Source organism: Pholis gunnellus, assembly GCF_910591455.1.
Source record: "Pholis gunnellus genome assembly, chromosome: 2".
Taxonomy (NCBI): Eukaryota; Metazoa; Chordata; class Actinopteri; order Perciformes; family Pholidae; genus Pholis; species Pholis gunnellus.
In genome coordinates this window covers 3,707,385-3,768,260 of record NC_136536.1, presented here as the reverse complement: position 1 = coordinate 3,768,260, position 60,876 = coordinate 3,707,385, and the positions used below count along the sequence as shown (strand labels likewise).

General features: G+C 41.7%; 5 protein-coding genes across 6 annotated transcripts; 3 read left to right on the top strand and 2 right to left on the bottom strand.

The window, feature by feature from the left end:
- Positions 1-2,679: 2,679 nt before the first annotated feature.
- Positions 2,680-6,993, top strand: ren (renin; the record flags this gene model as incomplete). Its single annotated transcript, XM_079172706.1, has 9 exons — positions 2,680-2,756; positions 3,118-3,262; positions 3,640-3,763; positions 4,174-4,292; positions 4,416-4,612; positions 5,778-5,900; positions 5,997-6,138; positions 6,256-6,354; positions 6,832-6,993. The coding sequence occupies 9 exons, from the start codon at positions 2,680-2,682 to the stop codon at positions 6,991-6,993; spliced, it is 1,188 nt and encodes a 395-aa protein (XP_079028832.1).
- A 1,751-nt stretch (positions 6,994-8,744) lies between these two features.
- On the top strand, positions 8,745-21,488 carry csf1b (colony stimulating factor 1b (macrophage)). Its single transcript, XM_079170710.1, has 10 exons — positions 8,745-8,859; positions 9,209-9,423; positions 11,007-11,120; positions 11,229-11,291; positions 11,400-11,570; positions 11,744-11,945; positions 12,027-12,163; positions 20,825-20,868; positions 20,954-20,988; positions 21,112-21,488. The coding sequence occupies exons 2-9, from the start codon at positions 9,382-9,384 to the stop codon at positions 20,985-20,987; spliced, it is 807 nt and encodes a 268-aa protein (XP_079026836.1). The 5' UTR covers positions 8,745-8,859; positions 9,209-9,381; the 3' UTR covers position 20,988; positions 21,112-21,488.
- Positions 21,489-23,414: 1,926 nt separating this feature from the next.
- fmodb (fibromodulin b) lies at positions 23,415-26,919 on the bottom strand (the record flags this gene model as incomplete). Its single annotated transcript, XM_079175476.1, has 2 exons — positions 23,415-23,869; positions 26,031-26,919. 2 exons carry the CDS (start codon positions 26,917-26,919, stop codon positions 23,718-23,720), a joined length of 1,041 nt encoding a protein of 346 aa, XP_079031602.1. The 3' UTR covers positions 23,415-23,717.
- Positions 26,920-30,121: 3,202 nt separating this feature from the next.
- LOC306709630 (MAP kinase-activated protein kinase 2-like) lies at positions 30,122-40,108 on the bottom strand. 2 transcript variants are annotated; one of them, XM_079177855.1, is made up of 10 exons: positions 39,826-40,108; positions 35,931-36,070; positions 34,894-34,958; positions 33,995-34,074; positions 32,588-32,714; positions 32,172-32,247; positions 31,928-32,052; positions 31,437-31,522; positions 31,251-31,331; positions 30,122-31,026 (listed from the first exon to the last, which is right to left on the bottom strand). In XM_079177855.1, exons 1-10 carry the CDS (start codon positions 40,066-40,068, stop codon positions 30,883-30,885), a joined length of 1,167 nt encoding a protein of 388 aa, XP_079033981.1. In that variant the 5' UTR covers positions 40,069-40,108; the 3' UTR covers positions 30,122-30,882. The 2 variants fall into 2 exon arrangements, with proteins under 2 accessions (XP_079033981.1, XP_079033982.1); XM_079177856.1 differs by having other exon boundaries at positions 31,251-31,328.
- A 4,428-nt stretch (positions 40,109-44,536) lies between these two features.
- Positions 44,537-52,341, top strand: eif2d (eukaryotic translation initiation factor 2D). The gene is made up of 15 exons (XM_079181989.1): positions 44,537-44,733; positions 45,364-45,554; positions 45,649-45,732; positions 46,253-46,343; positions 46,434-46,541; positions 46,886-47,160; positions 47,457-47,574; positions 47,664-47,709; positions 47,802-47,908; positions 48,045-48,200; positions 48,740-48,829; positions 50,288-50,383; positions 51,269-51,389; positions 51,792-51,966; positions 52,060-52,341. Exons 1-15 carry the CDS (start codon positions 44,678-44,680, stop codon positions 52,128-52,130), a joined length of 1,785 nt encoding a protein of 594 aa, XP_079038115.1. The 5' UTR covers positions 44,537-44,677; the 3' UTR covers positions 52,131-52,341.
- Positions 52,342-60,876: the final 8,535 nt, after the last annotated feature.

Genomic DNA, 60,876 nt, shown 5'->3' with positions numbered 1-60,876 from the left:
AAACCAGCCTGAGTTAAATATGTTGTCTCAAAGCTGCATCAACCAATATTTTTGATTTTATCAAAAGACCAAAAGAAAATTGAATTGCTCAAACGTGAATCCACAGAAATGATCGACCATCGAAGCTTTGTAGCCCCTTCCAGCTCATTGTTTAACTGTTTGTTCACTGTCACTGCTCTCATGAGCCTCGGTTGCAGTTTCAATGAAAAAGCTCTGAATAAATAACTCTGTACGCTTCAGTCACCTGCCCCGCACCAAACAGAACAAAGACAAAGTTAGCGACGAGCTGGTGAACGTAGTGGAGCTTTTAGCAGCTAAGAAAATCAGATGTTTCTCTCAGGGGGAGGTGAAAACATTGACAAGAATCACAACTCCAAATGAATGCTAACGTCTCTCTGCGCACAGCGACTTTATAAGAGGGTAGAAATATTGCTTTTACAGCTCTTTCCACTAACCCCCAACAGGCCACAAAATCAGCTCGAAGGTGCAGTAATTACAGTGCAGATCTCTGCCAGGTGTGTCTGCAACAAACCCTGCTGTATGCTGTTGTGTGATTGAATGAATACAACCATCTGGACACTAATGGGCTGCAAGGCTTCGTAAAACACACAAACTCAAAAACAAACAGCGATGTATGCAGGCTCGTATTCGTTGTACAAGACATTTCAAAATTAAACCCACCAAGCTGTCTGCCTGCGTAGCAGCGGCTATGTGGCGGTGATGTACTCAGCAGTGTGTGTACTAGTAGTTCCGTTAGCTGTTAGCAGTTAGCGGTTAGCGGTTCGTCATACACACCCTCCAAACAATAAAAGTGTGCTGCAGGACAGCAGCCGAGAGGTCTGTCTGTAATAGTAGATCCGTTAGCTGTTAGCTTTTAGCCAAACAGCCCGTACAAAACAATAAAAGTGAGCGCACTCAGCAGGGTTATCACTAGCGGCACCTACCGGCAGGGGGTCAGTTTAACGTAGTCAAAACTGTTTTATTGACCGTATAAAACAGTTAATAAAATGTGTTTTGAAAAAGTGTGAGTCTCGGCAACCACGAGAAGTCTTTGAGCATGCAGTCATAACTGGACAGAATGAGAGACAGACACAGAGGTGCACACTCACTCACATATGCGACCGATTTCTTTCAGTCGCATATATCTTTCTTCACCAGCTAGTAGCTATCGTTGTTGGGTTTTTAGACCTTTTTTGATGAAAGCAGCTGCCTGTCTCATTGTAAGAGGCAATGAGAGCGGTGAGAGTGAACCAAGAGAGTAACGTTGCTAACAAAGAGCTAAACAATGAGCTCAAAAGCTCCGTAAAGTAGAGGAGAGCTTCAGATTCAGGTGATCATTTTCTGTATTTTCATCACTGTGAGCGACCCTTTTTCAAATTGTAATTTTCATTTATAAATTGATTATTAAAAAAAATTAGATTTTTATAAAAAAACAGGTCAGAATAGAGGCCATTTTATTGTTTTTATATCCACAAGTTCCTCATAAGTTAGCATTAGCCACTATTCATAAATTAGAACAAGCTCAAATTATTAGTAAATCTTGCTGCAATACAGTGTTGCTGTTGTTGTAAGTCATCGCTGCCTCTGTAAACTGTGCGAAACCTCTCTATCATTTTCTGGAAGCTCACAGGGAGTATGGCCGACCTCTGACCTCTGCTATTGCTGTCTGCGCTTGTGCATGACGTGGACGCCCACATATCTCCTGGCTCGACTGGGTGGTCGGTACAGTACCAAAACACGGCCCCAACCTGACAGGTCAGATACTGTGGGAATCCTCCCAGTGTTAAACCCGGTGAGAAGCAACGCAGAATGATTAATCAAGAAGAACGGTGCGACACACAGCGGGCTCAGCGGGGGGCCCCGTCTCCTGCGAAGATACCTTCCCTTGACCCGTCCTTGAACTGAACTGACTGATGTGTCCTTTCCCCCTTAGCCTGTTTATGTGAGAATCAATACTGAAGTGGTGCACAGGCTGCAGTGGACTTTGCATGATAAAAGAAGTCTAGCAGGGTCAACAGAGAGGTGTAAAACTCTATCTGTCTCACAGATAAGGCATTGACGGCTGTGGGAAAATGAGACAAGACGAGATAAATGTTATCAACTGCAGCACAAAACTGCAATCCACATTTTAACTCAAACATTCTCACGAAATTGGCCGTTTCACCGTAGAGGATGACTTTTTAAAGTGACTTTTAGGCAAGCAAGCAACATCCAACTAACATAAACATGTTTCAATCCCTCTAAAAGCTTCTCACAGCCCTGCAGACAAGGTGTCCGTCCCACCGACGTCAGCAATCTCAGGAGCTCTGCACCCCTGCTTTCTGTCTTCAGCGTTTTTTCTTTTTTTTTCTTCAAGAGGTCAAAGCTCAGACCTGTCACTGGGACCTGTTTATCACGGCAGGGGTTGTGTGACCAAGTCAGAAGGGTGGAGGGGGGGTTGGGAGGAGGGAAGCGGAGCTTTTTTCTCAAGTGGTTACCTCCAGCAGAGCTCCCAGCCAGAGCTGGTGGGCCACGGGTGGGAGAACAGAGAAGAGCGCATGGTATAAAGAGAGCCGAGGGTCCAACAGAAAGACAGACGGGCAGGTTTCCAAAACTGCGATTTTAATAAACGTGGAATATTCGCACTTTGCATACAGACTTCATCGCTGGCTTGTGTTTTCCGCAATCGGTGAATTCAACATGGCACAACTGATGAATTACTGGATGTGTTTGATTGTTCTGTCATCCACCGTGACCTCCAGCCACGCATTGAGGAGGTGAGAACTTTATTCCTTCGTGCAGTACCGCGGCGAGGTTTTAATATACAGGAAAAAAATTTGACGGCAACCAACAAAGAAAACATAGACATGAAAAACACATTTTTTATTTGCTCATAATTAAAGCTAATGTTTTCAGTATTGCTTAACATGTGCTTTTGTTCATTTTTCTGGCTATGCGCTTGAGAGCAAAGCAGTCTGTGCTTTGATAAAGGTTCATTATCATACTGGGATGACGACCAGGCGTATGAAGGCTGACATACAGCATGATAAATAAAGCGCTAAAGAATTTCGACAGACGAACGCAGCTCCTTTAGTTTGTTTCACCTGGAGTTCAATTATCTTGTTTGTCTGTTTCCAGAATCTCCCTGAAGAAGATGCCCTCTATCAGAGAGACACTGAGCGAGATGGGAGTTTCTGCAGAGCAGGTCTTGACTGAGTTGGCCCAGAAGAGCACAGACGACAACAACGGGACTGTTCCCACTCCTCTAACCAACTACTTGGACGTGAGACAATTTTGCATATTATATTTTTAAAGGACGTTTATGTGCGTGGGTGTGTCGATGAAGGTAACTGAATTTGCTGTTTTAGTATTTTAGTGTCTTGAAGGCCAAAGCAGCCGATCATCAAAGAGGCTTCAGCACATCTCCAAGAGTAAAACTGCAGGTCCAAATGACTTTGGATTGGAATATTCTCTTTGTAGGAGTCGTACTTATTCAATCTCGTACTTCGTGACTTCAAATTAAATTTGTATCTAACAGCACAAGGAAAAGAAAGTTTTCAAAGAGATAATTATATCCCCATCATAACAGCATAAGCCGGTTTAGGAAAGTCAGAAATTGCTTCATTAGAAATGTATATTTTCACTGTTTATACCTCACAGACTCAGTACTTTGGGGAAATCAGTATCGGCTCTCCGGCCCAGATGTTCAACGTGGTGTTTGATACCGGCTCGTCAAACCTGTGGGTGCCTTCGCAAAGCTGCTCACCTTTCTCCACTGCCTGTTGTAAGTGTCCACACACACAAACCAGAAAACAACATTTACTTAAAGGTGCTAAATTCGATATTCAGAGCAGCAAAATAGCAGCAAGCAACTACTGTCTATGTAAAGATATAGTGGAGTAACGTCTACCTGAGCAGAGACGGAATTCACTCCGCCTCTGTGTGTGATGTTATCCAGCTTTGTCGTTTTGCCGTCGTTTTGCCGTAGTTTGCGGTGTTAGCACCATGAGCTGTTAGCACCGTGAGCTGCTAGCCCCAGCTCAGCAGTCGCCACGTTGAGAACCGCTGAGAGGCAAAAGAAAAATGCTCCCAATCTCGTATTCAGCACCTTTAAACAAAAAAGCACAAATCTGCTGTTATATTGTTCCCAGATACACGTTTGTTTCACGACTCAAATGCATTTTGAACTTTTAGTTACTCACAACAGGTACGATGCCTCCAAGTCTCGGACTTACATTGAGAACGGAACTGGGTTTTCCATCCAGTACGCCTCTGGAAATGTCAGGGGATTTCTGAGCGAGGATGTGGTCGTGGTGAGTTCATAAATGATCTCTGGTTAAAAAGATGAAAGGGCTCTCTTCTTCACATAAATCGCTGCTTGAACTTCCTCTCACAGGCTACACTTCCGACCTTTGATCCTCAGCTTGTTTATGCAGGTTGGTGGCATCCCTGTGGTGCAGGTGTTTGCCGAAGCGGCCTCTCTGTCGGCCATGCCTTTCATCTTCGCCAAATTCGACGGAGTCCTGGGGATGGGTTACCCCAACGTGGCCATCGATGGCATCACTCCCGTGTTTGACCGCATCATGTCTCAGCATGTCCTCAAGGAGGAGGTGTTCTCCATCTACTACAGCAGGTGGGTTGAGTCCACCGACCTCTTCCAGCTGCTAAGTCGTTTTGTCTGGAGTCAGCTCTGCAGAGGAGAAAATTATGTTCAAAACCTTGTAATCCCGAGCGACGCCCAATTGGGCGTCACGAGAGTGTTTTGCGAAGAAGAGCGTCATATAAATCACTTTTCCGAAACGAATATAATGAATTTTACCCACATGCTATATTCCTACTTAACGACGAGATTCTGAGAAACAATACAAAAAAAGTAACTTTACTCACTCAAAACAGAATTATACACAAAGTAATGTATAAACTACCACGTATTTTTCCGCGAGCTACAGCGAGCTACGCACTCCGAATGCAGATATCATCACAAAAAAAAGAGAACGTCATGGTTGAACGATAGCTTAGCAAGCATGAGAATTCTACCCTGAATCCGCAGATATCGTTCATATTTCTCTGAAAAATGGTTCAAAATGATGCCAAACTGCTGTATTAGATAGATTGAACCCTAATAGGGATAAAACAAGTGAAATATATAGTTATATAGTATATACAATTAGAATAGAACAGCTGGAAACCTGGTTCCAAAATTCGGAAAATTCAGAATTTTGTCTTGACCTGGCATGAATTCTCTGTACTCCAACCTCTATAAACTTGGCCTGCTTCACTTTATCAAAGCCACTTCTTTTTTAAAAAGGACTGCTGACATGTTGTGCTATGATTGTGGAGAGTTTTAGGCTTACTGCTGCATTATTTCAAAGATAAAAGTGCTTTCTTTTCCAGGCGAACCTGAACATTTTCAATTTGAGCTGTGTGTTATATTCATTCAGCATTTACCAGTAACATATACACTGATATGTACACATATTAAAAAACTATCATAAGTGTTTCTTTCTCTCCGACTTCCTACTTTCCTACTAAACGTTTATGAGCTTTTTGTTTTACGTGACTGAGACAAGAGGGTCTTTTGGGAAAGTACTAATTAATTTATTATGCTCAGATATGTCAAAAGGAAACAAGTTGGAGAAGAATGATGACGATAATGGGTTCCCTGGGAGTTTCTGGAGAACGTTCACAATAACGAGAGGTCATAGAACTAAATTATGGGAGAGTGCAGCCATAGATGGAAAACACTGAAAGTCAGGGAAGACATATCGTGTTAAAGATGATTTATTTGTGGTTTGCAGGGATCCAAAGCACTCCCCAGGTGGAGAGCTGGTCCTCGGTGGCACTGACCCAAACTACTACACTGGAAACTTCAATTATATGGACACCAGAGAGACGGGCAAATGGGAAGTTGCCATGAAAGGGTAAGACATTTACTTCACACATTATAGAAGTGTGTGTGTGCACGCCCATTCAGAAACAATATGTCTTATGTTCCACCTCCTCCTCCGCTCTTTCAGAGTTTCTGTGGGGATGGAGATGCATTTCTGTGCGGAGGGCTGCACAGCTGTGATCGACACCGGCTCCTCCTACATCACAGGCCCGGCCTCCTCGGTGTCGTCACTGATGAAAACCATCGGAGCACAGCTGGATGAAAGCGGAGTAATTCTTCACACACGCAACATTTTTTCCCACAAAAACATTTGTCTGTCAAAAAAAAAAAAAAGATTAAAAAAAAAGAAAAGATTAATGACCAGTTATTACCCTTTTGATCCTCAGTACAAAGTAAACTGTGACTCTGTCAAGGCGTTGCCAAGCGTCACTTTCCACCTGGGTGGCCAGGAATACTCCCTCACTCATGAGGATTACATCTTATGGGTAAGCAGGGGGATGAATACTGAATCATTTCTATAAAAACACGCAGTGGTGGTACAATTACTCAAGAGCTGTATACACAATGTTATGAACTCATTAACGTTGCTTCATCCATCTACTCCACTTTGTTTCAGGTGGGAATATACTGTAGCTATACACTTATCTCACAGCTGCAGATACTTTGTTATTAAATTGAAAAAAAAACAGATCAACTTGTAGAATATGTTTTAACAGGCTACCACACAGTTCGTTTACAGCGATGTGGCTCATTAGACATCATGTATGACAAGTACATTTTGCTGATAAAACCTTTGTAGTTTTTACTCACGGTAGCATTTTGAATGCAGGACTTTTACTTGCAACGGATCGCAGTGTTGCTTCTTTGACTTGTGCAAAAAGCTCTGAGTGCTTCTTCTTCGACCACGTGCCGTTTTATTGGCTCATGATAAAACTGTCTTTATTTTTCCTTTGTGGCTCCAGCAATCACAGATCGAAGGGGACGTCTGCATCGTCACCTTCAGGGGCTTGGATGTGCCGCCCCCTACAGGTCCCATCTGGATTTTGGGAGCCAACTTCATTGCCCGCTACTACACAGAGTTCGACCGCCGCAATGATCGGATAGGGTTTGCCACAGCAGTCTGACGGGAAGTCACACCCGCCATGTTGCTCTGTTTTCTGTTTCTCTATCCGTGCTGCCACCTCCTCTTTCCCCATGTCCTCCTTTCCATGATAACCCGTGACCGGACCACATCTGTTTTGTTCAAATGTTCAAGAAGAGTGCACATTAAAGATCATCAACCTCCCATTTCTGGCAAATCCTGCTTTCTAAAATGTTGTCCCAGTTGCACTGAACACCTTCTTACCTTTTTTTGTTTATTATTAATATTTATAAGCATTTTCCAGCAAATGTGTGTTTGTGACCGCTGATAATTATCTACAGCAACAATGGAAATCCAAATGGTTGTACTGATGTAACAAGAATAAACTTGTTTACTGGGGTTTCGATTTGACTCGGGCCTGACTTCATTAATGACTGCATTGTTGTTTCCTGAATGCTTTTTGCGAGCCATGTGAACGTCAAGTTGAAAACAGATTTTGTGTCGCAGATTAAATCAGCCACGCCGGAGCCGTCCCGGAAATGTTTTTTATTGTTTGTATAAATGTCGAGCATATGCATTTCTAGATTTAGCAAAAAAATCGGTAAAACTATTAGAAACGCATTCGCCTCATGTGTGGCAGTCATGTGTGCAGCACAGTGTGATGTGGAGCCTCTATGCGGTGGGACTATCTGCAGTAACAAACGGTTACAGTAGGAGCGAGTGCCAGATATATCGTCACAGTTCAACAAAATCATCCCTCTTCTAGTTCGTGTAGCTTGTGTTCCCTGACAATAAACTATTGTCTTTTTTCATCTTTGTCACCTTGGAATCCTGTTTTTAGAATCAGAGTAAACTTGGCCCTTCAGGGTGATTTTATTAATGACTCGACAAAGAGAGTCTGCTTACTTAGCAGACCGCAGAGACACAAAGATAAGAAAAACAATAAAACCACACAAATTCATCACATGCCCCTGTCAGATGTTTTTTTGTCTCGGTTTCCGAAATCCGAAATCCGAAATCCGAAAGCGCTTCCTTGCTCTCACATCCATGAATTGTCTGCTTGGGATTTTATCTGTTGGCAGTAGGCGGCGAGGTGGGTGGTGGATATCTATGTGCTGGCATTTAATCAGGAGTACATTCAAACCACTAAAAAACATGTCTCCCATATGTAAACAGAGCTATTTGGGATGGAAACAATCCAGACCAACCACCATGTTTCACAACATTTTGTATATTACGGCTGCCAAAGACTTGGTGGATACATAAATTCAATCTTCATGTTGGAATGGTTGCAACGGCCTTCTTTCTGGATCTCTTGACAAGATCCTTTACTATCAATCCATCGGCTGTTTAACATCTTTTCATTGTTACATGTTGTACAACAGTTGGTAGTATTTATGTAACCGTCATGATTTCAGGGATATATCGTTAATCATCTGTAAAGTTTCTCTTTTTTTAAAAGGCAAAGTGATGGCTTTGTTTCTCCTCATCTTTCTCAAATCAACAGAAGGCTAACCTCTCATACAATACATATCAATCACAGATTAAGTTCATACATTTGTTCACTTTGGGCTTGTGCACTTCAACTTCCTGCCAAGAGTTTCATGAGAACATTTGTAACACTCTCGACATGAGAAACTTGTACCTATCGTCTCATCTAACTCTTGGCAAGAAAGTAAATTAACCGAATTCCGGAAAGGTCAAAGTATCCAGTAAAGTGAAGCGGTGGAGGCGTAGAGGAGCCTACATTTAAAACCTGATCACGCACACATGATCCCGAAACACTCCACGGGACGGACTTCTAGAGCATAGGATCAAAACCACCAATGTGTTTTTCCGTTTCTCAATACTTCCTGGACTCCCTTTGCTGTCTGCAGCACTTCCAAGCCTATTAATTCCCACCGAAGACGTAAGTATAAGAAAAGGGTTCACGCAAGGTTAATTTGCAAAGTAAGTTGTAAATACAGCTGTCAGTACTTAATTTATCAAAATTGTTATTCTAAGGGATCGTATGTAGATGAGTTTCTAAAACCAGAACAGATGTTATCAGCTCCCACAAATGTTATTTGTCCAATTTTTCAGTTTAATAATTCCCTAAGAGGAGGTGTTGTACAAAAAATAACACTGTCCAGTCAATCTGCAGCCCAGAAACATATCCTGAACCAGGACTGTGTTTTTTGTCAAACAGTGGAGAGGTGGGAGGTCTTTAAAAAGGGTTGTCTGTCAACAGCATCTCGGTTTGAACTCACTCTGTGCAGGAGGAGCACATCAGGCAATGCCTTTAAGAACAGCACCACACAACGAAGTGTCCAACTTACTTGACGGCGAGATTTCTTTCTGTGGCGTGGAACTCAAGATATGAAAAGGATCTCTTTGCTTCGATGTGTGTGACAGAGGAGTCTGGTGTTTTCCATTGTCAAACACGTACCAGATGACCGTCCTTGTGTCAACCCTGATTCAGAGCAAAGCTAAGGTAGGTGAGAACCTTCTTTAATCACCGCCGCTCAAACAATATAGACAATGCAGGAAAAAGAATAGCGCGTGCTTTTGTAAGTCAGTGTAGGATTAAGTCATTTTCTGACCTACATATAGATATTATTGGCAGCATGGAGAGAGCAAATCATGTGACAGGTGACATTTGTATCATGTGCTTGCATTTACAATCACATTAATACTTTTTATTAGATTACATTAATTTGATTATCATCAATCATGGGGGTTCCCAATATCAGTCGGAGGCTGGCTTGATAGTCGTTCAGTTCACACGTAGCATCTAGTTTTCTTTTATCTTCTTTTTCTTTTTTATCTTCTATGTTTTAAATGCCATTTCTAACAGATTATTGTTTTTAATCTGCTTTGATTGTTAAAACCAAGATGGAACACGGTTCTTTTCTTTCTTTACCTTCGGATCTCAATTGCATGCAGATTTTTGGCAAACTACCTTTTAATGTAAAAAAATATATAATACATATAACATGTTATGTTTCTTAAATCAAAAACCTTGACAAGAGTTGAAGTGTGCAGCTCAGCATTATATTAGGAACAGACAAACTAAATATGAAAGGAGTACTTCTGGTCTCTGGTGGCTTTTAAAGAATTGCCTTTCGTGTCTTTAAACGTCTCAGATGTTCATCGGGCAACGAATAAATCCTGTTTTATTGCTTTTTGTTTGATTCGCTGGCGTCTGTCTCGACTGTTTGTTGGAGCTGCAGCGAACTCACAGGTTGAGTGAGTCAATGGGTTATTTTTAAAAAAAAGAATACCTTCCAGTGCAGTCATTTTGCCTGCAGTTTGAGGAACATGTGCTTGTCACCATGTTTCAATCTTTAATAGAAGGATCAAGTCCATCTGGACTCCATTCTTGTGTTAGAACTGCCAAAAGGTGCTTGGTAGCAGGCATCATCAGGAAGAGTCTCAAAGGATATGTCTCCGTGGTAGAGGGCACTGTTTGACCGTAACTGTGATTTATCTAACAGAGGCGAGGTTCCTCTGAGGTCACTCAAACATCAGTCACTGGTAGCGCTGCATGCTGCAAAAACTCCACCCCGAAACCCGATACTTTAACCCAAGTCAAGAAGCATATTGTAGCACACAAATATTGGCCCTGGGTGGAAATAAATTGTTGACACAGAGCTGCTCGTCTTGCGTACTTTGGACGGTATACTGTTCAACTGTTCTGGCACAATCAGGAGGACATTCCATTTAGGTTTACATTGAACTTGGTTTGCCTCGTAAAAATCATTTATAAGAAAAGGCTTTTTACGAATACAAGATGATCACAATTAGGGAGGGAAAAGTGAATCAGAGTGAGAGAAACTACCACGTGGAGCGCATTCATATTGAAGTAGTTAAGTTCAGGATGCCTGGTAGAGTTGGTGGTTGAGAGCGTTCCGCATTTCTTTGTTTTAGCATGCAAAATCAACTTGAGTAAGCTTGTCAAGTAAAAGTATATTTGAATGATTGCACTTTCCGGCCGAGTAAATAATCATGCGTGTGTCAGACGTAAAGAGAATGAGTGGTAGACGTGAAGGTAAAGTGTGGTTGTGTTGGTTGCAGGTAAAGTGTCTGTGTGTACTTATGTTCCTGAGCTTCCCCCTGACTATGGCTGAGGTACCTGGACCATGCAGACACTCCATCACAAGGGAGCACCTGCTGACAGTCAGGCATCTGGTAGGTGTTGAAATATTAGAAACACATTTGTTGAATCAACATCAGAAACAATGTGGCGATCCCGCTGCGCGACGTGGGCTGATACTCTCCACGTTGTTTTTTCTGCAGATGGACAACCAGTTGCGGAGCGGCTGCACGATAACCTACACATTCATAGAACGGAGAAGTTTGGTAAGGTAACTTTTGTGTTATGGGACTGTTTTCTTCCAAAGCCTTTGATTCAATTTCCAACTTTCCATTAACTGAAGTTTATTACCTCGTGTTCTGCTTTCCCCACAGAGCAAGTGTTGCTTTGTAAAAGCTGCTTTACCCTGGATCCTGGAGCTCCTCACCACCCACTTCAAATACAGTCGGGGTTCAGTCAACGACGGCTACGTTCAGTCCCTGAGAGCGCTCATCCTCAACATCTACTCTCAGAAATGCGTGCCTCAGATAAATGAAGAGTTCGAGGTGAGTGCGTGTTTCTGGGTGCAGCCTGTAGCTCCAGACTGAAGGATTACATTTTCAATAATGAAAAACATGAAGAACAAATATTTGATGTGAGGAATATGCCCAGCGCGAGAAGATAAATCTGAGATACTTGTGAAAAAAATGTTAAGTATGTTCCTGGGAATCTGCCGCAGGATAAGCCAGAGAGTTTTGAGGTACTCTACAGAGGGTCCACCTTAGAGGCGCTGCAGAGGGCTTCGGAGGTGCTGTCTGTTTACTGGGAGCTGGTGACGACGAGCGACGCGCCGGTCGACTGGAGATGCCAGCACGAATACACAGAAATCTTTGGCTCCACCACAGAGTATTACACAGAGTCACCCACTCAACATTTTACAGGTGGGAATCTCTTCTGCAAAAAATGAATGATGCAGATATGCGGAGCCTCTGAGATCACAGCATTAGTGTCTTTTTCTACAGACAGTTATGGTAGGAGCTCGGCGAAGGCCTCGCAGAGAAGACCGGTCAGAGACCTGTATATCCTCGGCTTCATCCTGGTCTCCATCTGTGGAGGACTGCTACTGATACTCACTCTCTACTGTGTCATCACACAAAAGGTACAAGCACTTCTGTTTTGTTGATTTTCTACATCACATGTGCTCTAATAAAGTTAAACCATGCGTTCCAGGCATGTTGCACTCGAGCAGGCCATGGCAGCCTGCCTGTGCCCTCTGTGGCACTCCCTCTGGCAGAAGTACCAGCCCTCCTTCACTGGTAAACACTGAGCACAATAAAATACGGACTGGACTTAACGGGGAAGAGTAGAAGGGCTATTGGGCAGCAGCACATGCACAAAAGTCTCCGAATGCAAATGAGTGCATTTATCCACATTACAAAGGCAAAGCAAGTTTATTTATCTAGCGCCTTATTGTATACAGAGATCATTCAAAGTGCTTTACGGGCAATGAAGGAAGGAAAGGTAGACGTATACAATAACAAAAATTAAAGTACTGGACAGTTTTAAACCATCCATCCATCCTTTGTCTTCCGTTTATCCGGGATCGGGTTGCGGTGGCAGCAGGCCAAGCAGGCTGACCCAGACTTCCCTCTCTCCCGTAACATTTTCCAAGTCATACTGGGGCATCCCGAGGCATTCCCAGGCCAGCTGGGAGATGTAATCCCTCCAGCGTGTTCTGGGTCTTCCCCGGGGTCTCCTACCAGCTGGGCGTGTCCGGCTGGTAGGAGCCAGCCAGGCAAACCAAATCACTTAAATAATATTTTAAAAATCCCATAAGTAAGGGACAATGTCTGATGAGGTGTCCATTATCAGAAATGAATGGACAAAGTGGAGGCCAGAACCATTGAGTTTGCAACAAAATCTTTTTTCACAAGCCATTCACTCGGTTCCCCTGGTAACCCCAATGGTTTGATTACACCTGGAACAATCATTACCATCCAATAGTTCTCATGCAATGGAAATGTTCACTGCTCCAGTATATAGGACGGCCCTTCTTAATTTAGAATAGTGAACAGTCAGTCTTACTGGAACCAGTTAGAAGTTGTCAATTATCAGGGAATTAATGGACATCCTGCAGCCAATCAGTATTGAGTATTCACCCAGACCATGATATAAATCTGCAGTATATTTTGTGCCCAGACCATTGAGTGACTTAGAGACAATAAAGGCTTAAAAGCAATTCTATATTTAACTGGAAGCCAGTGGGATCTAATAATTGGAGAAACGTGTTCTCTCTGTTTGGTGTTTGTTAGTGTTCTAGCAGCAGCAACTCACATGAATGTCTGGATGCTCTTATTGGGAGGCCAGTAATGAGTGCATTTCAGTAGTCCACACTACAGGAAATAAAAACGAGAATGATCTTTTCTAAACCTTGTTTGCTTGTTAGTTTTAGTGACAGCCTTCCTTTTATATTGCCAAAGAGAATCTTTTAAAATTAGATAGATTTTTTTACTAGACAGATCTGGGTGTCATCTGCATAGAAATAATAAGCAACCTAATGGTCCGAGGGAATTTGACCAAGAAGAAGCTTGTAAATGCAGAATAGGAGGGGCCCAAGAACTGATCCTTGTGGGACTCCATAAGTCATTATGAACCTTGCAGATTCATAATTGCAGACTAAGTAAACCCTGCTTTCTAAGAATGACCTGATCCAATTGTGGACCGTTCCTGAGAGCTCAACCCAATTTTCCAGTCTATCTGGAAGTATTTTATGATCCACAGTGTCAAAAGCTGCGGTAAGATACAATAACACCAGGACTGTGTGACTAACCAAATCCTTTTTCAAGCAGTTCAGAATCTTATATGCGAGCAGTTTCAGTGCTATGATGTGGGCAGAAACCTGATCGGGGCCGCCAAAGACAACGAAATGGAGATCTTTGAAACTGCAAACCTGATTGTGAATGAGTTGCTTATGGAAATATACTAGACTGAAAGGTTAGGTACAACAAGCTGAGGCCCTTGATCAACACTTGTTTGTTTGTCGTTTTGTCCTTTTTTTTTTACATGTTCATGCCCTATTGTTATTTATTCTTTATGCGCATTTCTATTCTGAAAATCGTTAATAAAGACTGAAATTAAAAAAAATACTACTACTTTAAGAACCCAATAAAGTAAATGCCCTGAAATAGCACCAGCTGCGCCTTGGGCTATTCTTAAGTTATTCAGTCAGAGCAGTGGTTTTCAATACATATTTGTCCTTCTTCATGGAGCCTAGGTAATACTAATATAGTTCAATAATCAAACAAACTCCATTTCACCAAATGCATATTTGCATCAAGCAAGGCTTTTATGTCCAATTAAAAAGAGCTGAAGAAGACAATGAATCAAAAGCCCTGAAACAGTATCAGCTGCCGTGCAGTAATGTGAAAACAGTTTCTTGAATTATAACCTGGCATTTATTTATAATGTGTTACACTCTGTGGTATGTTTCTTTAACACACAGCTCCTCACAGGCCAACAAGCTGTAAAGAAGTCCCACTATCTGAAAATCTGGGAATGGTTTAGTCATTACCGAGGACCAGCCCTCCCTGGCTGGTCCTCTGTAATGGCTAAGCACAACAAAAGAAGGTGGAGACTGAACCTACTGGTGAGAGCAGGGCTGCTGTTCTGCAGCAGCATGTGCAAAAAAGTATGCATGTAGAAATGAATGCATTTATGCCCTATTTCCTCTCCGGGGCTTTTTGGCATCTGTTTCAAATAATAGTAAAACGGAGCAAGGCGAGGCACCTTCATTTCTATAGCACATTTAATACACCAAGGAAGTTTTGCGCTTTACAGGGTCATAAAGTACAGCAAAGGCAAAAGACTAACCATTTTAAAAGTACAGACAAGGGATACAAATATTTAAAAGTAAACTAATGCAGTGAAAATGATAAGATACAAGAACACAGCAAATACTCCCATAGATGCACAATAAAAAAAAAAACACTTTTATTTACACGTCAATTTAGTTTGACAATACGCGAGGTAGAGGCCCAGTAAAGAGGCACTGTGCCCAGCAGCTGGGGTGCAAGCGTCAGGAACCTCTTTGGTTTTTAGGAAACTTTTTGCAGTGTTTATTCATGCACTGTTACAATCTTTCCCTCTGCACCAATCGGCAACACCTGTCTGCCCTGAGCGGTCCTTCAACCACACCCTAACCACGCACACACACACCTAACACACACTGAGTTATTGAGCCACGATGATATGCATCAGTGGAGTGGAAAATAGGTCAGGGATACTACTGGACTTAGCTAAGCGTGCAGAAGCGTGAGAGAAACAATTCCTAGTCTCCAGTGGAAACAACGTTCCAAACTGAAGCAGTTCCAGGTCTGTGTTGCATGATAACAAAATGCTGCTTCGCCGTGTTTTGGTCCAACTCTTGTGACAACCAGAAGGCTATGGGCTCAAATGTCCTAAGAGTTCTAGGAGGCTCACAGGCACAAGCATGATCATAGCTGTCTTTGGGCCCAGTGAAAGAATTGTAGAAGTAGTGTAGTAGTGTGGTTGTATTTCTTTTCTAGTTTTCGTCAGAATTCTAGCAGCAGCGTTCGGAATAAATAGGAGTTGCTGAGAACTTTTATTGATGTGAACAGACCATCGCAAAATAATCCAAATCTACTGGAGATAAAAGGCGTGGGTACGCTTTTCTAAGGTCTAGCGTGCACATTATTCCTCTTGTTCGTGCAATATTCTTTTAGATGGGACCAGGTGATTGATTTGATGTGACGTTTGAAGTTTAAATCAAAGGCCGAGGTAATGATGATTTTTACTATGAGAGACAGGGAGTTTAGGTCGGGGACGATATTGTGTCTCTCTTTCTTTGTTTACTTTGGAAAGTTAAATAAGCTACATTGTATTGATCCTTGTGGCAAAATCTGCTTCTGGGCCAGATATATATTTAGAAAGCAGGGGGCAGCCACAGCTTGCGGACTGATTTTTAACTCTTTTGATATTGCTACTGGCTAACATGCATGTGTTGTGGTGTGGGATGTAACTGCAGTAGCTGCACATAGGAAGGCACCAGTGGCTTATGGTGGATTTCAATTCACATTACTCCAGAACTGTAGGAGAGCTTTGAGTCACTTTCTTTTCATTAAATCACATCACAACTCTGTACAAGTGGTGAACTAATGACAAACACATGGCTCCAAAAATAGACTCAGCGAACTCTGCAGTTTATTAAATTACACGAGGAATGGGGAAGAGATACATTCACATCCGACGGAGCTTTTAACAGCCAATTAACAAGACTAGAGAGCTTGCCAGAGGAGGGGGATTGACTTTCATTCTTAGTATTGATTGTCCATATCCTTATTTCACTCACTGCATGCAGTGACATAATACATGCAGCAGTAGGACAGATGATGCAATCGCTGGCAGTGAATGAACAGACATTGCAGGCAGCGGGGGAAGGAACCCAAATGCAGACCAGGCAGGCACATGTGCACAGTAAATGATTTCCTTTTAGAAGAACTTGTCCAAATGCAGGCAGGTATACGGGCGGGAATAAGCAAACTGTACTCCACGTAACAGGAAAGATGAGCTTTTGACTGAACACAAATATACGTTTTAAAGGAGCAGTGTGTCGGATTAAGAAATGGAACATAGGCCCGATCCTGATCTCCACCCTTACGGACTCACAGGCTTTGAGGTGCGCTCCCACAAAGTCTGTGAGGGTTTATTTCTGTCAAATCATCGAGTGTTTGAGGGCTCTCTGGCAGACCTTTTGAACCCTTTATGAACATTAGATGCAGACTTTGCCTCGGGGAATTACCCACAAATCATTGCAATGTGAAGTTAAACACGGGGTAACCAGTGGGACACATGGAGACGTAAACCAAGAGGACGGCTCACGTGTGTTCAGCCTGGAGTATTAGATTTACTCAGAAACATTAAGGATTAAAGACGGAACAAAAAAAACGTATTTATTTATTCATCAAATACTTGATTTAGTCATTTAAGATGTTTTGACCAAAAAACGAGTAAATAGATTATATGAAGTTACCTCTCATCTTGTGAAGAAAGAGCCTGGAAGACGTTAAAATCAGGGAGTACAAAGTATAAAATAATTTTTTGTCGTCATATTAACTTCATATGTTGCAGCAAAGTGCTGTCCCATTCCTATTTACACCATTTCAAGCCCTCACAGTCTCTCACACTCAACCACTTACCAGGTGACGTCAGTAAGTCCTTGAGGGTTCCTTGAGAGTCTGTAGGGGGGAGATTTGAATTGGGCCTTTATATTCACAACTAGGTTTTCATTAGTGTGTAATCATCTTTATATCTACATACAGATGGAGCGGGTGCTCCTCATGGAGTCAGTCATGTTTCTACAGGAGCCCAGATTGGACAAACCAAACACTGGCTGTAGCGAGGGACATTTTTTGTTACTTCAAGGCCACCGTAGTTCTCTACACGCTTGGAAAGGGAAGGATGAGCGGAGGGGCGTTCAGTTGGTTGCAATCTGCAGCCGCACCACTAGATGCCACTAAATCGTACACATTTCTGCCGAAAATGAGTCCACGGAAGTCCATGTCGGGAGGAGGTCTGAGAGGTGGTTGGTTAAAAACACAAGACTTTCACCCAGGAGACTGTTATTTGAGTCTCGAGTGAACCAAATACTTTTGTTGCCAAAATATAACGAGTACATTTTTTGCGTGTTTGTTTTGTTTCATCGATTGGACCTAACCAAGTAGTTTCGTAGGTTTTGTTTTGTTTTGTTTAAATTTAACAAAGTTAACCACATGTTTCAAATTGTTCCAAACTGCGAACGTAATCCAGGAGAAAACACCTTTAGTGCAGTTTAGTTGAATGGAAACAACAGCATTTATGTGTCAAACTAAATAGAATGGGATCATAATTACTTTGATCAATTACGCCTCGGTTCACTCTGCTGTGGCGTGTCAAAATGGCTGCTGTAAAATGGGCCTTTTGCAATAAAGGGCTTGATGTATTTTTTAACTCTCCACTTGTGGAACCTTATTCTTTGTCTGCTAGCCATTGTCTTCTCCTTTTGTCGATCACTTCATTTCCTCTCTCACCTGCTGTTCACCACAGTGCGTGGGTATATGTTGCCCTGCCAAGTGCCACTTAAGACCTAAGCCCTCTCTGACTTTAATTAACATCCCCTGTGTGTTCAGTGTTGAGAACAGATAGATGCAAGACTTAAAATGCTGCACAGCATCGCCAATGACTCATCACTTGGGACAGATGCATTTCTGTTTGAAACTATTGGATATGAAACACTTATCTCCATGTTTGTGTCAGTTGTATTTATTGTCTCACCAAGAAGCCTGGTTTGGATATATGCTACATTAACTTTATTAGCTGGTATAATGGGTCTCAGCTGAATCAGCTGTGTGATCACAGTTTGCAGCTGGTCTATTGTGTTTTCCCAGGATACTTGCAAAAAGCAAGGGGCAAACTCGGGGTCTGGACAATGCTGAAATGTCTTCAACCTGCATTCTCTCTAATGTCCACCAGGGGGCGACTCCTCTGGTTGTATAGAAGTCTATGAGAAAATGACTCTTCTTCTCTCTTGATTTATTACGTCAGTAAACATTGTAAACATGAGTTTATGGTCTCAATCTCTAGTTTCAAGTCTTCTTCAACACAGCATGATGTTCATTTAGTAAATTATGGTCCATTTAGAGTCAAACAGACCATAAAGCAGAGTATGCTTTAGGGCGGGGCTACCTCATGATTGACAGGTCTCTACCCCGACGTTGTGCGGTCTGAGAGTTGTCTGTATTATACTTACAACTTTCTTACAAACCCTTTCAGTGCGTTTTCACTTCATGAAAGTTAACTGTAACATTTTTGTTCACCATTATTCAGCTTTCGGTTGTACTTACTTCACTTCTGGTTGCAAAAAAACAATATGGCAACGGCCTAAATGCTGAACCTGAAGCTTCGAAAGCGTAGTCCACAAACCAATGTTTGACATCACGGCGATTAAGTCGAATGGGAGCACAGCGGTTTGCACCCTAACCTCAGCAAGAGGGTTCTGGATTTGAACCCGCTGGCCGGCTTGGAGTTTGCGTGTTCTCCCCGTGTCAGCGTGGGTTTAAAGACATGCCGGTGAAGGTTAATTGTTGACTCTAACTTGACTGAAGGTGTGATTGTGAACAGGTTACAGCCCTGAGATAGTCTGGTGATCTAAACCCCGGTACCCGGCCTCTCGCCCAATGTCAGCTGGGATCAGCTCCGGTTAGCAGAGGCCAGCGGTTACAGATAACAGATGGATGGATGTGCGAAAATAAATCCTGCCAAGTCAAGCACTCCCTTTAGTTTAACGTGTCACTGCAAAGACGGTCAAACACTTGTATAGGTTGAAACGAGATGAGTGCTAACTGTGAGAGTTGGTCTGGACACTTTCTCTGTCACATACAAGCTCTGTCCACATGCCCACCTTCAGGGCGATATGGTAGAATATATGCTAAAATTAACTTTACTGGAAGGAAGCCTATAACTGCTTTAAGATCACAATAAGAGCCAAACATATGTCTCTTTTAAATACTCAAAACATCTGGAATTCCCATCAGTGCAGTTTCCCAGCAGTGAGAAGTTTTTATTTTACCTGCACTTTCATACGCTGATTATTGTAAGAAAAAAGAGTTGCAAATACACTTATATATATATATATATATATATATATATATATATATATATATATATATAAGTGTATTTGCAACTCTTTTTTCTTGATATTTATATTGAACTCTCTTGTTATTAATATTTCCATATTATTATTATATGTACTACTATCTCTATCATTATAGTTTAGCCAAATTAAACCTTCATTTGCTCTTCATATGTTGTTTGTCTTTTTTATCTTTTTCTTGTTTAAGTTGAGCCCCCCAGCTCAACCTCTAAGCCCGAGGTTGAGATGGGGGGCAGTAAATCCTGGTGGCCTTTGTATTTATTGTATATTTGCTTTTAACAATGAAAATCTAGGAGGGAGGAGACCCCGGGGAAGACCCAGAACACGCTGGAGGGATTATATCTCCCAGCTGGCCTGGGAACGCCTCGGGATCCCCCAGTATGAGCTGGAAAATGTTGCGGGCGAGAGGGAAGTCTGGGTCAGCCTGCTTGGCCTGCTGCCACCGCGACCCGACCCCGGATAAGCGGAGGAAAATGGATGGATGGATGGATGGATGGATGGATGGAATCTAATAAAGAGATTATTTTTAAATATCAAAATGAATCATAAAATGCGACACTGAAAATACAAAAGACTAGAAAAGTTCTAGAAACTGAGCCGTGATGAACGTTGCGTTGCCATCCGGGAGGAGAGGTTGTGTTTGCTTTGTCTGCAGGGGGGGAGACGGTAACATGAACATGTGCCTGCGAAGGACTTTAAAGTGACACTTAAACCAAAACTTTCATTCATTGACTGTGAAGAGCTCAGCTGCTGCACATTTGAAAGGTGCCTTTAGAAAAATATTGTTTCCTCAGTGAAGGAGAATAACGCTGTGTTTGGAATCACATCAGTGGATTTCAATAATAACAACCTTGCTCGGTGGAGAAAGAAATATTAAATCGCCCATAAAAGTTGTTCTACTTCCAGCAGCATTGCCCTCTCATTTTGTGTTCTCAGCTTGTTCCAACTATGACACATTTCAGCCAAAATAGAGTTTATTATGTCTCAATCTTCACAGAAGTCAGAAGTCAGAACTCTGGCTTTTTGTTTGCAAAATATTTTATTTCTTTAAAGTTTAAGAAATGTATTTAGTGAATACTTGTTTTTACGAAAGTATTTTCTTTTCCAAAACAGATAACTCACAACCCTCACAGATCAAGATCATATACGAACTCAAGGTAAGAACAATTCTTTCAATTATGATCTTTCCCATGTTTATTGAAGTCATCCTAATGCATTCCTTTGTCATCTGGACCAACACAGAGACCGGCAGGATATAGAGCTGGAGCCACAATAATGTGAGTATCCTTCTCACTTATATCAAAGAGCTACAGCAGCAGGAGCTGGCGCATGATTAACAACTGTGTAAACGTCAATGACTGCAGTGCACACACCCATCTCCAGATTCTTTGTATTTTCAGTGATTCTCTCACTCCGCGGGCAGCAAAGAGCACATCGCTGCAGCAGCAGACGGAGCCCTCGACGAGCTGCACATTCTTTCCATCGTGAACAAGTTTTCATCTTAGTGTTGTTGTTTTTTTGCAATGTTCACCGTTTTAATCAGAAGCTTGGCTTTGACTGAGAGCAAAGATGGGCCTTATTTTGAATAATATGGTATGTATATTATGTTTGTGCGTTATGTATTGCAGATATCTTTTCCACTAAAAAAAAAAAGTTATATTTTTACAATAGTTATGTATGTTATGAACCATGTGTGTCCATTTGCTACCACTTAACCAACTGTTTGTTATGTTGTTTGCCAAACATGTCCACAAGTTATTTATTAGTTTGACTCTATTCAACCACTGTATTGATAATAAAGCTTCCATCGATATCAAATCCAAGATATAAATCTCTCCAGCTTTCCGGCTACCAGTACATTCATATACGAGCACAATGAGGTTACATCTAAAGAGCAGATGCCACCTCATTAAAGCAGTTGGGCTCCCTAATTGCCCACATCCTGTTTGACTTAACACATTATGAGTCAAAACTCTTTCAAAATGTCTTTTCCTGCTGCTTTGGAAAGTTCCCCTCATTATCAGCCTTTCCACAGTCTTCATGCGGCAAACTTCTGAAAGTTATGACCAATGATAACAAAACAGTATTGTTTCAGAACATGAACTCTGGAGAATATTCTGTCAATGATAAAACACTCTGAGCTGTTTTTACAGAGAATCTATACCGATACATACACACCCGTCGAAAGATGTGTCGTAACTGCAAAGGGCGTCACAGCAAGAGCTGGTGGGAATAACACAGTCAGGCCTACTCATATGCTTGCTGCACATACCGCGTGGTAGTGGCAAATAACAGGATAATACCGTTATTTATTGTTAGAATAATAAATTACACAAAGAACTTGGTGAGAAATCTATTAAAATGAACAGGAATTATAATTTAACTGTGCTTTTTAAATGCAAATTGGTCAAAACTTAAACAGGAATTATAAAATTCCACTTTTTTAAGTTATGTATTGTGTAAATGTATTATTATGTATTTAGTTTAACATGAAAGTGAATGGAATAGATGCCGCTATTTGAGACAGTGGGGGTTGTAATAATAAATTGCATAACGTCTTGAGTTTGACAAGAATTGGAAACTCCCCATCCTCTGAAGTGCATCAACTCGGCGGAGAACCACGTCCCTTAATCCTGTCGAAAGAATCCCACGAGTGTGTGTGTGCTGGCCTCTGTTTTGTTTTTTTCTGTGTAGGACGTGAAGGAGTGAGAAAACAGCAACACCTCTCTCCCCAACAGCCGGTGCAGAACCGCTTGCACCCTGTATTAAATAATCATCTCTAAATCATTTAATTTCACACGCCACTGCTTATCAGTGTGAAAATCACTGTTGCGTTGGCAGCGCTCCTTTTTGACAATCAAAGACTTCACATCAGCACAAAACAAGACAAATATTTCTGTAATGAAATTAGGTGCCTTTCTGCAGAGGATTAAAAGCAGCTGTGCGAGATGAAAAGGCAAGTTGTCTTCAACAATAACAACGATGGAACTGCCTAAGACCGGTTCGTCAGGAGGCCTGCCGCCCTTCTTCTCTCACCCGATCTCCTTCTTTTACCTTCAAATTAGAGAGAACAGAACATGTTGTTGCTTCATATATAACTGAGAAAAGTTAGGGGCACAAATAACTCTGGAAACGGATGAATTCATTTTTTCTCTGATGTAATAAAAGATACAAAGATGACAAAAATGCATGATTCACAGCTTTCACATCCGAATCCTGACATTAGCTTCCTGACTGTCAACTTCACATTTGTCTTTGATAAACAGAGCCGTACACGTTGACTACAAAAAATACACCCTAAAAGTCTTTTGAAAATAAAAATGACAACAACAGTTATTAGATACAGTTATTACTGTCTTGAAACCAATATATGATTATCTTATATAATTACCTTATATATAATTCAGAGGCTCATTTGAGGAGGAATACATGTTTTTCACCTTTTTGTAAACACTTGATCACACAACTTTAAATGTTGATGGAAAAAATATTGTATAAATGTAACAGTTCTGTTAGTGATGATATGATGGTGTGACCTTGCCAAATATCAATACTGTAATGAGAATAAGGGCTGCTCAACCTGCTGTTTTATCACCTTGTGCCACATGGTGGAAGCAAAGACTGACTCTCACATTGATGACAGGACGTTTTAATCAGGTCATATGTTGCCAGACAGCACAAGCAGACCTTGTTTGCACCGGCTAAATCATATTTATGCGTAGTTTTATTTTTGCCAGGATACTACGATGATAATGTAAAAAGGATTAAGCCCTTTCCCTTTGGTCATCTGGATACGTGATTATACAGCTCTGGTATTTCCTGTTGACTAATACTGGAACTGTTTAATCATTCTGAATAACAATAGTAGCTCTCATAACAGTTTCACTACACGTTATGTCAAATGTGTTTTGACGGAGCGGACTGTGACATAATGTACGGTAAATATAGCTTCAGATTGAGCAACGCCCTGGGCGAGTTGAGAGAGTGCGAGACAGAGCAAGCAGCGCTACACATCAATAAAGGCAACGCGCCGCAAACAGTAGGCAGCCTCAGCAGGAATGTCTTTGGCGCTGATCTCATTGGATTCCAAACGCAGCATTCTCAGCCTGGAGAAGTTTGTCATGTCGACTGGACCGCAGAAGCTGCTCAGGGAGAACTCTGAAAAGGCACAAGAGGAGATAACTATTAAGGGAGGCTACATGCTCAAGTCCAGTGGTTCTCAACCTTTTTGTAGGTTCAAGGTTTCATTTATTGTCATTGTCAACACAGGGCTGCGTTATTGCAACACAAGAAAAACACACAAAAATATATATTTAAGAGTCTCACGGCTTGAGGAAAGAAGCGGCTGTGAAGTCTGGTGGTACGGCAGATGATATTTCTGTGTGTCTTGCCAGACAGCGACTAACTGTGAATGGGTGGGTATTTTCTTTTAATATCCGTTGGGCTCTGCGCAGGCACCTCTTGTCACCAATATCCCCGATACTCAGTAGATGGGTACCTTTGATGTTCTGGACAGTTTTAATCCCCTGTAAGCGCTCCTGTCCTGTGCCGTGCACATCTCATGCCAGTTTGTAATGTTTCCAGTCAGGGCACTTTGCTGGAATTTCTGTTCTTCCTAAGTTCCCTTGAGAAATACAGACGTTTTTGTTTCTTTTTAAGAATGGATTTCACTATACAGATGATGTGGACTGTAATCAAAAAAATGTGCTACCTTAAAACATATTTGTGTATTTTCTGAGAGTGATGATTTTTTCAAATATTTGAATGTATAAATACAATACAGATACATAACCAGGGGTTCTCAACCTTTTACAGATAAAGTGGCAATCTTGAAGAATTCCATTTAAATAAATGTTTATATATTTGCAGTATTGTGAAGTGGGTGTTTGTGGTGACATTCATGGGGGGAAAACATGCTGTATTACATTTTTTTCTTCATTGCATACACACAAAAACTGAACTATGCACACAATTCTGAAAACGTGAAGGTCATGTATCAACAATAACTTAAAGCACTTCTGTATTGGCTTCACTTTCTAAAACCGGAGGTTGCCGTCCGGTTAACATGTATCGACTCAAAGGAACGTATTCTGTGAAAGAACCGATCGGCCCATCACTACTGTCTTTGAGCTCGAGGATATGGGCGAGTTGTCCCTTTTAAGAAGTGGGCTGATCGCGCAGTGTTTGGTGTGCGTGATGACGTCATCTGGAAGAGACCGCTGGTGTAGATGGATTGATGAATAGGAGGGGCTGATATGAGAGCGTTGAAACTACTGCTTTGTTTTCTGTTCACAAGTAAATCCTTTATCTTTTAGCGTCCTTGCGGGTGGCTACGGCCCAATTGGAATTTCTTGATTAAGGCCTGAGATGCGGTGTACAGCGTAGTAGAGATTTTAACTGTCTGTTTTAATATCTGTCAACAGCAGTATGCTAGCTAACGTTAGCCTTAAGGGCTAGAACTTTTACCGTTGCTCTTTCACTGGCTACTATGGTACCGCTTGGGAAGTACTGATGTTGTCATCCAGATTTTAACTCCGAAATGTCAAACATGTTTGTTACTATTGGGGGGCCCGATGAGGCTAGGGAGGTTTAAGACTGGATCTGTTACCCCCACACATTACCTGATATTTTGGGCTAAATATTGATACCGACCAAGGCCCTGGACTGGAATTCCCCTCCGATTGTCGTGCAGGGTGAATCGGGGTTAAATTGGCGCAAAAACTCCCATAGTCTTAGCCCTGCTTTAGGACCTGTTCTGATTGTTTAAAAAATTATATTGGTCACCTTCCCAAATACATTAGGAAAAAAACATAATTTACTAAATGAACATCATGCTGTATTGAAGAAGACTTGAAACTAGAGATTGAGACCATAAACTCATGTTTACAATGTTTACTGAGGTAATAAATCAAGAGAGAAGTAGAGTCATTTTCTCATAGACTTCTATACAACCAGAGGAGTCGCCCCCTGGTGGCCATTAGAGAGAATGCAGCTTTAAGGCATTTTTAGCATTGGATTCACTTTGCAGAACCGGAGATTGATGCCTGGCCTCTACCTGATGATGTGACGTTTATCTTGATGCTTTTTGTCAATGTGAATTCTTGAGCACATTTAGATATCTTAAAATCAATCCATTTAACTATCGTGCAACAAACCAAACTATCTAAGAACTACAGAAAATATGTTGTTACGTTTTCGAATGTTGGGCTTCCATGTAATAAATAACACATCTAGAAACGTTGTGGGTGAACTGGTGCATGTCTGAACAATTCAAACCCACACAAGCAACATTAAATCCTTGAATACATTGCATACATACCTTTGATCTTATTGGCATGTAAATAAAGGTTCTCCAGGTTCCTACTGACAACGGGGATCTTCTCCAGTTTATTGAAAGAAAGGTCAAGCTCAACCAGCGTGCTGATGTTGAAGACATTGGATGGAAGTCCTTTATCTGTCAGCTTGTTATGAGCCAAGCGGACAAACTGCAGATTGGGATTCATGGTGAGGAAGCCCGTCGGCACACTCTCTATGTTATTAAACTCCAGGTAGAGCTGATGCAGCCTCTCAGGAAGGTTGTCAGGGATTTCCCTCAGCCTGTTTTTCCTCAAATCTAGCAGGGTCAGAGACTTCAGTTCCTTGAATACACCTCCAACGTCCTCCAGGACATTCGCCCGGAGCTGAAGGGTGGCGAGGTTGACCATCCCCTCGAACGAGTTGGAGAGGACTTTTGGGATGTTGTTGTGACCAAGTCGCAGGTCTGTGATGGACTTCGGCAAGTTGGGGGGCACACGTGTGAGCTCATTGTGATCCAAGAGGAGCCGGTCCAGGTGCTTGAGCTTGCTGAAGACCCTCTCGCCGATCTTGTCTGAGTTCAGCTGGTTGTGAAACAGCACGACCCAGACCAAGTTGGTGGCGTTGTCAAACACCCCATCCTGGATGCCCGTGATCTGGTTGCGCTGCAGGTAGACGTACTTAATGTGCGAGGGGACGTAGGGGACGTGCCGCATGTTGCGGCTGTGACAGTACATAGCCGTAGGGAAGCTTGAGGGGCAATCGCACTCCAGGGGGCAATCCACATCCTCGGCCCGCCAGCCGGCGTGCGGCCGCCGCCCACGCAGATGGGACAGCCACGGGAACCGGTTGTACTGCTGGCTGATGCTCAGATCCACTACTCCCATAGTGAGGAGGAACATCACTGTCCACATGATCCCTGAAAGGGGAAAAAAAAGTTAATTAAAGTTCAAATGAAGTCAAAATAATCGGTAATACACTGATCATATGAAATGTTTGGCAACTAATACTGAATTATGCTCATTTAAGACAGATCTACTTGTCTCTGCTCCACTTTTTAAATGTACAGTAGGTACAATATACCTACCGGTTGGTTGGTCAGACACGATGCCGCCTCCCTTCCTCACGTCGCCTGTGTTTTTCTCAGACTGAGTAGAATATGTTGCTGGTATAGAATAAATACCCCCCTTCTCTACATAGCTGCAGCCCCGGCCCCAGACACCCGCTCTCATTAGACGACATACTGTACATTCATGGAAAGCCTACACTACAACATATCACCTCCAGCCATAAAAATATCAATCCCATCTGTAAACCGGTGCAGACATCTGCTTTTTAACAGCCTTGTTTTCCTTTACCTTGTCATGCCTTATCATTAAGACGGCCACTCTTAAGTCTGGCTTGCTGTTTATTGCAGCAGCGTGGAGGTTGTGGAGAGGGTGGGGGGGGGGGCTTATGGGGCTTAAGGTATAGACAATTTAACGAACCAGACGCTGTAATTGGCGCTACGTTTCTTCTCATATAAAACAATTCCACTTTGTTAAAATCTAACTCTGAAGTTGCAGCACGCTTCTGTCCATTATTCACTGGATGTTTGAACATGAACAAAGTATGAACGTACTCAATGTGCGAGGGGACGTAGGGGACAAGCCCTGTCATTTGTACACAATCATATGGTTGTCCTTCTGCTTGTCCTGGTACTCACTACTTTTGACAATTACAGTGTTCAAACTGTGGAGAAAGTTAATGTATGTCTTTTTTGCTGGCGCCTGGAGAGAGGAGAGCCCCATTATCATCGTTGTTGTGAATGTATGGGCCTCGCCTCGTCCTTCACTGGAGCAGGAAAATTGGAGGCAGGGTTTTTTAGGGATGTCCTTCCCCTCTGATTTGAAAATAGTTGTTCTTTACAACTTTTTGTCATCACGTAATAGACCTTAATCACCGAATAATTACATGAGTGGACCTTATGATACGCAGGTGGGATTGTTTTGCTCAAAGGCCGTGGCAGGATTTAAGTTACAGCACAACAATCTTTGGCCAAAAACTACCCTTAATCAAACCATACAATCATTTTTCCCGATCTTACATGATCGTATATTTAACAAGCCAGACCTGTCATTCTGTGTACTGTATCCTTCCTCACAAATGTGTCCTAAGTAGCAGTAATTGGATGAGAAATGAAAATGTTTCCAGAAAAACAATTTCCCTTTCAAAAGATCAAATCTCCCTATTATCCACTGGCATAAATATATTTTATCTGACAGGACAGCTTTGCGTTCAGTCTGTGTGTGTGTGTGTGTGTGTGTGTGTGTGTGTGTGTGTGTGTGTGTGTGTGTGTGTGTGTGTGTGTGTGTGTGTGTGTGTGTGTGTGTGTGTGTGTGTGTGTGTGTGTGTGTATGAATGCACCACAAAGACGGGATGCAAAAGCTGGAAATATTGTCTTGTAATTGAAGCAGCATGTTTAATTCAAAACATTCTGTGTGGGTGTCACGGATCCAACTAAAGCCTGAAAAGCCTACATAATCCCAATTATATGACTACACACAATAAACGTTTGACCCAGAGGAATCCTGCTGTTGTGAGTTGTAGCGTAAGGTAAAACCAGAACCAATGGATTTCTCTGGAAACTATAATTGACTGTATACATAAAAACATATGATGCTTTACAAAGTATTTGGGTATAAAAAAAAGGAGATAAATAGAGTGGGCTGTAAATATGTGTTATGCCACGGTCAGCTGTATTGGCCAAAATAAATATTCATGCGTAATATTTTGGATGGCCAGTTATGGCTGCATGCTCGAGGACCTCTCACGGTTGTGGTGACTGACACAAAACATCTATTATGGCCTGTTTTATACTTCCATTGACTGCCTGCTGACTCTTCACTCTACTCCTAGCTAGCCCCCCGGCCAGCAGGGGCTTCTAGAGATAACAGCTGAGTGGATCTACGTCCCCCCCCCATCTGCTACTCTGTGACCACAGTGGAGGGGAAACAGTTTGGGGGCGTGTTTGACTAACAGCTAACAGAACTCAGCACACACCTCTCGGCCGCTGCTCTTAGGCTCGCTTTTATTGTGTTGGACGTTGTGTTTTATTTATCTTGTTGAATTCGATTTAGTTTTTTGTATGAAGTGTCTTCTACGACGACTGCGAGCCAATTGCCTGCATACAATCACCGCTTGTTTTTGAGTTTGATTGAAGTGATTTGTACGACGCTTTACAGGCCATCGATTGCGTACATCACCAAATTGTTAGTTGGCTGCTTATGTAGCAGTACAGTACACCCTGCTGTACCACAACCACTGCTGCAACACGTGCAGACAGCTCGGTGAATTTAATTTAGTTTTCGGCATAGATTGTATGGAATGTATTTTAAGACGACTTGGAGCTGATTGCCTGCATACGAGTTTGATTGAAGTTAAGACGCCTTACAGCCCATTAGTGTCTACTCTAGATGATCTCTGCCAGACACATCTGGCAGAGATCTGCACTCTGCTGAGTGCGCCTTTCTAGTTATTGGTGTGAATTCTTGAGCACATAGATAGATAGAAAAATAAAGAATCGTACATTATCAAAAAGAACCTCTGCGGCCAATTAGATGGTGCCTTGAGCACCATTAGACGACAAAACATACTGCTGGTAATGTAAATTACCAGTTATTTAGACAGATTACAGCATTTTGAACCATAGCACCATGACTCCAGGTATTTCTTCACAGTTGGATGGACTGCCATAAGTTTGCTTCATATCAAGCGCGTCACTTCATCGTCATCACTTTCACAACAAGAGCATGGTAACATTTTTATCAATTTTAAGATGCGTGCAATGAGTTTCTTTTTCACATAAATTTGTGTCTTTAATCTTTAATCTCTTCACTTTATAATCTCAGAAAAAATACAAGTTTTGTTCTTGTAAATTTGTGAGTTTTTCTTCATAAATATAACACTTGAATCTCGGAAAATATCTGAGTCTTTTCTCTGAAATGTAGCTGTAATTTGATTTGATTTGCGTCTACATGCCAGCAAAAACGTACTTTAATTGAGCTGCTGGACATTTATTTGACTTCATGCCAACAGTGAACTGCTAACTGGTCAAACAACACGCAAAACCACAGAGAATATCAAAAGATTTAATCCAGAGCAAAAGACAGACACGACAATAGTGACATTTTCCACATCCTGTCGCCCTCTAAATGTCTACCGTCCACTTTTATTTATTTAAGTATTTAAGTTACTGCTTTGGAGAAAATGAAGTAACGCTAAACAAGCAACAGTTGTTCAGATGGCAGCTCAGTTTCTGTCTCATGAGCACAGCAAGCTTGATAATTGCTACATATGGTCAACACGTTTTAGATACTGCACACCCACAATTAGAAATACTTCACATCAGCATGACAAACACAAGATGTGGTTTCTGGTAATAGTCAGTCAATTGACAGAATTAATCGATGTAAGTAAACAACGCCCTCAAGGCAAAGAAAGTCGGTCTTAACGGTTTCTGAGAACAGAAAAACTCAAAGAGACAGAAAACACGTCAGTTGATGCCAAACAAACATGAACCGTGAACTAATAAAAATACAGTAGATTTCTGTTTCCTCTTTGAGAGGATTTATGAATAAGCATTGATGCACACACAGAATACTTTTCAATGCATAGAAAGTCCTTAAAGCACATTAATAAAAACGCTTATAGATGCTTTATTTATTTAAGTTTTAAAATAACATAATTTAAGGTAAACAGAAATAAATTAAAACCGTTAAAAATAAACTATAAAGGCATTAGAGCCACTGCAGAACTTCCCTAAAGTTCGCCTTGAAAGCTTTTTTCCCAACTAAATGTTATGTTTGTGTGAAACTGAATCCCTCTAAGTCTTTATTTCACGAGCCTGGAACTTGTGTGGCAGAGTTTTTACTTTTCTTTCTTCTCTTCAACAGGAGAGGATTAGTTGAGTCATCGATGGTTTTGATTTTGATTTGATCATAGTCCACTCTCATCGTTTGCAAGGCGTTTGTCATTTCCTCCTGATAATAACAATCACAATATCACTTTTATCAAACACCACCAGGAGGAAAACAGCATGGAAACAAAAAAACGCACATCCAGTTTTAAGTTAAAACTGTATGGATTCCATTGTGTGGCGATGGAAATGATTATAAAATATATAAACCCACTCCTGATTGTGCAATAGATGAAGATATATCAGGAGCCGATTCTGTGCATTTAAAGAAGCAGCACCAACACTTACCTTGACCTTCTCCCAGACTTCTTGCTCCTCCTGCAGCACGCGGCTGGTGTGCAGAGGCGTTTGTGGGACCTCCACAGACTGCTGCAGTGGTGAGAGAACATGAATAAGTGTCCATCAAATCCCACAAAACATCTCTCAAAAGCAGCGGTTGCTCAAACAGATTGGAGCTTTCGGGAGGCCGCTCACATTGATCCAGGGATGGTTTATGAACTCGGTGATGTTCATTCTCTGGGTGGGCTCGGTTTTCAGTAAGTGACAGATTAGCTGTTTGGCTGAAACAGGAAATCATCATCATCATCATCATCATCTCACTAACATGTCATGCAGTAACTGCTATTATGTGTGAACAATTTTCCAAAGTCTCCGTTCCTATGACATAACTTACATGAACATGTAAAATCTGAATGCCTTTGCAATGTACTGTATAATTCATAAAATCTAGAAACATTTGAAGCTTTGCCGCTGTGCTTCTTGTGACTTGAGTAACTGAATGTTTTCTGTTCATACTGTTTATCCCCTTTTAAAAATGGTTTTACCACTTTTGGAAAAAGGAGTGCTTATAAAAGTACGGCGTGTCTTCGCAGGGGAAATGCTTAATTCAAGCAGATGAGGATGGAGAGTGAAACAGAAAGGGAAGGAGCATTTAGCGTGACAAATTGGCAATTTGCATCTCTCACCTTCCTCAGACACATCGCACCACTCTGCGTTGGGGAAATCATATTGTCCGTTACGGATCCGTCTTTTCATTCCTGGGGATATTGCCAGACCATGATGTGAGAAAAAGGGAGGATATCCACAAAGTCTGTGTACAACAACGAAACATAAATCTCATAATTAGAAGCAACAATAACTTCTAGAAGCTTCAAAGTGAACAATGTCTGTTTGCAAGATGCGCAAAACACTTCACAATGATTGACTCACAGAATATACATAATGACGCCCAGGGACCACATGTCACAGGATCTGTCATACTTCTCTGGACCAAGAACTTCTGGAGCTGCCACAGTGTCAAGAGAAATGCTTTACATTTGGAGGAATCGCTTCTGTTTCACATTTAATGCCTTTGAAAGTTCTACATCAAAACCACATCATAAACGCGGTGTATTCAGGGTTTTTACAACCAGTTCACAGGATGTAACTTCTCATTACTCGCATAAGTCCTGCCACTTTCCAAAAGAAGCAAACCGTTAAATCCCCCCCCCCCCCCCCCCCCCCTTTCAGGGAAAACACTCAACAAAGAGGTGGAGCAAATCAACTGGTTGGGAGCAAATTAAACTTTAAGTAGTTTGTATTACGCATGTAATCCAACAGTAAACAGAGTAGATGTGGCGTCTTACCAACATAGTAGGGGGTAAAACAAGGTGTCGCTAAAGAGTTTAAGGTGGTGATTTCTTTGGCAAACCCAAAGTCCGTCAGCTTGAGGAGAGCATCTGGCCTCTTGGAGGTGTACAGCAGGTTCTCTGGCTGAAAGAGAACACATGGTCATCAACCACAAAAAAAGGAAAAATAGAAATACGATAAATAGCTAATTTAAATGCACATGTCTCCGTGTCTTTCACGGTGACAAAAGTTACCACAAATTAAGTTTAAAATGTTCAGTTTTGTCTTTAATCTCCGATAAAGAAACAGGCACAGATGCTGCAAATATTTGCATTTCTCTCATTTTGCAGGTGACTCCACTCAAGAGGCATTATGCATGCTGGACTTTTACTATCAATGTGTTCTTCAGTTTTTAATCAAATGAATTAAATATATCATGTCCCATTACGTATGTAACAATAGGCCTAATAGGTCCCAATACCATAAGCGCTATATACGGTTTGGTTTTGTAAAACTGCACTTTTTATGTGCCTTTATGCTACACTCTCAGAAATAAGGGTAGTTTTTATGGGTTCTTTATGAGACTAAGGGTTCCACTAAGAACCCTTTTTGAAAGAAAGAGTTTTTCAAGGATTGTTGTAAGCATGGCTGTTTAAATTACTGTGATTGTTAACAATGATTGCTGTATGATGCACCACATCAGCCCTTGGAATATAAAAGGGTCTAGATGGAACCCTGTGGGCGGGTTCTAGATTAAACCCTTGGAACATATAATGATCCCGATAGAACCCTCTGTGTGGGTTCTAGATGAAACCCTTGGAATACAAAAGGGAGGTAGAAAACCCCTTGTTCGTCGTTAAACGGTGGAAAGGATAGAACCTCCAGAGAGAGTTCTAGATGGAACCATTACACCATAGACACCACCTCTCATAGGTTCTGGGTGGAAACTTTCAAAGATGGTTCTAGGTATAATCTTTTATGTTGAGTTCTAGGTACAACCCTCTAAACGGGTTCCAGGTGGAACCTTTATAAAAAAGGTCCTACCAGGAACCAAAAATGATGATGACAAGCCGGAGAACCCTTCTCACCTTTATTTCTAAGAGTGTACAGCAGAAAATAAAAAGTAGAAATGGAGCTCAGAGACCAAATAAAAACAAAACGTTGAAGGAAAAGCTTCCATTGTTAGATTTGTTCATGGAAAAAATTGTGGGTTTCATTGGGGGCTGTCTAGTGAGCTTATTTCAGCCAAGAGGACTGTATTTACTGCTGATTGTTCTACTTGGCCTCAAATATGGGTTCTTTGACAGGATGTATAATTGTCAGTGGCATGAGAGCACAATAACAACAAACCCACAGCTTTTATCGAGTTAAGAAGGATCTCATGTCACAAGTGTTGCCTTCAACATACACATCTTTGACATTACCTTGACGTCTCTGTGGGCGATGTTGATGGAATGCAAGAAATGTATGGCTTCGCCTATACTTTTCATGATGTCAGAGGCCTCTGAGTGAAAAGGGAAGTGAAGAGAGATGACATGTACACGCCGGAGTACAAACAGAGAGATGCAGATTCAATTATACATTCTGCAGCACATTTAGTAATTGTTCAAAGTTAAAATCCTTTAGATTTTTACCAGGTTCACCTGAGATTTGGCCACTGATGATGCTGATTGTTCAAATCTCATTAATATGTTTAGTAAATAATATTTTTTGATCAATTGTTTCATTTTTGGTCTCCAAACAGCCTTTTGTGCATTCGCTCTCCTTTTGTCTGAACTGTGAGCCGGTTCCTGATAAAAATGGGGGCTTCGCCATTCAGGTGACGGAAGGAATAAGTTTTAACTTTTTGTTTTGATAACTTCATGTGGAAGCCAAATGTTGGCGGGTTTTGGTGGGAGGATTTTACATTGCTTTGTTGTGTTCGTTTTAGTTGTTCATCAATCAGTTTTGTGCTCGGTAAGCTCTTGTTCACGTCATAGCAGGGTCAACACAGGTGTATTTAATAAAATGAATTATGGTCCCGTTCTATTGAGTGTCAGTCACTCCAGTGAGCCAATACCAAGACTCTCCCCCACCTAAATACAACAGGGCCATTATTACAGCTATTCAATACAAGTGTTTACCCTGCAGTGATATGTCAAATTGGGGCTTTTGTTGTCCAATTTGGTGGGTTTCAAAATAGCGTGTGGGCCGTTTTCCGTTTAGCCTTTTGTTTGGGGCTTTCTCTGGATTGGTAGTTTTATTTTGTGGGTGCTACTCGGGACAACCAGGACAGACATCTTAAGGATTGTAACTTGGACTTGGGAAATGATAATCTCTTTACCTCTTTCTGTAAATGCGTGATTCCCTCTGTCTTGGATGTGACAGAATAATTCACCTCCATCCATACTGAAAAAACAAAAACAAAACATAAATATAGTGTAATGAATCTGTAAAGGCATTGGGGCATGTCAGTTATTTTACTCCTCAATGAAATACTTTCTCCTGGTTCACCTGGTCACAAATGACACACAAGGCTGTCCAAGAGGCTACATATTACTAACTTGTGAATGAAAAATCATTGTTGCTTTCATGGCAATTAACCTTAGAGGCCTGTTTAAGTCCTTCACACTTGAAATGCTTTATGCTGCCGTCGGTGTCTGGAGGTTAAGATGAGGACCTTGGAGATGTTACAGACTCCTAAAGTAAATATTCTGGACCAAGGGTTGCACAGGATTGCTTTGGCTCCTCCAAGGCGGCATGATTAAAAGTTATTTTGTATGTCGGGGGATAAACTGTATTCACCTTGTTCTTTGCCTGACCTCGGGCGCTTACGTATTTTACGTTATTTTGTTATTTTCCTTTTAGAGCGGGTCACTTTGCCTAGCTTTATGATCCTTTACTTGCCAAAAAATGTTTTGAGCTTAAAAAAAAGCTTTTAAACTGAAATTATTTTCCTCAAAGCAAGAACCTGCCAATTCATTCTTTAAGTACAGTAAAACATCTGGAAACATCCCTCACTAAACACGCCATTATTAGTCACTGTTGTTCTGGGTCAGGATTGAATTATGACACATTAATCATATCCTATCCAGCTTTGAGAACGGTTTGTTTTCTTTTGTAACACATGAGTTAAGCTGCCTCTTACTGCTTTTTATTACTTTGGGCCTTGAAGCATTTTGAAACTTTCTCCCCTCAGTTGGTGAGTTGGTGTGGATTAATGAAGCTTACACTGTGCAATTATGTTTTAAGACCACACATACTGTGTTGGCTCTGGATTTGTGTGTGTGTATGTGTGTGTGTGTGTGTGTGTGTGTGTGTGTGTGTGTGTGTGTGTGTGTGTGTGTGTGTGTGTGTGTGTGTGCGTGCAGGAGAACACACCACTCCATTATGATGAGGAGGCACTTCTTGCCGTGGTAGAGATTCTCATAAACCTCGATGATGGGCACAATGTGGGGGCAAGGTGACACCTTCCAGTGGAGCTCCACCTCCCGTCTGGCCTCTGGACAATCCTGCAGCATCTGAAACGCACGAAGCGGGAAGACGTGTTACTTTCTATTATCTATTATCTACTATCTATTATCTATTATCTACTATCTATTATCTATTATCTACTATCTATTATCTATTATCTACTATTTTCTGCAGTTGGAGAGAAAACAATTAAAGGCAGGGTTGGTTGAGAAACTAACACGAGCAAACTGGATTATTTTAATCATCCAACCGAAAAACACATACCGGTGTTGCCAACTGCCAATATCCCAAAAAATGTTTTTGAAGAAGATTACCAACCGTGCCTTTAATTGAGAAAATAATCTTTGGATTAATCAATAATGAAAATAATGATTAGTTGCAGCTTTAGTTCCACATCCGCTCAGTGCCACCTCACCATCATCACCACCTCGGTCGGTAGTTCGTCTGTTAGTCTGACTGTTTTAAACGTGGCTGCTGTGGGTTAGAGAGTGCATACACTCAAAGCAATTACCTGTCAGGGCAAATTAACTGTGAGAGGAGTATTTATGACGTGTTGGGCTCAACAGATTGCTCCGTGAATACTGATAACAAGATGTATTTCCTTCTTTCACAAGTGTTCTGAATTTCAGCTGCATTCCTCTGTGATACTTTCATGACTTACATTTGGAGGATGTCAGCTTTACAATCTTCTTTATCGGACTCTTTCAGAGGTCCTCTGTCTATGATTTACTGTGGCCTTTTTCCCTAGAGTGGATTAGTCTGTCTCACATACGTATATCAGCATGATATGCTCCCGCACAAGATGCACTGCTTTCACAAGAACTCAGACATGTCAGTGCGAGGATCTAAGAGGATGATGGTTTACCGACGTTCAAAGAATAAGAGTAGGAAGACACCTGTAACTGGATGTTTATCTACTTAATTTATGCTTTGATCGCTGGCGCTTCTGTGTCTACTTTAAAGGAACAGTGAGTCCAAGTGGCCGACATGATATGAGCTGTTTGAAGTTCTCTAAATGCGAAAGGAAAGGTGCTTCAATGCTTCCTTTATTAGCGCCTTTAGCATAGGACTCACTGGACCTTCCTTTACGAAAGGAAAGTAGATAATTCCGCCCCATAATTCCTTGCGGCGGCAACATTTAAAGTGACGCAGCATTCGGCCATCCCTGAAAACAAACAATATGCTTCTCCCACACAGGTCTAACAATCATACTCATACACAGTCAAAAGGTAATCAGATTCATGTTGATGAATATGAATAGACAGCGACAATCCGTTTGTTTCATTTTATATGTATATATTGACTTTGAACAAATGAGTAAAAAATATATATATACAGTAAATATAGCAAACTGTCAATGAACAAATTCTCGTTCTCAATAACAAGAACCATCCGTAAAAAACAAATCAAGCTAGGCTTATGATAGATTATTAAACTGTTAAAAAGCACAATATAACCGCACCGTTGAATCTACATTAGTGCACAGAGGAAATATTGATATTGACCAGTTTCATTGAAGTTGTACAAGAGCGATTTGTCTGTTTCTACTGCAGCAGTGTTGATTAAGTGTGACGGCAGCAGGAAGGAAGGAAGGAGCTCCGGTTTCTCTCCTTCACACCACGAGTGAAGCAGCCTCTCACAGAAGAAGCTCTTTAAATAGCCTGAATGCTCATGAGTAATAGATTATATGATGTCATGTTTTAGTTGTGCTTTTCGTCGTCCTTCTTCATTGTAGTTTCATTGGCAGAACTGCGTCAGTGACATCCGCCGTCACATCATAATTACGTAGCTTTCCTTGACCCCATGATGTTTTTCATAGGTCAAGGAAAAGTGGTTAGGAATAGACGTGACGAGGTCATTTTTGGACTTTTCGACCGCAGCCATTCTTTTTCACAGAGCCGGCCGCAATGTTTCTACAGTAGCCCGGAACGGACAAACCAATGCTTTGAGTGCATGTTAGTGCATGTTAGCGTGCTTCACTGTTTTGCTCACAGTCGCCCGCTCTGCACTGCTCTCATACGGCGGTTACAGCTGATAACGCCTTCACGAATGACGGCGTCGTCAGGGGAATCTCAGCACCCATCCTCCGGTTCCCCCTCAGATGAACTCTGTTCTGTCAGCACTGTTGCCGGTTCTTTGCACTGTTAGCGCTGTTAGCACCGTCGGCTGTGAGCCGCCAGCTCACCGTCGCCATGCTGGGATGCAATCGAAACGCTCCCAACCCCGTACCTTTCATCTTAAAGGAATATAAAGGGCTCTGTAATTGACTTAAGTCCGAACATGCTAGAACAAAATAAAAGTGTTTCTTCTTATCAATAAAAAGACCATATTTGGGTGATCTCTATGTCAAGAAATCATATCTGATGAATGCAAACTACGGACGTTTAGACAAATATGAGGCTCTGCGAAGGAAAATCACATATTTGTTTAAAACAAAGGTCAGGAAAAGGATCGGTACGTTTCTCCGTATTGTTTACTCTCAAAACTCCTTCACTGCTGAGCATGTGCTATCATGAAACCGCGCCCCGCTGAACCCCACCAGACGTCATAATCTCTCAGCCATCTCAGGCCTCTCGCACGAGGCTACTTTTAGACACAGGCATGTTCCCCCCTCTCCTTCTGGCTGGCAGCACTTTGGATCGGGAAAGTCGACACTCGTCTTTCAAAACACAGACACCTCAACATGGTAGGCCAGAGAGGCCGGAGCTGCTGGACAATATATGTAATTTACAAACTTTGGAACATAAATTAGACTCTCACAAATCCATCTGTTGTGTACAAAGCCCTTAAATTACAAAAATCTATAAATCACATCTAATGCCAACCTCTTGAACTCTGCTAAGCTTAAAATACAATTACTGCCTTTAAATCCAGATGTGACAGCAGGTATATAGTTGGATATGCATCACAGGCGCTTCATCTTTTGGGTCTTCGTCCAGAGGAATGCGGTGCGATAATGTATTGATTGATTTTGCCCTGCGGGCTGAAACAGAGATTTAGAAGACGGTCTGTACCGAGCCGAGGAGAGGAACCAGAGTGTGTGAGAGAGGCAGATTTTCTCAAAAGATAAACTTAACTTTCAGCTCGCTTGACATAACACATGCCGAGCACGGCCTTGACTGCACTTTCTTTGACTGAGAAGGTAACAAAGGGACAGACAACCTCATCGCACGATAGTCATCATGGGCCAGGCTTTGATCCTGTTCTCCGAATTTAAATGAAGATTACATTCAAATCTGTGTGATCTATTCCAAACTGCTGGATTTTACTTTGCAATGACCTTAACGCTAAAAGTAGCGCAATATTCTCCAAAAATCCCTTTGGAAGCTTCATCTTTCTATATAAGCAATAAATTAAAAAAATACACGCAACATAAACATGATTATACAGAAAGACTTTGTGTTATTAAGACATGCATGGAGTTTCCTGGTATCGGACTGTGCAACAGCCATTGAGGTGCATGACTGGTTCAAGTGTCAAAGATGAGCTCATCACTGACACATGCTGAGAGCCACAAACAAAAACAACATATCATCTGATCAATATTAAATATCTATCACTGTGACTAGACAATAGTTTATCTAGTGAATACGGGTATGTTCTGCTTTCTTTAGGCTACTAGCACAAATTAAATTATAATGGTGTAAAACTCTCCATCTAGACTACTAATGGACTACATATTTCTTATTAAATAGCTACAATAAATTTTTTTTTTTAAAAACACGAGCTTAGAAAGCGTGCATTCTCCTCTGATTATAGCCAACAATTTAAAATTAATTTAACAGGATTAAGATAACAGTACCTTAAGTGCATACTTTTCTCCACTCTCTCTGTGGAATACTTCCAGCACTCTGCCATTTATCCCCATCCCGAGCACCTGGCTTGTTACACTGTAATCGTCTGTTATTACATTCCTTTTGATCTGAAGAGGGTTGTTAAATGGTTTCACAAAGCACTGTGGGAAAGGAGCGGAGTTGAGATTGGGCTGCTGCTGTTGCTGCTGCTGTTGTTGGCTCGGGAGAGCCGGCTGGAGCTGATTCGACATAGTTTGACTGTCAGAAACATATAAGTGGCAAACAACCCGCTCCGACAGGTGCGTTTCGCCGTCTGCTCACTGCGGGACGTGTCTGCTTAAATGTCCCAGCCGCAGCTCATGTTGTTGTCCCTGTGTGACATTAGTCGGGACTAAGTTCCTCCACCAGCGGACAAAGTGACGGTCGGGGAAAGTCTGCTTTGATTTGAGACATTCTCGACGGGCCGCTGGAACAACTTGTCACGGTGTGCAAATCACAAATCACTGAATGAACACAATTAATCAATCACGGGATAAACGAATCCCCAAACTTCCGGGCTGAAATGGTGGACGTGAAGGCAGCATCTCATCGTGCCTGGGGGAAGCTCCTCCTCTATTTTTTAGAGGCAAGAGGGAGATCAAGATATATATATATATATGTATGTATATAGTAGGCTAATTAGCTGAAATAAACCAATTTACAAATCTCAGTATCATTTATACATTATTTTCTATCTTTTTTTGGACAAAAACATTATTTTAAACTGTTTAAAGGGGTCCAACAGCGACACCTGCAGGACAGAGGAGGACGGGCTCCTGCTGTCCTCCTTTTGGGGCTTGACATCTTGTATCAATTTGATTCATTTCTTTTTCTTTTTTTCATGATTTTGAATGAATCTACCATTTTCCTGAATATATAATCAAGAAATAGTGGATAGGCGCCTGAGCAATGGAGGTAGGGGAGCAGCTGCACCCCCGACTATTATTCCCTGGGGGATCAATCGTGTTTTTGTATCCCCACTTTTTGATATATCTGGCTGCTTCGTATGTAGTATATTAATAAAAAAATGTACTTCTCACACGTACTGCACACAAACAGGAGATTTTCTGTGTCAGACGGTGTTTCCCATTATTTTCCCTAGACTGTGTAGACCTAGACCTCGCCCCTTCGCTCTCTGTGGAGAGACTGGGTTCACGAGGCGGACTGTTCTCGGTGCGTCCGGGTTCTGCAGGGATGTCGGCAACCCACCTGACCCTGTTTTGTTCACCATTCTTTGTGGGTGTGACTTTTTGGCCCTATAATCACCATTAATTTCTATACAACCAATGTTATTACAATCAAATCACCCACACTTCAACTTGACACATCCTATCTTATATTTTCTTAACTTTATGTATTTGTCAAGTACAAAGGAAAATGGCGATTGTTGTTAAGTAGCTATGGTGACAACTCACGTCAGTGGGGCCATAAAGTGTAGTCGCAGCTCGCCGGGAAGACAGCGGACTAGTTAGCTAGCTAGCTTGTCCTTCTCAAGGCGTACGGCCCGTTAGACCCTTAGCAGGCCAGCTAATTAGCTAATTCCACCATGCTTTAATGCTACACTTGTTACAGACAATAAGCTGAACAAAGTTGTCACTCATCTGGCGATAACAATGTGCTTTTCTTACGCTGTGACAAGTGTGTGGATTACGTATTAAGTTGTTAAATTTGACTAATTGAATCTGCTTTTTTTAGTGATTACTGCAAAACTTTGACTCGTCATAAGTCAGTTAGTTTATAGGGAAGTTAGCCCGCTAGCGCGCTACACATAAAAATGGTCGCTGCTCTGACCGTCCTGCTCCGTTGATATGAATGGGAATGTCCGTTCTACTCCTGTTTTATTCTCCCTTGACTGGTTTCCAAGCTCTACAACATGTTTGCTTGACAGTTCTGACCCTAATTCAACCTGGACGGACCTTCATCTCAGAAAGTCCCCTAGTTGAGATGTTTCCCTCTAATTACCATAATAATGTGATCATCCACCCTGACATGTGATATGCTTTTTCCACTTAAACACAACACTGCCGCCACTGTCTCTTTATTTGCATGAGGTTTTCCAATCTCATCCATCACACATACCACTGGATCCATAGTGCCCCTTCCACTCTTAAAACCACTTTAATATGCTGCCATCACACCACTCTCCTCCCAGACATACAGTAGCCTCTCACTGACCATCCGTAACATCAAACTAGGCCTGTGGTTTATTGGCTTGCTGGCATTCTTCCCAGGTTTCTTTGTTGGAATAACTCTCACTTCCTTCCAGCTCTCTGGGATTCTTCCTTCTTCTCACATTTTATTAGCAAATAACTTCCTCAGACCCTCCATACTTAAGTGTATAGAAATAGAAGAGGAGTAGAACGGACATTCCCATTCAAATCAATGTAGCAGGATGGTCAGAGCGGCGGCCATTGCTATGTGTACTGTTGCCACTGTGACAGTTATAGCGTGCTAACTTCCGTACTAAATACTCCCATTTTGTTTATCCTCAAGCACTTTCTCCTTGTTGCCTCCATGGACTGCACGTAAGAAGTGGACGTAGTCATTGTGACGTCACCCACTGGTTTGTGGACTGTTGTTATAAAGCCTCAAGTTCGGCGATTTTGCCATCTTGCTGTCGTCTTGTTGTTGTTTTTTTGCAGCCAATGAACGGAAGTTACCGGATTTGGAATGTGGAGTAACGACGAGACGTCGTATACGTCTCTAGACGAAGTATTCAGATATTTTCCCTCAGTAAAAGTAGCAATATTATTATGTAAAAATAAAGAATAAAGAAGATTAAAAAAGTAGGGAACAAAAGAGATCTGCACACAGTTAATGTTCCAAATATTATATTTCTCTTTCTCTATAAGGCAACGTTTTGATCTTCTTTTAACTTGCACCTGAGTAGTTTTGCCTGGATGTGTGCACAAATGGCCCCTCTTCTGTATGAGGTTGCATAAAATGGAAATACTCAAGTGAAGTAGAAGTACCTCAAAATTGTACCTCAGAACACAACTTTATTCAAAGTACGGTCTCAGCTGTTTATTACAGTTTTATTCATTTAATAAAACTTGATACACAATGGAACATTTCCAAAAACAACAAACAACTTGCCCTAAGTCAGGTTACCTAAATGTAGGGCATTATTATACATACAGTATGTTCAGGGTCGGACAGGGAACAAAATTCAGCCCTCACAATTTCCATCTGGATTGAGATGTTGTGTAGAAGATGCAAGCTAAGATAATTGAATGAATGTTTTAGGACCAAAGACTCTGCCGGATATTTTGAAGAGAAAAGTGTTTCCAGTGTGCGTGAGATATGTATCTGTTTCTGATGGCGTGCAGACTAAGTTACTTTACTTTTTTTAAGACAGTAATGAAACAGCAAATGGCATACATCAAGCTCTGATGCACGGTCTGGAAAAGCATGAATTGGATATAAGACACATGACAATATGCAGCAGACGATGCCAACGATGACCAATAAATGGTCAGAATCAATAAAAATAAACTTCAGATATATGTGAACTGTCTTTTGTCAATTAAGGACTTCTCTCTGGATGTGCAAAGGGAGAAAGGACTACTTGAATCAGTCAAGAGCAGCAAAACATATCCCTGGAGAAAGTAGACTTGGTGAGCCCTTTTTTTGTCTTTTGCATTTAAATGTTTAGGTTTTTTTACTGTGACGGTCCAAATTGTGATTTCTTTGATCATTTATGTGAAGGTTTTATTCCATAATGATACTATTTAATGTAATTTACAATTCGTTGTGGTTTCCCAATTGAATAATTGCAACATATACTGTATATTCACACAAGACAGCACCCCACGGTTTTGCCGTTTCGTGCTCAAACGAATTAAAAGGAAATCAGAATGTCTGCTGTCGGTTTGGCATGTGCAAGTATGGATGAAGCTGCAAATGAATGGATAAGCCTGCAAAAAAAAAAGAAAATACTGTGCAGCTACAACAAGGGGTATTAAGTGTTCGCAGAGAGAAGTTGATGTACCTCCAAAATAAATTATCCTCCGATTTACAGACTTCTCTTTCCCCAATGTAAGTCTGTGGTAAAAACTATTTTTGGGCCCAATGGCATTACATAACGGACCTATATAGGCCGACTGTAGCTAATGAATCGCATTCTTTTTCTTTTTACTTTTAGTACATACTGCAGCTGCCTTTACAAAGTACGTACTGTTGCTTGCGGTATGCATTCAATTGAGACATACTACTTAATCATAACCATAGACTGTATATAAGAAGTGGACGTAGTCATCGTGGCATACTAAATAATATGGTAGTATAAGGGTATTGGAATGCCCAGCGCCCTTACTTGATCTACTCCCTCTCACCACATCCTCACACTCACTCTCCCTCCTCTCATAACTACAGCTTCTCTCTTCCTCACTAAACTCCATGCTGTTGTTGGTAACATGTGTCTCCTTCCCCTTCCATCCTGCCAGAGTTAATGTGGAACAGTGTATGAATATGATTTCGGGCCCTAAACTGGTCGATTTCCTTTCAAAATGTCAAGTCTGTGAATCTAAAGGTCGTTTAATCACTCAGATAATGAGTAAGCATCATACAACGATGAACACTTCCGCTCACTCCGTCCATCCGTGTGCTTCGTTCGGCCTGCGGAACTAACGTTGAGGCGATACAGTTTCACGTCGGACATAAATATGTGTCGGACCACCATACCCAGCGAGCGACAGTTGTTTACTGTAAAACCTATATAATACATTTCTTAGGCCGTCGCGCCGTCGCAGAGGCGTTTGTCATTCTATCAAAAATCGGAAATGCTGAATTCGTCGCAGGAGTTGTTTATTTCCTGAGAAGATGTTTGCGAGACAGTTTCGTGTCAAATCTAACACCGCCATCAAAGGATCAGACAGGTGAGCTGCTGTCAGCCTGTCGTCATGTGTTTATAGCTGCAGTATGTGACATGTGGTCGTTTTATTAAAAACAATGACTCACATGAAGCTCATTAATAACCATAACAGAAGGTTGTCCAGATGTTAGACCTCCGAACGAGAGTAGTTCTTGAGCGAAGCTTCATGTTTGTCCATTAAACCACAAACGTATATATACTATATAATCCAGGTGTAGTTAACTTTAGCTAAATTATGAATTTTACATATAATCCCAGCTCCTGAACAGCCATGTCAGCTGACAATATGTATCGATATTTTCGCTGGGAAATTGTTCATTGATCATCGTTTTAATATTATCTTGACATTTGGATTTATGCTGTAATTAAACACAACACTGCAGAAAATCAGTCATATTTCCTCCAGAATCATCTCTGAAATACTTTGTTTTGTTACATCATAATACAACATTACTAAGTCATAAGCACTCAATGATGTTAACCTGCTATGCGGTTAAGTAAGTTCTTAAGTCTGAGGAAGGAGTGAAAACAGCAGAAGGCCGTGTTCAGCTGAAGAACTATATACAATATTGCACGTGTATAATATATGTATTGCGAGCAGTAATCTGTAACTGAGCGCTGTTTTTACTTTCAGGAGGAAGCTCAAAGCGGACATATCTGCAGCCTTTCCCTCGCTGACGGCTGACGAGCTGTCTGAGCTCGTCCCCAACAAAGAGGAGTTAAATGTGGTGAAGATTTATGCGCACAAAGGAGATTCCGTGACACTTTACGTTCTTCACAAAAATCCTCTGTTCTTTGAACTGGAGAAACGACTTTATCCTACAGGTAAGTGAGGTGGCCGTCACGCTTACGCTGAGGTTATCGGATGAGCTCCTCTTTAAAGTTAAACTTATTTTAACTGTCACGTTCTGTTCGTCAGTCTACGTGCTGTGGCGCTGCCCCGCTCTCCTGCCCGCGTTTAGGACATGGCCTCCGGTGCTCCAGAAGTTGATCGGAGGAGCAGGTACGCTTCTTTTTCTGAGGTCAAGACCGGCACAGATGTTTGGTCCTGTACATTTTAGAGCGATAAATCAATAAGATCATTTATCGTCCTTCAGTGGAATCGCATTGTGATGAAATAAATATTCTAAATTATACCTAAATGGGTAATAACAAGCAGATATTGACTTGCTTATGGAAATACTCCAGTGTGATTAAATCAAACTGTGAAAAAAAATCTTATTTCTTTGTGTGCATGCAGGTAAACAAAGCCAGTGTATAGCTGGAAACATTTATTTCATATTTCTTTTATTAATTTTGCACACAATTTCTTAATAAAATGGGAAAATACTTTTCATTTGTCATGTATTCCATTTGCACAGAAGTACAAAAAATAGTCTTTACCAAGTGGTTATTTCATTGAGACTTTTTATTTATTCAACTCCCAGAAAACACGCTATGTGGTTGAGCTATGAACTGAGCTATATCCTGTACTAATAATTTACATTGATGTGAAGTAACGAATACTGTGTTTCCCCTAAAAGATCTCATGCTGCCGGGTGTGGTGGTGCCTTCAAGTGGTCTCCCTGATGTGAAACCGGGCGACTGCTGTTCTGTTACGTTGGTGAACAACAGGTGAGTTACTGTAAGAAATAAGATTTAAAAAGACGTCTTTAACGGCTTTCCTCACAAGATGTCGAGTGTGACTCTTCTGGTTGATTGCAGAGCTCCTGTTGCTGTCGGCACCGCTGCAGTGTCCAGCGGAGAGATGCACAGTTTGGGCATGAAAGGCAGAGGAGTGTGTGTTCTCCACGCGTACATGGATCATCTCTGGCGAGTAGCTTCCGTCTTCCTGCAGATTTTTGCGCATTTTTGCGCATTTTTCTGCATGTTTTTGTTAAAAGGAATAATTCCACATATCTACGACGACACCGAGTGAAGTCAATGTCCTCTTCTCACTCTTAACAAGAAAACTAATGAGCATATTTTTTAATTTGTTGAACTATCCCTTTAATATTGAGATCACAGTATTAATCACAATCATCCGTCTTAATAAGAATCTCCTCATGCAGAGCTGGAACTCTGAACGTTTCAATAATTGTTGCCCAAGTTATGAATTTACATTTCACAGGATTCACCGTCAAGCCTTTAACTTTGCATGCGTGTCTTCTTTTCAGGGCTTTCGGAGATAAGTCCGGTCCTCCTTCGTTACCGGAGGCAGAGGGTGAAGGACAAGAGGTGAATGGAGAGGATTATGAGGTCGATGACACAGAGGAGGAGGAGGAGGAGGTTGAGAAGTGTGAGGAGGAGGTGGAAGAGGAGGAGGAGCAGCAGACTCCAGGTGAAAAGGTCACAGATCAAGCCTGCTCTGGTGTTGAGGAGCTGAGTCTGGCTGAGCAGGAGGAAGAGAGGGGCAACGAGGAAGAGGAGGCGAACCAAGATGACCTGAAAGGTACCAGACCGTCACGCCTCCCAACATATTAGTGACAAAGTCATGTTAAACAGGAACTATTTCCAGTTATTGAAGCACATTCCACCTCGGTTTATCCAAACCAGCTTTTAATAACAATAATCATAAGCCTCATAATTACTATTATCCCTGATTCAAATCAAATGGAGACATTCTCGAACTAAACGATTGCAGGGCTGCAGTTAATTCAGTGAGATGAGAATTTTTGTGATGTGGCAGAATGAGAGCCTGTTCAGACAGAAGAGGATGTGACCCGGGTCATGCCCTGATTTTCTCAGAGATAATGGATGCCCTGCTGCTGCAGTGTTTTCTCCACGCACTCAAGAAGAAGGTGAAGAAATCGGAGCTCCCCCTGCTGACCAGCACGTTCCTCCGCAACCACATGTTCTCCTGCTGGTAAAAGTTCAGCTCATCTCTTTCAGACGTTCTAAAGAGGAATTAGATTTAGCACTGAAAAAAAACAAAAACATCTGGTGTTATTTCAGCCCGAGTGGAAAGCAACTTGATATCAAGAAGTCCAGCTATAAAAAGGTATATTTGACGTCCAGAATGGGACCTTTTACAGAGAGAAATAGACTCATTTATAACGCCCATCTGTATTTATTCATTGTGTTTTCCAAAAGCTGTCCAAGTTTCTACAGGCCATGCACAAGCAGCATAACCTCGTGCGAGTCAAAGAACTGACCAAGGGTGTGGAGAGCATTGTGGAGGTGGACTGGAAAAACAAAGAGTGAGCCAAGCCACAACTCAACTTAACGAAATTCTTTGGTCCAGATTCAAACTCACATCCCTCCCACATTCAGACTGACTAGCCCTTTTTGTCTTCCCTTTTTTTTTTTCCTTCTCGTTCCGTTAAAACTTTACAGGCTGCGTTATTTCAAAGTTCCCGAGGAGACGGGTGATGAAGCGTCCCCGGTGCAGGACGGGGGGGAAGCAGAGCCTCCGTACCATCCTCCGGAAATCACCACACTGTACTCCGTGTCGGCTCGACTGGAGCCTCTCTTCCTGGATGCCAAGAAGAGGTGTGTTTGTTTTTGCTAACCCCCTGATGCATGCACATGATTGAAGGGTTCAGACGGCAGGGGGCACGTAACACGGAGAGTCGGAGCTCATCTATGCGCAAGCATCCGGTCGCTTCGTGTTTGCTTGAGTGCAGCACTGAATCCCCATCAACTCCAGGAGGGTCGTTCTGCAGCTGACCCTCCCTGCAGAGGGGGCAAGGCCGTTTCCTTTATGACCAAGTCCCAAATCTTAATCTTAAACCGTGTTTTGAAATCACTCTGTGTTTTACCTCTCTACTGGAGTGGCTCAGATACAATACATGTAGCTTATAATGGTGGAAGTATGCAAGTCTATGGATCACTCGGCTAGTTTCCTATTATTTACTTCTAATTTGACCAATTTACATTTTTAGAGTGTTTAGGTATTTCTGTGTTTAGGTATTTAATCCCTTTATTCATACAATAAATGTCCGTTTTATTACAAATGTCTCTAAAAACACTGTAAGCTGAAGATCTGCACATTTATTCTTTACTAATGTGTTGCTTTGATGCCCCTACAGGAAAGGAACAATCCTGCAGCCGGCTGAAGTGAGACATATTGTCACAGAGTACGTGAAGAATAATGAACTGGTGGATGAAAATAATAAGAAGTAAGTAGATACTTTAAAACACCAAGAAGTTATGATTTTGTTCCATTAGATTTTTGTCTGATTTCTCAACATAATATATCAAACTCTGTGAGCCAGTCTGCTGACGTTTTGACTAATGAATTAGTCAATCGACAGAAAATTAATTGCCAACTATTAACGTGGCTCACTGGGTTGAGAGGGTTGTATGGTAAATGTGAGGTCGATGGTTCAATCCTTGGCTGGGACATGTTATGTGTCCCTGGACACTGAACCCCTCACGGCTCCCCTCACAGGCGCTATAACATCACCCATTAGTTTGTGGACTGACGTTTTAAAGTCTCCACTTTGGCCGTCACCATCTTGTTGTTTTTGCAACCAGACGTGACGAGGTTGCTAAGGACAACCGAACGATGAATAAGACATTTTTTGACGACCAAAAAGTTACAGTTAACTTTTATGAACTGAAAACACACTGAAAGGGTTAAAGTTCTAAAATGTAAGGTGTGTGCAGCCTGTTCTCATTACCAGGTCGTTAAATACTGACACCAGCACCTTCCCGTAGCCGCCATGAAACAACCAGGAAATAAGGTTTTATGTCTCTGATTCACTGCTTTGTTCTAAATAACGTCTCTCCCTCCTCATTCATTCACGCTCTGGCTCCCTCGACCACCTCCTCCAGGGAGCAGGGGCCAACTTTGAATGAAGCGTGTTTACGAACAGCGACCGACGATGCTACAGGGTTCAGCTAGCTCGCTTACCCGCCATCACATGGGAGACGTGTGCCTTTCTGTCAGGAATCTCCTCAGATTTAGGCAACAAGCCTACTTAGGTTTAGGTAAAGGTCATGGTTTGGGGTTACAATTTAACCTTTCTGGCAGAAAGCCCTGAAAGAAAACTCTCTGGATTTATTTGGGGAATGAATGCATTATCTCTGCTTCTGATGTGGAAAAAGGTTCGTCTGTATCCGCATATGAGCTAGTAAAACCATCCTGAAGGAGAGAACCCTTTATTTCCATTTTATTCACATTAGTTCCCTTTAATTCCGTTCGTCAGGCATGAATTCCCGTTTGTTCCCATTGAAAGTTTCCAAATTTTTGAACCTCTGTAATCAAACAACACCGACGGCACAAAGCTCAGTTTGAGTTCAAACACAAGTTTATTCCATAACGGGGTGCTGTGGTAGGAGGGCGACCTTAATGACCACTGAACCTGTACAGAACTGACCCCGGGCCATGTGATGTCGCTTTAATTGACCAGAATGCTTTAAATGTGACTCAACTAAACAGAAGACACATCTCATGTTCCTTTTAGGTCATTAAAAAAAAGAATCTTTGATGTGAAACAAATTGATAAAGACTGATGGGAGAAATTAAATTAAATCTTGCCATGCAACTGGCAAAGCCTAACACGGCAGCATGTTTCCTGTTAAATACCATCCTTTCCACTGAAAGATGTGCTTTTCTTTTTCCCTCCTCACAGTTACGTGACCATAGACCCGACGCTGTGCGACTGCTTGCTGGAGAAGTCTGAGTACCAGGAGGTGGAGTCTCTGAAGTGGGATGACCTCTTTAGCAGGTAGACACTTTGTTTTCTTATCCGGTCTTTTTTAAGGGACCATGTTTCACCTCACTCACACTTATTGTATCTGCAATGGGAGCACAATACAGTGCATATAGTTTATATAGTATACTGTGGATTTTTATAGATCAACAATGAATTATTAAGAAGAACAGATAATTCACCAACATGTGACGACGCTGTAGGGGGAGACAGTGAGCTTCATCAGTATTATTTAAGACTGTAACATAACTCATTGTACTAACTTTGAGTACAATTATCTTTGCTCGGTTTTGAAGAAGAGAGACCTTAATTTGAAAATGTTTCGGATCGCGTGGTCAGTTTCCTTTATCGGGATAATCATGATTATCATCACGAGCTGTCAAGCTTGCTGCCGCGGTACAGAAGTGGAAGATGAAGCCCGATTAATAAAAATAAAGGATTTATCGTGTAAGAAAGAACAGACTTACACTATGTTGCCTTTTATCTTTCTATTTATTTATTTAGGCTATGGTACGAGTTATGATTACCTTATTTATGAATGTTTGTTTTTCACACTATCTGTGAGGAAGAATATCTGTTTCTTAACCAAATAAGCATATTTGGATGATTATCAGGATAATATCTTGAATCGCAATTATTTTGGCGCGATAACCTCTAAATTATATTTTGATGTCGTCCCATGCCTGTTCGTGGTTCTGGTTGGGAAAAGCACAAAGACCTCCTTCACATTGTTGCTCTCTATGTGAAAGTGAATGAAGTATAATCTTCTTTGTTTACATGGTGGTTTGGTGGGTATATGCTCTACATTACTACTGAATTCAACCGTGTCCCCGTCAGGCTCCGGCTCTCTGTCGTCTGACTTTTGGTGCAGGTTAAACGACGCCGCCTCATTTTTTACAGGGCGCTGGGAAGAATGCAGGAGTGCTATGAAGTCGTGTTCCCCGGACATGCACCCGTAAGAAAGAGGGGCCACATCGAGCCCATAGACATCTCTGTGGCCTCTCGAGGCTCCAATAAGAAGGTGACCGCTTTTACTACAATCTCTTAAAGATCACCAGCTGGAGAGCAGCAGGTGATTTCTTCAAAACTCTCTCCACCAATACGGATATATGAGAGTTTACCAAAGAGTCTACAGCCCTGCTAGCTAGCTCGCGGAGGCTGTGCGAAGGCCCGAGGGTGCTAACCTAAACATGCTAACATGCTGATGTTTAGCAGATGTCATTTTTAACATCTTTTGCTAAGTTTGTTAGCATGCTAACATTTGCTAATTAGCATTTAAGGGAGGGATTGACCGCTTGTCCGCCATTAATGTGCCTAAAAGATCTATCTGTCTGTATCTTGTGACTTATTGGTCGACGTAACAACTACAGCTAATGGTGAGTTATTGTTCTGGCTCTTAACTGTTTCTATTTGCTGCCTGCAGGTGACTCTAATAAAGAACCTGGATGTGTACGGTCTGGATCCTGCAGCTGTGGCCACCGCTTTGCAGCGCAGAGTCCAGGCCAGCTCCAACTTACAGCCCATCCCCGGGTCCAAGGACAAAGTCCTGGTCCAGATCCAAGGCAACCAGATTCACCAAGCCGGCAATTTGCTGATAGGTTTGGAACTTAATAATAAAGCATCTTAGAAGTTGTTTATCTCAATTGCTTTACTTGTACAAATACATTCTGATATTGTATTTATGATTGCAGATCATTATCAAATTCCTCGCAAGTACATCCAAGGACTAGACAAAGCTCCAAAAGGTGGAAAGAAGAAGTAACATTTCAACCGGTTTACTATTCACTGTCTTTAAAGCTGCTGTATCTAAACACAACAAGAAGCGACTGTCCATCATGTAATAAAGGTGATTTACTTCTCTTCTTCTGGAGACAGATGAAGGACGAACGCTTTGTTGTGTTGATCTGATTCGGCTCCTGAAGATATTAGATGAAGGTTTCTGATGTGATCATTTAAACCAGACCAGCATTAAACATTCAGTGAAACTGATCGAATGTGTATCCAGTTTCTAAAATGATTCAACTTAACTTCTCCATCGTTACGTTGAATTTTTTTTTGTTAGAAGGGAAATAAGATGTTTTTAACAACCCAAATCATTTTTTTTTAACAAAATGGGGATGAAATGATCTCTGTATAGACATGTTCTTTTGAACGCTGCATATTTTGTGATACCATTTCTTTTTTTCAAACGTTATTTGTTTTTTGCCATTTTTAGACAGCGAATAGTGGAGAGATGACACACACACACACACACTTTTAAAGATATGTTGTCTGTTTCAAACACTGAAGTAAACGATACAATGCAAAGTAAGAAAAACGCTTCAAACAAGCCACTATTTTGTGCGGTCTAAAATTCAAGGCAGCAGTATTTCACGTCCCCACACCAAAGGATTCTTCAGTGACCCAACTTTAACTGAGGCTGCGGGCAATTAAACAGCCTGAGTTATGTTGAGGTCAGGTGTCTGTGGTGTCCAAGTGTTCCAACTTCACATTTGTTTTCTAAGTCTTCATCGTGTTTGACGATGTCGTACTGGTAAAAGATGGAATTTGGCAAAACAATATTTATTTATCATCAGTCTATGAGAAAATGACTCTACTTCTCTCTTGATTTATTACCTCAGTAAACATTGTAAACATGAGTTTATGGTCTCAACCTCTAGTTTCAAGTCTTCTTCAATACAGCGTGACTGTTGATGGATGTCGTGGAAAATAATCTTTTTAACCTCCCGGTGAGAAATAATCGAGATGAGAAAACTCTTAAAATATAAAAACATATTTATTTAACAGACACTAATGATAATTCAGCTGAATGGATAGAGCTCTTTCCCCACAGATGGTTCGGAGGTCTAACAACAAGGAATAGACAAAAACAGAGTATATGCACGTTATCTCGTCTCCTCCCTTCGCAGATGTCGTCCTCCTCTGTCTGCCGCTGCACAGACCAAGGCCGGTTCCCAGCCTTTTCGTGGGAAGAGGGTTAGGTGGTGAAATAACACTACAGCAAGTCAGAAATGCTAAAATACCGATGAACTCATTTATCGTTAGGTTTTAAATGAGCCTGGTTGGCCTCATCTACATATATGCAGGTTTAAGCGATACAAGTTATACCTAAAAGAACGATATGATAAATTTCCACAACAATGGACAGTTCCTCTGTCATCTGTTGTCATCAAAAAGAAATTGCCAAAAAGCACAAAACTTAAAAATAGAGATACCAATCCATTTGTTCTCAAACTATAACAAAGGTAGCCGACATCTCCCAAAATAAAACACCATCACCCCTGACTTACGGTCAAAAACCACGAGCCTCCATGTGCGCCACGCCTGTGTCAAATTAGTCTAAACTACACTTAAAGAGACTTCTGAGGAAACACACAGCGCTACCCATTGGTCAACATCTAAATGGCTCCCACGCAACCGGCCCCTCATTCAGACATAGCGGCCCCTGTTTGGCTTCCAGAGGCGTGACTTGGCACAAGTGTGCTGTCAACAGTCGGTTCAGGTTCACTGGAGTTTACGCTGTTGGGGTTTGCTTGTGGGAATGTGTGAAGCCTTGAGGTGGCTCTGTTTTCCACAGATGTTGAGACACCCAGAGCAAGAAGTTAATTCTGGATATTCATCCAGAGCGTGTAAACAGAAAAGAAAATAACCATTTGATGTTGCACCGAATGTCACTCTGGTTTCCTTTGTAGCGCATACATGTGTTTTGGTCCATACACACATTCTCTTTTGATGCATTCCTTTTGTTTCTGTGGTTTGGATATCCCCAAAAACCGGATCAGATAACAGCTTGACTTGATATTCCACAAAGTGCACAACATCCCTGAAAGATGGTTTGCATTGTTGTTTGTCACTAATAGTGTCACTAATGCAATGCTTCTGAATCGTTCCCTCGTAAGAGGAATGTAAAGTTCTCTCATTTCCTGCAAATCAGCCGTTGCGTTGTTGCGTCCATATAGGAAGTGTAATCCCAGAGCAAGGAAGCATTTCCAGCCTTAACAGCAGGCCGGTGGAGAAGTTTTTCCAATTAAGCAACAGGGATCTTCGTTTCGTTGCCAAAATGCTCTTGTAGGAGGGCTTTGGCTGTTTGGAAGCCTCGTTCAGCGCTCATGCGTAAACAGCTTTGCACAAGGTTATTTTATTGTGTTGAAACATTTCATTTACACCCAAAGAGTTGTGCCATGAGCCAAATTTCATGGTAGTACAGTACTGACATCGAGTGTGTCTGTTGTGTTAATGATAAGAAGTTTATTATCATAGACACACAGTTTGTCATGCTTCAAAACTGCTACTACTCCTGCTCTCTGCTGTGATTTGAATATTCAAACTGTGTACAGGTGTTGTACATTTAAAAAAAATGAAATATCCACATTTTTGTATTTCACCATTAACTTCACTTCTGATATTTATTTTTAGGCGAGAAATCCACTGTAATATAATATAATAACAATAATACATTTACCAACAAATACAAACCACTGCACTGCAGGTAGCCCACAGATGGCTCTAATAGGATGTTCATATTTTTTATTGCCTTCCTGTGTATTCTTTTGAAGGCTTCTGGAAGTGATCTCATGTGACTGGAGAGACCTGGATGTGATCTGTGATGGGAACTGGGACTTAGGACATGGAATGATCCAAGTTTAAGAACACTCCACCTGTTGACCCTTTTATATTTACTTTTCTGACATAACAGACACGGTCTATGCACATGCGCAATATTTGAAAAAATATATGAGACAACAAGCAAACAATTGTATATTTAAAAGGTGTACTTTGGACCTTTGCATAACACATCTGAGAACTCGCTTTTGATTTGCCACGGGTGAAACACACAGGTGGAAGACACAGGTGGAAGACACAGGTGGAAGACGCAGGTGGAAGTAATAGGATTAGTTATGTCTGAGCTCAAGTCAGCTTTCCTCGGTTTCACGGTCCTGGAGGAGGTCCTGTTCAAAGCAAGTTTTATACATGAGACATGGCCCGGCTGGGTGAAAACACATGTTATTAATAACATGAGTTATGGCCCCGTTCCATTTAGGTGAGTCAGGCCTCCTGGTGTTGTGCTCTCACACTAAACAGAATGGGACCATAATTCTTTTTTTTTTATCCTGCTGTGACATGTCGAAAAGGTTCCGTTATGCCTGCTGGCTCACTTTCACACGGTCATGATTTAAAGGGACATTTGAATAGAGCAGAGCCATCATTTAAGTTATTAGTAGCCGGACATCTGTGCTATTCCTGTTACAAGTCAAAGGTCAGCAGGGAACATAAAAGGGTTACTGTCATAGAAGGCATCAATGTATTTGTAACATGCTGTTACAATCTCACCTGTTAATAACTTCAACGAGGGATGTTGATTGTAGAATCGACCGCATGCATTGAATAGTTGGGCTGCATGCTGGGAACCAACAATACATTCTTGTTACTTTTCATTGTTTTAAACTCTAGCCCTATTTTTAGGCCTCCGCTCGAAAATTGCATACCCAGATTAAAGTACCCAAATACAAAAGACAAAACTTTTCTGTCTTAGAGCCAGGACAACAGAACGGGCTAATTATAATGACTTATAATGTAATTACTACACGGTGGCCTAATTTGGAGTTGGATGTTCCCATTATCCAATGTTTCTATTTGGATGTCTGTGGATCTGATTTGGATCAGCTCTGCAATGCAGTTAACATTTAGGAAATAACTTTCCAGTCAGTGGAGGGCTGTTTTTTCTGTCTTTTTTTTGTACCTCCTTTCTCTGCACATGATGTTCTGTGACGCCCTTTTATCTGTCTGCTACTGAACAGACCTTTCAACACTTTTGACTCTGTTGACCTTAGAAGTAACCGGGCTGAGCTGTAGATCAGCGGCCTACATACATCTGACATACGATACAGGCTGTTACAATTTAGAGCATTATGCACCGACCGGCACGCTATCCATACTCTTTAGGGAAGGTGAACTCTCTCTCTGTCTCTCTCTCTGTCTGTCTGTCTGTCTGTCTCTCTCTCTCTGTCTGTCTCTCTCTCTCTCTGTCTCTCTCTCTCTGTCTGTCTCTCTCTCTCTCTGTCTCTCGCTCTCGCTCTCCCTCTCTCTGTCTCTCTGTCTCTGTCCAGATGCCCCATCTGCTGAAGAAACTTTTTGTCTGTTCTCCAAAAAAGAAATATCTGTCTTGTGGCAAGTAAATATATTGTTCAGGAAATCGAGTCCAGTACATAAGCCGGACTGATACATACGACACATGCACTGTCTCTTTTTCTTTGTTTTCAACATGTCGAATCAGTATGCTGATTAATACAAAGATTACCAATAACTTGGAATGTCTGAACTGTCAGCACCACTGAGGTCAGTTGGATCAGCAAACCTTCTGTTGCAGCTCTTCCCCAGGTTTGACCCCAGCATCGGCCTGCAGTAGCTCCCAGCGTTGGGTTCGTGCTGGCTGAATGCTAGTAGCTGCAGCTAACCGCTGACTAAAGGTGGCGGCGAGGACGAAGCGAAAATACAAGTCGCTTTTTTCTCGTTTCTGCCATGTTGGATTTAATCCAATAAACAAACTATCAAAACGTACAGAGACTCTGCACCCTCAACGTGATTGACAAACCATCAATGCAGCTCCACGTCTTTGTCCTCTCATTTTGGACTGAGGGCACACGCAGCAAAGTTACAAAAATTCAGAGGCGCACCATCAAGCACCACGACCACATACGGAGCCTTCATGCACAACGCAAAGACAGTTATTACGCCATTTTCTGGCTCATGAACTTTACGCCGGCTTCACTGCGGCAAGCTTTAGACTCTACAGTTAGGTTACGTTTCTCTACAGAGATCTGAATCCAATTTGACTTTCATAACATGTCATGATATCATATACATAGGAATCAATTGGTGTTGTCAATCACAGATGTTGCTTTTATTTGGCACGATTGCTGTGACCATAAAGTTGCCGCGTGGGGTTAGAGAGGGAGGGGGGGGGGGACATTTACTTTCAGAGCAACGGGACTGCCCCAACTGCAGTGCCCATCAACTACCAGGTAGAACATGTGAGCAGTCCAAATGGCGCTCTGTTGTCCTACCGCAGCCACGCATTCGCATGACTCTCTATTCAAAGCAGCAAGGCTGAAGCCTCAATAGGAGAGGAGGAGAGAGATAGGCCTGGAATAGCCTTTATCCAACGCTGCCAAAACTGAATTTCAATCAGGAGAGACAAGTGAATGATTAGTAGTTTACATTTATTATGACAGATGCTGCATTAAAGAGTTACACAGAAATTCTTTGGTGCTTGACTCAACGAGGAGATTTGTGATGAAGCTGATGAATCTGCGGAGATGGAGAGGTGGAGGGTTGCGTAACAGCAGCTTGAACGTACTGAAGGTAGAGAGACAATCATATTTAAGAGAGACAGCAGCAAGATGATAGGCTAACGATGTCCTTGTGTAGAGAGACCAGCTGATCTAGACAGCTGATCATGTTTGACAGCCCCGAACAATAACAGCAAGGAAATAATGAGCGTGCCTGCATGGGGAGTGATGGCAGATGTATGGTAGATAAGCTATGGACTTAGACATGCAAGAGGTTCAGGTTCAGGTTACTTTTATTTGTACTCGTAGGTAGACTTGGTTAGCAATAGAAGAGTTTAGTCTTCCTGTCTGAACTTACGCTAGAGCTTCATTAGTCTGAAGCCAATACTGCAATTGTTGTGACTATCCACACTACTTCCCACTACCACCACCACAACCACAACAACTCAAACTACCAGGACACATACTGGAAACCTCTGTAATGGACGGAGCAATACCCCAACCCTGATGACACACATTCTTTATACAGTTGTGCTGGTGTCGTGTATTTTCCGCCTACACATGTAACAGCATAAGTGCTTGAACTCATGTCCTTTACATGGAGCAGATATATGGAGTGTAGAAGGCATGAACTCTGTCCTTTGCATCAAGCAGATATAGGGAGTGTAGGAGCCATGTCCTTAATTTATGCACCCTGATGACATGTCCAGATGTTTCATATTATCGGAGTCAGAGTCCGAGGAGAAGTTGGGGGCCCATGTCCGAGACATGTTTATTAGGTGTCATAGAAAGGACATCATCATCTGCATTTAAGAGGACGAAGACTCTCCAGTCGGCAGAGTCATTTTGAATTGACTGAGGACTCTCCGGTCGCGCTAGCCGGCTGTATGACATGTGTTGCTTGTTTGTAATAAACTTCATGTTACCAACAAGAGCAGTGTCCGCGGATCTTCCTTCATCATCACTTCAACATCACTGTCGCATGAAATATACCACACTGGTGAAAGAGCCTACATCCAACGCCACCAACACATTTGGTCTTTAGACAATACTGCAATTTCTTTGACTATTCCACAATATCTACCACAACCAACCCCACTACAACTCCCACAACTCCCACTACCAGAACAACCTGTGCACGAAAGATCAATGGGCCTCATGCCAACCCCGCTGACCCAAGCATGTTTTACAACTGTGCCAATCAGCTGGCCCACAGCCGCTCAGTGAAATTGGGTGTGAAGAGGGTGTGTTCTTGTATAATTGGATAATTGGATAATTTTTAAACACTGTGTAATTAGATGTGCTCTACATGCTGTTACTCATTTCAACAAGGAAGCTATAGCCTTGTTCTGTTGTAACAGCCCGGCTCAGAGACTGCAACAAACCAGGGAGACAAACGAGCTGGCTGATGATCACTATGCCAACCCTGCTGAACCCAAAATGTTTAACAATTTTGCCAATCAAATAGCCCACACCCACAGCTCCTGAGGACATCGGGTGTTGAGTGGGTGTGTTCCTTTTGGGTAATTTTGTATCACTGTGGAATTATGCTTGTTACTCATTTCAAGAAGGAAACCAGCCTTGTTTTGTCTATTGTATTGTTGCTTTGTCTTAACATCATATCATAAAGGTGCCTCTAAGAGTGAGCCACCCTACGGAGGAAGCGTTTTGGCCACTTGTATCTGTAATCTCATTGTTTTGGTCTTTACCCAAAGCTCATGAATGTAGGAGAGGGTTCGAACGTAGATGGACTGGTAAATCAAGAGCTTTGCTCAATTCCCTCTTCATCGCAACGACACGATACAACACCCGCATCCCCTGCTGACGATGCACGAACTGTCCATCCATCTCCTGCTCCATTTTACCGTCACTTGTGAACAAGATCCCATAACCCTTAACCGCCTATGCTTGGGGCAGTGACCCAATCTCAACCCGTAGAGCACAATTCACGGTTTCTGGGAGGGAGCCATGACCTCAGATTTGAGTAATTACTCTCATCCCAACCCCTTTTACACTTAGCCGCAAAGCGCCACAGTGCGTGCTGAAGGTCACTTTTCTTTTGTGCCAGTTTCCATCATTGTATCGTAATTACAAAATTGGAAAATTGTGCCCGACATAATTGCCACACCTTGTCAGCTCCCTAACCATTTAAAGCATCGCAGCAAGACATCTGTCAGTCATCAGTCACAGCAGAGAGACGGTGTATGCTTCTTCCACTATTTGTAAGTATACCTTTTACTTTGATCTTAACATCTTGACTTTTTTTACTGATTTCCTTTTTTCTGCTTTGTATATTGCTATACATATATCACATACAGGGATACTGTATGTGTGGGTGCTGAGCACCACCATGTCCTTCCTACTCTACACTTTTGACATTTGAAAGCTGTATTGTACATTATTCTCTCAATTCTGGTCACTTAATTGGACAATCATCTAGGTGAGAAGGGGGAATATCCCTTAAATATTTTTGGTGGGGGCTGAAAACATCAGTGGCCGGTGGCTAAATCTAATATGCAAAAATACACTAGTAGTGTGAAATGTGTCAAAAATGATTGTTCCAACACTTTAAGTAAAACCACAAACTGTGCTAAGTGGCACTGCTGGACACACCACCGAATATGAAACTGATCTACTTTATAAAGACGATGCAGCACGTTTATGTACTAAACTGTGACATTTTCTGACTTGAAATACATTCTTTTTGTGGGACCAATTTATTAATAACAATAGCTCAGAGTGAGGATTTGTCTAATTCATAATTGTGTTTGTATTTTTTTCCACTGCATATTAATCAAATGCTTCTGTTTTTGCTCATCCACACAGTGGCAACATGTGCACTCTAGCTGCAGGTAAGGCACGCTGATCAATTAAATGTTTTATTAAAAAGGGTCATTTTAACCAAACTGACTTACCTCCAGTGGTATGTTCCCAACATCGTCTTAAACAGCTCCTTCGCTTGCACTTGCCCAAAATCAAATTGCTTAGTGGATTAATGAATTTGTATTGAAATGATTAGAATTTTGTTTGTTTACCTATGTTTTTGCCTCTCAGATAATAGTGAAACTGAATCTTCATAACCCACACAACACAGACAGTGTTTGATTATCTAGAATACATACTACTGTTTATTTTTTAAATGTAAAACAAAATTCTATCGAATTACAATGTTATTGGGTGACTGCAGAAATCTTAAGAGAGTATTATCTTAGTAACTTG

Excerpts from the sequence above, each read along its gene's own strand:
- csf1b (XM_079170710.1), top strand. The coding sequence starts at position 9,382 with ATGACCGTCCTTGTGTCAACCCTGATTCAGAGCAAAGCTAAG. Across the intron at positions 11,292-11,399 it reads TCATAGAACGGAGAAGTTTG|AGCAAGTGTTGCTTTGTAAA; the intron begins GTAAGGTAACTT and ends CTTTCCCCACAG. Across the intron at positions 12,164-20,824 it reads ACTGTGTCATCACACAAAAG|ATAACTCACAACCCTCACAG; the intron begins GTACAAGCACTT and ends TTTCCAAAACAG.
- LOC306709630 (XM_079177855.1), bottom strand. The coding sequence starts at position 40,068 with ATGTCGAATCAGCTCCAGCCGGCTCTCCCGAGCCAACAACAGCAGCAG. Across the intron at positions 36,071-39,825 it reads GAGAAAAGTATGCACTTAAG|ATGCTGCAGGATTGTCCAGA; the intron begins GTACTGTTATCT and ends CGTGCGTTTCAG. Across the intron at positions 31,332-31,436 it reads TAAACCATCCCTGGATCAAT|CAGTCTGTGGAGGTCCCACA; the intron begins GTGAGCGGCCTC and ends TCACCACTGCAG.
- eif2d (XM_079181989.1), top strand. The coding sequence starts at position 44,678 with ATGTTTGCGAGACAGTTTCGTGTCAAATCTAACACCGCCATCAAAGGA. Across the intron at positions 51,390-51,791 it reads CTCGAGGCTCCAATAAGAAG|GTGACTCTAATAAAGAACCT; the intron begins GTGACCGCTTTT and ends TGCTGCCTGCAG. Across the intron at positions 51,967-52,059 it reads AGCCGGCAATTTGCTGATAG|ATCATTATCAAATTCCTCGC; the intron begins GTTTGGAACTTA and ends TTATGATTGCAG.